We start from the raw sequence: 60948 nt of genomic DNA, 5'->3' as shown, positions 1-60948 counted from the left end.
TTATTGAATTGGAATAAGTTCGGCAGCGAATCACGAAATCTTGGTGATCTTCTTTATCTAATGAATGAGAAGTCCTAATGAAATAACTGTATGAATAATGAAGAGATGAACGTCAAAATTTATTAAAAGAACTGATGTTGTGGAGCTATTTTCTTAATTCATAAGATTATAGCAAAATGGATAATCTGTTCAATAAAAAGGGGCTCAGGAGAATATTTTATTATCTTACTTTATACGGTTTGATAAAATGATCTAAAGAAAAAAGTATTTTTTTATTTTAACATTCAGATGACTTTTTTTGTTTAAAAGTATTTTTCAAATATTATATTTAAACACAAAATAATTTTGACTTTTTAAAAAAAATACTTTTTAAAAAATCAGCCAATAAAAAATTCTTTTTTCAAAATTCGATCCCCTTAGTCTTTTTTAATACAAATGGTAAAATGGTCATCTTACACATCACGCAATCGACAACAAATACCATTTTATACAACGAGCGTTAATATAGATCTGCGAACAAATAAGATATCGTGTATAATTAAGACAATTAAATCGATGTATAATTATACGGAAAATATTTTTTAATGTTAGATGAGAATTCAATTCTCATGTTGTTGTGATCCTTCGCTATGCGTGCAAAATTTTTCTTCTCTTTTTTTTTTTTTTAATAAATATGAGATCCACTGTTAGTTGAGTCGAAAATCAAATTAGTCGGTTTTTTTCTTTTCCGGTTTACAATATTAATAGGGTTTGAACTTTGGAAGGCTTTAGGTAAGTATAATGTAAAGAAGCAATAGTGGAGATATTGAAGAAACACTGACACTGGTCGAAGTGAGAGAGTGGCAAAGACAATTGGATTTGCGGTGTGGTGTTCTGTTCGGGGTGCGTTCCTCTTGTTTCTTGTTCTACTTCTTAGCCATTGTTTTCACATTTTAATTTTTTTCCTTTTTGTTTGCATCGTTTTTCAGCCTCCGTCTCCCAATTCTCAACTCTTTCATAGTCTGCTAACTGTGCCGTTTCGTCCTAGGGTTCCGCTTTCTCTCAGGTTCTATCTATCACTTTTATCTTTCTTCTCTGTATTAAAATGAATTTTCCTTTCTTGCTTTAATTAATGCCATTAGCGTTAACCGAAATCTTCGATGAGTGTTGGATTATTTTTATTTAACACAGTATTTGTTTGATTCAATTTGAGAATTGAAAGGTATATCCTGATAGGAATCGTGTTTTGAAGTAGTGTAAATTGCTCGAGAATTCTGATCGTTGAACAGTAGTGCATATAATGTTTTCAATCCTTACGTATTTTTCATGGCTTCATATAAACGATAATTATAGTATGCTATGTGTGTCACATGCTCAGCTGGTAGCTTATTTTTGTAAACATAGGTAGAAATAGTATCTTTCCTGATATCTTTCCATACTTTTGGTGCGACTGAACAAGACAAATTCCTTAGGCAGACAGGGATCAGCCATTCTAATTCAAACTCCTATATTTTCTACTTTTGGGATTTAACTACCTAACGTATCATGAGTTTATCCCAAGCTAAGGCACATGAACGCTGCCCTGCAGAAAACACATTGCAGCACCAAGAACCTTAAGATTTGGAATATTAATTCTGGTGTCTGAACAGTTAGGCCTAACTATTATATCAAATTAGCCGTTGCTGAATTATGAATATGCTGGTTGTGATCGAGAGAGTAATTTTATCAATTGACTTTAATTTTTATGAATTTAGTCTCGCATTGGAAGATTTGTACAGGGATTTCATACATCTGGGTTTTCTCAATTATCTCTGTTCATCACTTGATTCACTTCTCAGATTGCTGATATTTGGTGAGATTTGACCATATTCTTTACTTGTGGAAACATGGCAAATCTAGCTTTGCCTGGCATTCTAGAGAAGGTATGATTATTTTTTTATGCATGCTGTATGCATCTCCTTATAGGTGTATTCATACATCTATTCACCCATTATGCATGTTTGTGTAGATATATATGTGCGTTAGTTGACATGTGGCATAATGCTTTCCAATTTTTTCTCAATTTTCTCACAGATGACTGGGAAGGATAAAGACTACAGATACATGGCCACATCTGATTTGCTTAATGAGTTGAATAAGGAGACATTTAAGGCTGATGCTGAGCTAGAGATAAAATTGACAACTATCATCATACAACAGCTTGATGATGCAGCTGGCGATGTCTCTGGGCTGGCTGTGAAATGGTACCATATTTCTCTCTGGGGACTTTTATGTGGATTATTCTATTTGTATGCATATGATCTTTAAAGTAGTTCAATCTTGTCTTCTGTGGTTATCTATAATATTGATATTGTGGGATATTTATGCATAATTAAAAAATGTATTGTTTAGGGTTGTCACACCTTTTAGTCATGCAATATAGTCTTGTGGAATCTTTTGCTTCTTATTGCAGTTGTATCTGTCTTTGTGTCTTTTGTTCTTCTTTGAGCTAAATTTGTTTCTGTAGTTGAAATAATTCCATGTAATGCCATATCAGTTTGTTAGTTATTGCTGAAAATGATTTGTCCATCAACTTTCCTCTGATGTTATAGTGCATTCATGTTGCAGTGAGAAAAACACGAAATAACAAAGTGATAAAGTAGCCATGTTTTTTAAATTTGCAGTCTTGCTCCATTGGTGAAGAAGGTCAGTGAGGCAAGGGTTGTGGAAATGACCAGTAAATTATGTGACAAATTGCTGAATGGGAAGGAACAACATCGTGACATTGCTAGCATAGCTTTGAAGACAATTGTTGCTGAAGTTTTTACTCAGTATCTTGCTCAATCTATTCTGCAGTCTCTCTCACCACAATTGATAAAAGGAATTACTGGCCCAGTAAGTTTTGAATTTTGCTTTGGAACTGTCGGCATATAAGTTAAAACTTAACAATGCAAAAATGGGATCATTTCCTTTGATTTTTCACTCTATCTCTTTATTGTATATTGATATTTTATATATGTTGATCACTTTACTCGTATTTAGTGGCTCCTTACCCGTTATTCTCCTGTGGAAGAAATAAATAAGAACTTCAATATCCTTCATTTGCATTTACCCTTTTAGATTTATGAAATAATTTTACAATAGCCTTTTCATTTATTAATTTATGGACACAAAGTATCTGTCACATTTCATGTTTTTTTGTGCATCCTTGCTTTCTCCATTATGAACATTTGTAGGTAAAACCTGGGCAGGGTTTTCAGCTTATATCATCTTTATGGTTCAAATATGATCTATGCTTGATGTGGGAATTCTATTATTCTGTTGCTGTGCATCACTTACTCATCAGAGAAATTCAGAGATTGCTTCTCTAATATAAGACATGAAAGCAAAATAAATGGGTTTTTGTCATTGATTCTTGGGGTCTATTTAGGTAGATGGGCTTCTAGAATTCTGCCTGACATGGAAATAATCTGAATGGCATGAAGACTATGGCTGCTATTGTATACTGGCATTTATGAGCATGTTAGTTTTGTCCCCTTTCTGTGCTTAAGTGTAAATCATGAACTCTTCTGCCATTTAATATAATGCCATCCTGCATTCACCATAATTCTATGGTGGATTTTCGGTTTTCTGTCATGGGCATCTGCCATTGACAACACTGATTTCTTTTCTCTGCAACATTCTTACATGGATCTTCATTTTTCATCACCAGGTAATGATCACAGAAATAAAATGTGAGTGTCTGGATATTTTATGTGATGTCCTTCACAAATTTGGGAATCTAATGGTGGCTGACCATGAGCTGTTACTAAGTGCCTTGATGTCTCAGTTGAGTTCCAATCAAGCTAGTGTGCGCAAGAAGACTGTGGCATGCATTGGTAATATTAATTTAAATGTGTTGATTTTCCCCCCATAAAAATTGTTTATTGGTGAAGGGTTGATGTCGTTTCATGTATTTACTGAGTGTTGTCAATTTTGTTTTCCTCCACTTTGGTTGAAAATGATGTTGTAGAAAATGAGCTAAGTCTTCTATACAATTTTTATCATCCAGGATTTTTCTCTGATCTAATTTGAACCTGTTGACATTTGAAAAGAAAAGTAGTTTGAGTTTTCACGGTAACTGGAATTTGGGGGTAACTTTAGACCATGAACATTGATTCGGTAAGAAACAACTGACAGAGAGACTGGTTGTTATGTCCTCAGATCTTCTATATTCTCTATATTGAAAATATATTAAGAGTGTGCATTTTCTCACTTGCAACTTACCTTGTATAGAAAGTTTGTCATATACTTAATCTTTTCTGTTTTTGAAATTGCTGAGCCAGTGTTTTTCTATGAGAAAACATGTAGAAAATTAGAATTCAAACATGTTTCCGTTTTTATTTCTTATTAATTAGGATTGATTATGATTGATTAGGATTGATTATGATTGATTAGGATTAATTGTGATTGATTAGAATTGATTGTGATTAGGATTGTGATAGGATTGATTAGTCATCGCTTAGTCATTCTTAGCGATTCTTTCTTGTATAAATACTCACTCATGTAATTTATTCAATATCAATATACAAAAACTTCTTTTCAATATGGTATCAGAGCGGGTTCGTTCCTACCCTAATTCAAATCTGAAATAACCATCCAAACACTTCCATCACCGTCAAACACCTCCTAAACACCGCCTTGAATCTGTCCAACACAGAAACCTAGTTTACTGACCTCCGATCAAAAAAGTGAGGTGACCATTCGACTCAGAAGGATCCGACGAGTCGACCGCCGCTGGACCCATCGCCGTCAGCCGCTGCACGCGCCACCACGCGCCGCCTTCCAGACGTTTTTTTTTCCGTCGCGACTTGCACAGACCTTCTCGCCGGCTTCTCCCCTTCCTGTTCCAGAGGTCAGATCAAAAGTTTACAAAACTTGATTTTTCATCAACGGTCAACCCTTCTCTTTTTATTCATGGCTTCCTCAAAACACTCTTTTTATTACCACGAGCAACCTCCTAAGGCCACTAGTCATGTGGTCCAGCAAGGTACAACTTTCCATGTTGATAGTCAAAATCATTGGATCCTTGATTCTGGAGCCTCTGATCATATGACAGGTAATCTTGGCTTGTTTTGTTCATACACCATATTCTGAACCTTCTCGGGTCAAGATCGCCGATGGCAGTTTTTCCCAGATTGCGGGACACGGAACCATTAAACTTTCTGAGCTGATTACTTTGACATCAGTTCTTTATGTTCCTTCTCTGACTTGTAATCTCATTTCCATTAGCAAGCTCACCTCTGAGTTCCATTGCTTTGCTAAATTCTTTCCACATGGTTGTGTTTTTCAGGAACAGGACTCGGAGAGGATGATTGGCAGTGCTAGAGAGGATGGTGGACTTTACTACTTTGAGGAGGATGTGACTCATGAAGCTGTTTTCGTAGAAAAAAACTCTATGTTTCCTTTTGATTCATGTAATGATGTTATGCTGTGGCATCGTAGGCTAGGCCATCCAAATTTTATTTATCTTCAGAAGTTGTTGCCAAACTTATTTATTAATAAAAGTCCAAGTTTGTTTTCTTGTGATATTTGTCAACTTGCCAAGCATACTCGTGCTCATTATCCTTCTAAAGTTCACCATGACTCTTCCCCATTTTCCTTAATTCATAGCGACATATGGGGTCCAGCCCGTGTTAAAAATATTTCAGGTACTCGATGGTTCATTACCTTCATTGATGACCATTCTCGAGTTTGTTGGGTGTATCTTCTAAAGGATAAGTCCGATGCTGCATCCGTGTTTAAAAAATTTCATGCCATGGTTCAAACCCAATTCCAAGTTGCTATACAAATTCTTCGTACAGATAATGGCAAAGAGTATTTTAACTCTATTCTTGGAGAATATCTTTCCCAACATGGCATCCTTCACCAAAGCTCGTGTCCTGACACACCCCAACAAAACGGAGTTGCGGAAAGAAAAAACCGACATCTCCTTGAAGTTGCTCGGGCTCTTATGTTTACCACGAGTGTTCCTAAATATCTTTGGGGAGAGGCAGTTCTCACTGCCTCGTATCTGATAAATCGAATGCCATCTCGCATTCTGAAATTTCAGTCTCCTCTTTCTAGTCTTGTTCGTATCTTCCCTTCCTTCCGAGGTGTCTCCTCCTTACCTCTCAAGTTATTTGGTTGTGTTGTATTTGTCCATATTCCCTCCCATCAACGGTCTAAGCTTGATCCTAAGTCTCTCCAGTGTGTCTTTATTGGTTATTCTCCTACTCAACGTGGCTATAAGTGTTATTCACCCTCTCTTCGTAAGGTCTTTGTCTCTATGGATGTCACTTTTTCTGAGAATGACCCTTTCTTCCCCTCGACTTCTCTTCAGGGGGAGTCTATAGGAATAGATGAAGATCAGTCATGGGAACCTATTAATGCCACAGTATTACCTCTACTTTTGGAAACAGGGGGAGCTACAGAATCCTCACCATCAGGAGCCTCCTCAAAATGGGGACAAGTTTATAGCAGGCGAAAGCCTCCTCAAAGTGTGAATAACCCAGAGCCTCTACACTGCCAGGATTCTGAACCATGTTCTAGTTCCAGCACCCCAATACTTGAGTGTCATGGTGAAAATGATCTACACTTGCCCATTGCTCTCAGAAAAGGTACTCGATCTTGTACTACTCATCCTATTTCTAATCATATTTCATATGGAAAGTTGTCCCCAGGGTTTCGTGCTTTCAATACTATGTTGGATAGTACAAAGATACCGAGAAATATACATGAGGCTCTCAATGATAAAAAATGGAGGGATGCTGTCTTTGAAGAAATGAATGCTTTAGAAAGAAATGGAACTTGGGAGATAGTGACCCTACCCAAAGGAAAAAAGGCAGTAGGATGCAAATGGGTGTTTACAATAAAATTCAATGCAGATAATAGCATCAACAGATACAAGGCAAGATTGGTTGCAAAGGGTTTCACTCAGACTCATGGGATAGATTATCATGAGACTTTTGCTCCGGTTGCTAAAGTCAATACCATCCGAGTTCTCTTATCTCTTGCTGCCAATCTAGATTGGCCTCTGCAACAGTTAGATGTGAAGAATGCATTCCTAAATGGTGACTTACATGAAGAAGTCTATATGGATCCTCCACCTGGTTTTGAAAAGGGAAATGGATCAGTGTGTAAACTAAAAAAGTCTCTATATGGATTGAAACAGTCTCCCAGAGAATGGTTCGACAAATTCACACAAGCAGTCAAAAGAAGAGGCTTCATTCAAGCACAGACTGATCATACTCTCTTCCACAAACACTCTAAGGATGGTAAAATTGCTATTCTTATTGTATATGTAGATGATATAATTCTTACAGGTGATGATATTGAGGAATTGAACACCTTGAAGAAATTTCTAGCAGCTCAATTTGAACTCAAAGACCTTGGCACTCTCAAATATTTCCTTGGTATGGAAGTTGCTAGGAGCAAAACAGGCATCACTCTAACACAAAAGAAATATGTTCTAGATCTTTTGTTGGAAACAGGAATGTTAGGGTGTAAACCTGCTGAGACACCTGTGGAACCTAATACCAAGTTAGGTATTGAAGATGGGAATGAGGTGGATAAAGAACAATATCAGCGATTGGTTGGTAAACTAATCTACTTATCTCATATGCGTCCTGACATTGCCTTTGCGGTGAGTATGATTAGTCAATTCATGCACTCACCCAAGGAGAAGCATCTTAGTGCAGTCTATAGGGTGCTTAGATACCTCAAGAATACTCCAGGAAGAGGATTATTCTTTAAAAAGGGGTATAAAAGGACAATTGAAATCTACACTGATGCAGATTGGGCAGGCTCATCAGTAGACAGAAGATCTACCTCAGGCTATTGCACCTATGTGTGGGGAAATCTTGTTACTTGGAGAAGCAAAAAGCAAACAGTGGTTGCAAGAAGTAGTGCTGAAGCAGAATTTCGAGCTTTAGCTCATGGAGTTTGTGAAGGAATCTGGTTGAGAAGACTTCTTCAAGAGTTGAAGATTTCATATTCCCTACCAATAAAACTATATTGTGACAACAAGGCAGCTGTTAACATTGCTCAAAATCCTGTGCATCATGATCGAACAAAGCACGTGGAAGTTGATCGTCACTTCATCAAAGAAAAATTAGATGATGGAAGTGTGCATTTGATATATGTTCCAACCAAAGAGCAAACGGCAGATGTCCTTACCAAGGGCCTACACCGTCCAGCATTCGAAGACTTGATTGGCAAGTTGGGAATGATCAATATTTACCTCCCAACTTGAGGGGGAGTGTAGAAAATTAGAATTCAAACATGTTTCCGTTTTTATTTCTTATTAATTAGGATTGATTATGATTGATTAGGATTGATTATGATTGATTAGGATTAATTGTGATTGATTAGAATTGATTGTGATTAGGATTGTGATAGGATTGATTAGTCATCGCTTAGTCATTCTTAGCGATTCTTTCTTGTATAAATACTCACTCATGTAATTTATTCAATATCAATATACAAAAACTTCTTTTCAATAAAACAATTACAAACATTCTTAAGATAAGTAAAATAGAATAATTAGAAACACAGCAAAAGAAGAAGAAAAATGATTTCCTCTGGTTAGGGAATGGATTTTTCAATTCTATGTTTATATTCATTTGGAATGTAATGGAACTCATTGATTGGATATAGTACATTTAATTCCTAATTTTAAATTGATATATTTTGAAGGAAGCTGTTGCCAACCCTGAAATGGTCACCTCCTTAATTTGGTTGAAAATATTTGACAAGGAAGTATAAGTATATTCTCCTTAACAAATTCTTTTTCACCTTTTTAGCATGTCTTTCTTCAAGCTTGTCAGATGATTTATTGGCAAGGGCGACAGTTGAAGTTGTCAAAAACTTAAAAAACAGAGTTGCGAAGTCAGAAATGATTCGTACAAACATTCAGATGATTGGTGCTTTAAGGTTAGAAATGTCTCTTCATCACTTTGTCCCCTTTTGATAAGTTATTTATTTATTTATTTATTTTCAATTAATGAAAAAGAAATTATTTTCTTGTTACTAACAAGTCATAAATAATTGGGATCTCAGTCGTGCTGTGGGTTACCGATTTGGACCGCATCTTGGAGATACAGTTCCAGTGCTTATTAATTACTGTACTAGTGCCTCAGAAAATGATGAAGAGCTTCGTGAGTACAGCTTGCAGGTGCTATATTTGTTTATTTACAATATCCTTGTGTATATACTATACTGTCATGCATCTGCTCAATATTGTTGATTTTTTACTGCAGGCACTAGAAAGCTTTCTCCTAAGGTGTCCAAGGGATATTTCTTTTTACTGTGTGGAAATTCTTCATCTGACTCTAGAATATCTAAGTTATGATCCAAACTTCACCGACAACATGGAGGAGGATACTGATGATGAAGGTCATGAAGAGGAGGAGGATGAGTATGTGTTTTTGGTTTACTTGGCTGCCAGTATCTTGTTCATTTTTGCTTGATATTCTTGTTAATTGTGCCCATTCTTTTGCAGTGAGAGTGCCAATGAATATACCGATGATGAAGATGTCAGCTGGAAAGTTCGAAGAGCAGCAGCAAAGTGCTTAGCAGCATTGATTGTTTCTCGCCCTGAGATGCTTTCAAAGCTGTATGAGGAGGTAACTGTAACTTTGCTGTCAATTTTAAACTTGTTTCTTGGAAATAACCTAGTCATATTTTTAATCTCTAAGTTATTGCTGTTCTTGTATTGTTAGTCATGGCAGTTCTTACGTATCGAACTTGAACCATAACTTAGTAGTTGGTAATGGGTAAACCGTAAACATTTGGTTGACTGGGTCTGCAGTTTGAGGAGCATAACTTGTTCTTTGTTATCCTTCTTTACTTAATAAAATCTCTCCTTTTATACAAGTTTTTTTAAAAGAGAAACGTATACACACGTGATGTCTGTGTAGCTGCTCGCTTCCTGTTTCTGATCTTGTGTGTGTGACTTCCTAATGCTGAAGTTTTCTGTAGGCTTGTCCAAAATTGATTGATAGATTTAAAGAGAGAGAAGAAAACGTCAAGGTAAACCAAAATGAGTATCTTGTTTTTAGTATTTTACAACACAAGAAGGTTACTTAGCTGACATGGATATGTTGCAGATGGATGTATTTAATTCTTTCATTGAGCTGTTGCGTCAAACTGGAAATGTCACAAAAGGGCAGATTGATATAAATGAAATGAGGCAAGTTAACTTTATGAATTCAATTGTCAAATCCCTTTGTATTTACCTTCTTTTTTTATTTCATTTGCTATTGGAAATTTAATTCAGTGAATGCATACAGCCCCCTCCTACTGAGTATGAATATGATCTACTTTCATACATATTTGAATTTGAATGGGAAATTTCTATTTAAATTTTAAGATGTGCAGTTGAACTATATTCTGTTGCATATTTGTAAAATTGAAAATGAGTCTAGAAAACACAGTATCGTATCCCAAGACTTTGTACCACCGTACATCGCACATGATTTTAGAATGTTTTTTTCAAGCCTGGCAAAAATAACTTTATATTGATGTTTCTTTAATGGAGATGACAATTATAGACTATGCATCTAAACATGTTTCTTTAGTGTATAAAGAGATACTTAATCTTGTGTATGTGATCCTCTTAGGTTGTGTTTGGTTGAGGATATCTCATAAGATAGATGGGTAAAAGTCAATTGAGAATGTAGCTTGACCATGTTTGGTTGTCCCACTTTCATCATTTGCCTACCTAAACTATTACCCCATCAAATTGATTTGCATGTCAAACTCCCCAATAATGAAGGCAAGATTTTCCCAATTGTGATGTTGTATTTTGAGTTCCTTAGGTAAATAGCACCAAAAGTAAGAATGGAAATTACTATCATACCAAACTATTTAAATGTAAAAGGGTATTATATGTGATTCAAAATATTTAAAAATAAGGGGTATTTTGGTAATTGCAACTCATTTTCCCATCAATATTTTAACTCAAACCAAACATAGATTTTATAATATTTGCCAAATTTTCCCGGTAAATTTTTTTCCAACCAAACAAATTTTTTTTACATTTTCTTACCAAACTCACTTTTCAACCATTTCCCTAATAATTACATTTCCCTAGTATTCAAAAAATTTCTCCTTAACCAAACGCCCCCTTAATTTAGTTAATGACAACTACTTTTGGATGTGTATATGCATCTATATTTAAAAACAGTTATTATTTTCTCAATTTTTTATTGGGCTTATTAAGCTTTATCAAGAGCAATACCATCATCCACTTTGACTCATAAATATTTTTCGCTCATTAAGCTAGTTGCTAGATTACCTCATAAGGTGTGGCATTTATTGACTATTTTAGTACTGTGGCATGTAATGCAGTCCTCGATGGTTGTTAAAGCAAGAAGTGCAGAAGATTGTCAAATCTATAAATAGGCAGTTGCGTGAGAAATCTATCAAGACAAAGGTAGAATCACCCTAAGTCAAAAATTGGTTCAAGTCACACCAAATTTTAAGCAAAGTTGTTTATGCAGGTTGGTGCCTTTTCTGTTTTGAAAGAACTAGTAGTTGTCTTGCCAGACTGTCTTGCAGATCACATTGGGTCACTCATTCCAGGAATTGAAAAAGCATTAAATGTAAGCAATATTGTCTCAAGTTGTAAATGTTTAATCTCATGTAGTTCTTCCTATTGCTAATTTAGTTGGTCTTTGATTGCTTTTCAGGACAAATCTTCTACCTCAAATTTGAAGATTGAAGCCCTAATATTTACGAGATTAGTGTTATCTTCACATTCACCTGTTGTTTTCCACCCTTATATTAAGGTGACAGTAATTGCTTATTAAGGGCTTCTCCTTTTGTGAGTATGTTATTGATTAATTCTTTGAGTTGGTGTTTGGATTTCTAAAATATGATTTACTTTTTTTTGTAGAAAAACAGAAACACTGATGCGATAATGGAGGAAACATTTTATGTTTGTTAATGATGCTTTACATCTTGTATTGTAGAAAAACAGAAACACTGATGCGATAATGGAGGAAACATTTTATGTTTGTTGATTGAATTCTTACTAAATTTGCTGTTGTGTGGTGAAAACAGCTTCCCCCCTTTCTGCCAAAATAAGAAAAGAAGCATCATTTCAGTAGGTTACATTTTTGTGGATTGGATAGTTTGTCACTCTGGGTCTCATAATGTGGATTGGAAAATACTAAAATTGATATCTAGCAGAAAGAAGTGTGTGTTTTCCCCACTCCCCGATGCTTCTAGCCTACATGATTGTGTTGTGATCAGAAAACTCCTAACTATTGTTGGGCTTATTTGAAATTAATATTACTTATTCCTTTTATATATTCTGTTGTTGTTTCTCACATTTTTATGAAAAATTTTATTTTGTCTCATGTTATTAGCGTATTGTTTATAGTCCTCTTTTCTTTTCTTTTTTAAATTCTTAGTGGGTCATTGATTGGAAACTGGATATTTCATTTCAGAAAATTGGGACAAACCCTAAGTACAGATATCAGAATCACAGGTTCATCCCTCACTCTCATAAACAGAAAACAAGAGATAAAACACTGCAGAACTTCGAGGGGCTGCAAACTTCCCTGCCCAAAGTCCCCAAATACTTGCTTGGATGTCTTCTCTCCTACATTTGCCTCCCTTTTTTCTTTGCTTCTAAACCTTTCCCCTTCCTTCCCACTATTAGGACATATTGTTACAACACAAATCCCTCTTCTGCCCCATGCTCATAATTCCCATGTGGTCTAGCATAGGAGTACCTAACATTCATGAAGCGTATTGAACATCTTGCTGGAGTTAGAAAAGCCAGTTTTGGATGCTTAACATTTCAAGCTTTTTCTTTAGCTGTTTCTTTGACATGGGGTCTTAGCGTGGTTAACCATGCTGCATAGAGTTCAATCTATGGCACACTCACCTTATGTTTACTGTCAGTACACTAGAATATAGGCAGTTGTCAGTTCTTTCTCCACATTTGATGCTGGGTGGTGGGATTTCGTGTGAGGGGTCAAGTTCTTAAGAGTTATATAAACCTTTATCTGGTCTTATCAGCTTGAGACTTTATGTATAATGGTTCTTTAACACATCCAATTTTGGCTTTAATTTTTTGTAAAGCTTTGATGCAAGGGGAGTGACACATATGTGCTATGTCTGTGTGCATGACAATGAATGAGATATGATGGCAGCATTTATCCATGATTGTATTTGTGTTTCTGTTTGCAGGCTCTTTCTGTCCCTGTTCTATCAGCTGTTGGTGAGCGTTATTACAAGGTCACTGCAGAGGCCTTGAGAGTATGTGGGGAACTTGTCCGTGTTGTGCGGCCCAACATTGAGGTGTGTATATATATACTCTTGGTCTTGGAAATGATGTTAGATGTATTACTAGTAACCAGAATGGTGTTGTGGTGTAGAAGTCTGGTTTTGATTTCAGACCATATGTTCATCCCTTATATCATGGCATTATGTCTCGCTTGATAAACCAAGATCAGGACCAGGTTAGTAAAAAAATTCATTGAAGGGTTCTTTTTTACAATTTTATCATGCATAACTTTCTCCCGCTGTAGGAGGTCAAGGAGTGTGCTATCTCCTGCATTGGCCTTGTTCTATCAACATTTGGTGACCATCTCAATGCTGAATTACCTGCATGCCTTCCTGTGCTTGTTGACCGGATGGGAAATGAGATAACCCGACTTACAGCTGTTAAGGTTGGTCAGTTTGTTGAATACTTTAGTTTTGTGCTTGAAAATTCTAGAAATCGTTGACTTGTGATTTAGAAAAATTTGTCAAGAGTATAGTGATAAGGTAAGTTCAAAGAGTAAAGATAGAGGTTTCTTCTATTTCACCCACCATAAAAGGTAGATTTCTTATGGTATTTCATAATTTTGGAGTAATAAGTGAAAAATTGTGTTCTCTCTACCCAAACTGATTCCTGCATATTATATCATATCATTTATGCAACTATGTTATTTTTAAAATAAGTAGATGATACCTGCACCATTAATTCTATTACTGGTATCCTACCATTCTTTTCTCGCTCTGCACGAATCATTTGCAAATCTACTTTGCAGCTGTGTTGAACATCCTGGTTTCTTATGCAGGCATTTTCGGTCATTGCTGCTTCTCCACTTCAGGTGGATTTATCATGTGTTCTGGATCATGTAGTGGTGGAGTTGACTGCATTCCTACGGAAAGTATGGAATTCTTCTCTAAAGTAGTCTGTTTATCTTGTGATGTATTATGATGAAATTTCGTACACTATTTTGGAAGACAAATTGTCATATGACTTTCTCAGAATTTCCCATAAAAAAGGGGTGAAAGATTCTAAGCTTCGCCTTATTTGCAAACAGGCTAATCGTGCACTAAGGCAGGCAACCTTGGGAACCTTAAATTCACTTACAGTTGCTTATGGTGACGAGATTGGTTCATCTGCTTATGAAGTTATTATCATAGAACTGTCAGGATTAATTAGGTTTGTCTTACTAATCTATTATTTGGACTTTTTTGTTTGACATTGACATAGGCGATATGGATTAATTGACCTAGCTTTTCTTTCTTATTTTCATCACCTGTTTTTCAGTGATTCTGACTTGCATATGACAGCCCTTGCCTTGGAGCTATGTTGCACACTAATGGGTGATAGGAGGTCAAGTCCAAGTGTTGGTTTGGCTGTTAGAAACAAAGTTCTTCCTCAAGCGCTAACATTAATTAAAAGCTCATTGCTCCAGGGTCAAGCTTTATTGGTACTTTTTATGCATGAGACTGAATGCATCCCATTTTTGTGTGATATGAAATATGTGCATGCTTAGCATTGTCTGTACTTAAATGCTGCAGGCTTTACGGAACTTTTTTGCTGCTTTAGTCTATTCTGCAAACACTAGTTTTGATTCTCTGCTGGAGTCTCTACTTGCCAGTGCCAAGCCTTCTCCGCAGTCAGGTGGCATTGCAAAACAAGCCTTGCATTCAATAGCTCAATGTGTGGCTGTTCTATGCCTTGCCGCGGGTGATCAGAAGTGTTCATCTACAGTGAACATGCTTACGAACATTCTCAAGGATGATAGCAGTTCTAATTCAGTAAGTCTTCTGTCTAGTACTTATGCGGTATAGCAAATATTTTGCTGATGATTTATCTCTTTGATGTCTTATACCAGTGCAGCCTGCTCTTAGTTAATCTTAGTTGTTAGTATCGCTTGATCCATTAAGTATTAATTAACTATATTTTATTTCAATATGTTAAGAGATATAATATATGAAAGTATAAAAGCCATTAATGTGATCTTCACTTAACAACTTAAGCTTTTGAGTTGAATTGACACTTTACATGATCCCCACCATCATTGTTTTCTAATAAAAATACAAAGAAAGTTATAATCAACACAAGATAAACAAAAAAATGGGGTTGTGCATTATTCACGCTTCAAGCCTAAATGACTCTTGCGTGAGGGTGTGTTAGAGATATAACACATAAAATAATTAATGTGACCTTCACATATCAGTTTAATTTGTTGGATTGAATTGACACTTTACAAAATAATAAATAATTATCATATGTAAGATAAAAGTGTATCATCATATAATTTGAATCAAGAGCATTGCAACTGTCAAGGAAGGAGGAAACGTGAGACATTTGGTGAAATTTATGTGTCTGCACTATACATGAAACCTTGTGTGTCATGTGTTCCTTCTCTTCATCAGTCTGTGGTGACAACTTCGCTTATAAGTGAAAATTTGTAGCAAGTGGTGTACTAACTGGCATGAAACTTTCCATCCCAAACTTCTCAAGCACTTTCTCAATATAATTTTTCTGAGATAAACAAAGTTTTCCTGCTTCACAGTCTCAATGAATCTCTATGCCCAAAATTTTCCGAGCTGCACCTAACTCTTTCATCTCAGATTCTGAGTTGAGTTGAGATTTCAACTTAAAAATTTCTGACATGTTATTAACAGCTATCAACTTATCATTAACATATAATAACAGATACAAAAATGAACCATTAGAGAGCTTCTTGAAATACACAAAACTGTCATAGTTTCTTCTAGTATAACCATGATCGATCATAAAAGAATCAAACCGCTTATTCCACTGTCTTGGTGATTGTTTTAAGATATAGAGTTTTATTCAACAAGCAAACATGCTTTCCCTGATCAATAAAACCGTCATGTTGATGCATGTAACTGATGTAAGTTTGTTTTTCAAGCTCACCATGAAGAAAAGCAGTTTTATCATCAAGTTGTTGAAGCTCCAAATTATACAAGGCAACTAATGCAAGTAAAACACGAATTGAAGTATGCTTTACCACCGGTGAGAAGACTTTTTTGAAATCTACTCATTCTCTTTGATTATAGCCTTTTGCTACCAAATGTGCCTTGTACCTAACATCTTCAACTCTAGGAATTCCTTCTTCTTTTTGAAGATCCATTTGTAGCCAATAATCTTTTGGCCCTTTGGCGGTTTAATAGCTCCTATGTCTGATTCTTATGAAGAGACTTGATCTCTTCAATCATAACAACAATCCATTTAGCAGATTCTTTGCTTGTAATGGTCGCATGGTAAGTGGAAGGCTCTTCCTCTCCTCCTCTTTGAAAGATTCTGTCATAGTCAAAGCATAAGTAACTGAATCTACGTAAGCTTACCTCTAGGGTGGCTTGATCTGCATGCATTGTCTCCGAGCAGCAATAGTGTCCTGTTGCGGTGGTGGTGCTTCCTTATGTTGCACCTCATCCTCTATGGGCTGATCTGTAGTTGCTTCAAGTGTCGTCTCTGAAGCATCAAATACTTCACCTGATGTTTGTCATTTTCACTAAAACCTGCATTTGTATCTTTTGAATCTTTTTTCTGGTTAAGTATAAAAGATTCATTTAGAGTGAAATCCCTGTTGATTAGAAACTTGGGTGACTTAAGATTAGGATACCATAACTTGTATCCTTTCATCCCCTGTTTATATCCAAGAAAAATGCATTTCTTTGCTCTAGGCTTCAATTTCTCTACACTGACATGAGCATAGGTTGGATAACTGAAAATTCTTAAACAAGAATAATCAGAAGGTTTACCTGACCATAGTTCCTCAGGTGTCTCACACTCAATAGCAGTCAATGGAGACCTGTTCACCACATAACTAGTTGTGTTGACTGCTTCAGCGCAAAACTTCTTTGGCAGACCTGTAGTAAAGAGCATGCAATGTGCTCTCTCCAAAAGTGTTTTGTTCATGCGTTGTGGATCTCCATTTTGTTGTGGAGTACCCTTGACTGTACGGTGTCTTACAATGCCTTCTTTCCTGCAAAACTCATTAAATTCTCCTAAACAGAATTCTTAACCATTATCAGTCCGTAAACATTTCACCTTTTTACTGGTCTAATTTTCTATCATGGCTTTCCTCTCCTTAAATTTTTGGAACACATTATTTTTATTCTTTACGGGAATAATCATCAATAAAAGTCAGTAAATACCTAGAACCACTGAGAGAGGGGACTTGTGAAGGAACCCCAAAGATCAGAATGAATATAATCCACAATTCCTTTGGTTCTATGCACACCAATACTGAATTTAACTCTTTTATGCTTGCCAAAAACAGTTTTCACAAAAGTCAATTTTACTTGTTTTCTGGCCACAAAGCAAACCACATTTGCTCAATTCGGTCATGCCTCTCTCGCTCATATGCCCCAAGCGCAAATGCCACAAACGAGTAGCGTCTGAATCTGAATCAACTGTTGAGGAAATCGAAGCAGAGCCATAAATTGTATCACCCTGCAAAAAATAAAGACAACATCTTTTTCCTTTCATCACAATTAGAGCACCTTTGGTAACTCACAACGTTCTACCTTCAGCAGAAAACTTACAACCAATATGGCTAAGGGTACCTAAAGAATTTGATTTCTTTAACTCTAGAACATACCAAACATCTGTCAGAGTTCTCACAACACCATCAAACATCTTAATTTGAATAGTACCTATCCCAATCGTTTTGCAAGTCATATTATTACCTTTTAAGACGGTTCCACCATTTATTGGTCTATAAGTGACAAACCAATCTTTATATGGACACGTGATAGGAACAACTCGAATCAAGAACCCACTCATTTTCTGAGCTAGAATTAGCAACAATGATTGAAAGAACATTATCATCTGAAGAGTTTTCCTCTACAACTCCAACAACAACAGAAGAACTTTCATTCTTATTGTACTTTTTGTCGAATTCATTCTTCTTCTTTAATTTAGGACAATTCCACTTAGTGTGCCCTTCCCTGATCTAGATTTTGACTGGTCTCTATTTATTCGTCCTTTATTTTGATTCCTCCCCCTCACAATAAGACCGTCACCAATTTCATCGGTGATATTGCCATCAATTCTTGAGAAATTAAGGATGCCTTAATATCTTCCATACTAATGTAGTCTTTACCATAAAGCAAAGTGGTAACAAATTGCTCATATGAAAGGGGTAAAAAATAAGAAAATAAGAGCTTGATCCTCATCATCAATCTTATCCTCAACATTTCTAAGATCCATAATTACCCGATTAATTTCATCAATGTGTTCCTTAATAGGCGTACCTTCTTTCATTTGAAGCGTGTAAAGACTTTGTTTGAGGTACAGCCTGTTGGTGAGAGATTTTGTTGCGTACAGGCTTTCAAGCTTCTACCGCACGCCTAGTGCAGTGTCTTCCTCCACAACTTCAAATAACACCTTGTCTAAGAATGAGAGTAATTGTACTGCAAGCTTCTCGTCAACTTTTGCCAACTCCGTTGCGGACATTGTTTTTGTTGGAATGGTTGTGTTTGCAGTCTGAGCTTTATCTGGGCAATTTTTCTCTTGGCCAAAGTGCCTTTTGTAGTCCTCGTTAGACCAAAATAGCATGCATTTTAACTCGCCATAGGCTAAAACTAATTTTGCCATCAAACTTCTCAATCTCATATTTATCCGACATCTTTGAGAGATATTAAAGAGCTTAAGAAAGCTGTAATACCAGTTTGTTATGAAATGTATCAATTTAAAGGTAAATATGAGATAGAGAAATTAAAATAGAAAGTAAATGGCACACACACAAGACATAGGTATTTACGTGGTTCGGCAGTGTGCTTACTCCATAGGCGAAGGCAGATCTAAAGTTTCCATTAAAATGAAGTAGAGTATAAAAGTGGAAGCTTAACACTCAAATCCCAAATCCCAATACACCTAATAATCCTCACAAGGATAATACACAAAATTGGGTACAAAATATAAACTATAGGAAAAGGTATTTTTCTCTCACACTTTGATTGCTCTAAAAATGAGTTTCCAACCTATATATAGTTGTTGAAGAGGTTGCTAGTCTTGCTGGAGATAAGAATGAGGCTAGCACAAGACATCTTCAAATTGAAGATGATTTCGGCTACCTAACAACTTTACAGCTCAACTTGTATATTCATTGTCAAAGAATGCTGCCCCTACCAAAAGAATTATCAATTGCCGACTAATATTGCTGCCGACACAACACATAGTTATCCTTATTATCGTAATTACATGATTCTAGCTTGTCTATACAATGAATCTAGACACTGTTTACATGGTTTCCAACTCTCTCAAATAGGAGCATATAGGTCATATGCACCAAGCTTGTTACATATATAACTTATCCAAGGTCCCCTCACAGACTTAGTGAAGACATCCACTAGCTAATCATTTGAATTGACAGAGTGAATGATGATATTTCCTGATAAGATCTTTCCTCTAATGAAATGACAATTTGTCTTATCGTATTTTGTCATCTCATGAAATATTGTATTAGAGGCGATATGCAATGTAACTTGATTATAAAAAAATGAGAGTTACGTGCGTAGTTTCACCAAATCTGAGTTGTTTAAATAACTATTTGGGCCAATGAGTTCATTGGTAGCTCATGCTATGGCCCTTTAGGTATTTTATTATGACTTGTTGGCTTAAGTTTTTATCTGCTTGTGAGGAGCCAATGATGTCTAACACCAATGGTTTATAATTTTTTTTTAATCTGCCAGAAGCTTGCATGAATGAACTGGTGATTTAGTAATATTTTATATTTTTCTTGTCTTAAATGCTTGCTTGATAATAGTATATCTATTCCCATTTGTATAATTTTTATCAGTCAAAGTATCTAAGATTCTCAATGTGATACTATACATGAAAATTAGCATACACCTAAGATGCATGATACTAACAACTACGATAAGATCTTATGTTATGTATGTTGGACTTTGCTATCAATTTTGTTCTTATCATTTGCAGATTCTAATTGTTTAAATGGCTCAGTTTTAACTGATATAAAATCAATACACTGCTGTATGCTTCCAGTTCAGATTGTTCCTTCTCATCTCCTTGTACTAATTATTATTTTTTTTCCTCGTCAAAGGCTAAGCAGCACCTTGCACTTCTTTGTTTGGGGGAGATTGGTAGAAGGAAGGATCTTAGTGCACATGCCCATATAGAAAATATTGTTATTGAGTCCTTCCAATCTCCCTTTGAAGAGATTAAGTCTGCTGCCTCTTATGCTCTTGGTAACATTGCTGTTGGTAATCTTCCCAAGTACTTGCCATTTATCTTGAACCAGATTGATAATCAGCAGAAGAAACAATACCTCTTGCTTCATTCTTTGAAGGAGGTGTGTTGCCTTAACCAAACATTATCTCAGATTGGTTGTGGTTTGTCTCTAATATCTAATATATATGCAATTCTCTGCCCCTACCTGGCAGGTAATTGTGAGGCAATCTGTGGATAAAGCAGAATTTCAAGAGTCTAGTGTTGAGAAAATACTTAATTTACTCTTCAACCACTGTGAAAGTGAGGAAGAGGGGGTGCGCAATGTGGTGGCTGAGTGTTTGGGAAAAATTGCGCTTATTGAACCTGTAAAACTTGTTCCTGCACTTAAGGTATCTGAATTTTCTATTGTTACTGTGTGCTCATGCTTGTGACTTCCATGTTTTATATTTGATGGTTGTTTTTGTATATTCTGAAATTTATAGGTTAGGACAACCAGTCCAGCTGCATTTACTCGAGCTACAGTTGTCATTGCTGTGAAGTACTCTATAGTTGAACGTCCTGAGAAGATAGATGAGATCATATACCCTGAAATATCATCATTTCTTATGCTTATCAAGGATAATGACAGGGTGAGTTTGTAATCACCTATCTAAATACTGATAAAAGAAATGTAACCCTGCTTTTTTATTTTTGAATTGTTGTATGTGTATTTGTGGCTTAGTGGAAGATGCTTATTTGGTTTGAATGATTGTTATCATGAGCATGCAGCATGTTAGAAGAGCTGCTGTCTTGGCTTTAAGCACATTTGCTCACAATAAGCCAAACCTCATCAAGGGGCTTCTTCCTGATCTGCTGCCTCTTCTTTATGATCAAACAATTGTTAAGGTAACTTGATTTCTGACATTCTGCTCCAATGAATTCTGTTGAGCGTATGGCGTTACAATATAAACCCTACTTTTCCTTTGCCCATGAAATTTGCTAAGTAATTTTAATATGTTTTGTAAAGGCTTTTGAGTCTACTGGCACTCCCTTTTGAGAAAAATGTAAGATTTCATGTTACTGGTGGTGGTCTAATTTGATTTTTTTTTAATTTAAATCTGACAGCAAGAGCTGATAAGGACAGTTGATCTTGGTCCTTTCAAGCATATTGTGGATGATGGGCTTGAACTGAGGAAGGCTGCTTTCGAGTGCGTAGATACATCACTTGATAGTTGTCTTGATCAAGTGAACCCTTCATCATTCATTGTTCCATATCTTAAATCTGGTTTAGATGGTAAGCAGTTATTTTTTCTTGCTGTCATGCTAAATTTACCTTTGTTGGTTCTGATTTGCTGATCTAACGTGGTTTAAACATGTCTTTTTTTATTTTTTATTTTTTTTCTTGTTAACACTTTTAATAGCGTAAACTTTAGCATAAACTCTATCATTATGTGGAAAGTTAGTTTCATTGAACATGTCACAGCATTGTTATCCATTTTTCCAAGCCTTTTTGCGCTGTGTGTCCAAACTTGTACTAGATTGTGATTAATGTGCCAGTATATTAAAGACTATTTGTATATGTTTGTAACATGCTTTTGGAACTTGTTTGTGTTTCATCTATGGTTAATTTGTCCTGTTATAATTACTGAATCGGATAAACATTTTATTTTGTTGGTAATACTTCTATTGGGGTTGAGGATCCACGTCTTTTTTGTCCTTTTTCCTTGTGTTTTGCTACTAATACTACCTAATATTGTGGATATAATTTTGAGTTTTCAGATCATTACGATGTCAAAATGCCTTGCCATCTCATTCTCTCAAAACTTGCTGATAAGTGTCCTTCTGCAGTGTTGGCAGGTCTGTGATGTCTCTGTTAAATACTTGAAATAGCAAGATTTGGCTATTTTGCATTTCTCTTTCCTAACTTTTATGCATCTTTCAGTGTTGGATTCATTGGTGGATCCTCTCCAGAAGACTATTAATTTTAAGCCTAAGCAAGATGCTGTCAAGCAAGAAGTAGATCGTAATGAAGACATGATTCGAAGTGCACTCCGAGCTCTGGCATCCTTGAATCGCATTAGGTTTGTATTTTGTGCTGTTTGTTAATCAAGCTATTTATATTTTAGACGACTTATTCTCACCTGGGGGCTAGGCATAATAAAATCGAAAGGAAAGTTATATTAATATCAAAAATTTTGAAATGCCTTTCGAACTAGTAAGTATACACAGATCAGCTTGCCATCTTTTCTTCTGGTTTAAGTAACTGGGAAATTTTGTTGGGATCCTCCCTCAAGTTACGTATGGAAAATTCTGAATAGAAGTACTAGAATATTAATCAAATTATTGCGTAAGAGAAATATGGTAAAGTTTTAGGAGTTTATATGTCATGCTTTGTAGAAAACTAGAAATACTATTGCTTTGCTAATGGCTGTATAGATCTATCTGGCTTTTTTTATAAAATTTTTTTTCCCATACATTTGATAATGAATAATTTGATTATCGTAGTTTTGGGAGCAGGATTTTATCACACTACACATATAATCAAGCAATTCATGGCAATCTCTTCCCTACAACACTAAGGTTACCTTGGTATAATTTTTGCAAGCAGATATAGGCTTAGTGTTTTCATTGTATATCATTCGGTAATAGCACTATTGAAATAATTTTACTGAATAGTATGTTACAATTTTATGTGGATAAAATTATCAGTTTGATATATTATAAAAGGATTTTTGAAAATATGACTACTAAGTAGGATGCTCCTCAATTGTAGCATGGTTTGCCTGGATGTTCTCTTACATGGTTAGGAACTCTCGCACATTTCCCAACCAATTTAATCGTATTTACTTACACAAGAACATTTTACCCCCCCTCCCTCTCTCTCTTAAAACATAGAGTGTGCATGACAACCATTCTATTCCCTAGCACTGTTTCTGAAAAGAAACAATTCTTTTCTATTTCTGTGCCTTGGAATAGTTTCTGAAAAAAAAAATGTGTTTGATAACATGTTCTATTTTTATGCCGAGAATGAGAATTGTGTTTGATAACACAACAAATAATATAATAAAAAATAATTCCTATTAAATATAAAAAAATTTCAAATCATCACTTTCCTTTCCATATGGTGTGGTTGTGGTGGTGGTGGCGGCGGCGTTACGGTGGTGGCAGTGACGTGGCGAAGATAGTGGTGGTGGTTGTGACAGCAGTGGCTACGACGATGGCGGTGGTAATGGTGGCTGCGGGGGTGGTAACGATGGCGGTGGTGGAGGTGACGGTAGTGGTTGCGGCAATGGTGGTGGGTATGGTAGTTGGTGGCGGCAACAATGGTAGCAGTGGCGTGGTGGTGGTTGTGAAGGCATCATGGTGGTGGTGGTGGCGGTGGTGGTAGGTGACAGTGGTGGTGGTGGTGGTGGTGGTGGTGGTGGTGGTGGTGGTAGTGGTAGTGGTGGCGATGGTGTGGTGATGGTAGTGGCGGGGGTGGTGTAATGGTGGTGGTGGTGACGGTAATGGCTATGACGATGGTGGTGGTGGTTGGTAGTGACGGTGGTGGTGGTTGGTGATAGTGGTAGTTGTGGCGATTGGGGGGGGGGGGGTGACAGTGGCGTGTGATGGCGATGGTGGCGGTGATGACAGTGGTTGCGATGATGATGGTGGTGGTTGATGGCAGTAGTGGTGGTGGTGACGGTGATAGTGGTGGTGGTGACGGCGGCGGCGGTGGTAGTTGTGGTGGTGGCGGCGGTGGCATGGTGGTAATGATGGGTGGAGGTAGTGGTAATGGTGGCAGTGGCATCGTGGTGGTGAGGGGTGGTGACGATGGCACTAGTGATACAATGGCGGCAGCGACGATGGTGGCGGCAGTCGTGTCGGGATGATGGTGGTGGTGGTGATGATGGTAGAGGTGGAAAGTGATTGAGAGAGATAAGTGTTTCTCATTTTGTGCCCGGAGACAAAAAAGCAGAAATTTTCTGATTCTTTTTTCTGTTCCCCATCACAAAAATTAAACCGGTTTATCCCAGGAACAAAAAAATAAACCGGTTTTACCAAACGAGTTTCCTATTTATTTCTGTTCTCGAGAACAAAATTTAAAAAAGAATTGATTTCAGAAAAGTTGTCATGCACACCATAGTATTAATTTTACAACAAATATGCTTCATCACATTTTTAACAACTTCACTGTTTCTAATTAAACCTTTTCTTCGTTCTACTGCCCTCCCTTTTGGTGTTTTATTTTTTAAGTATTTTTATTGACGTGTTTGTCCCTGAGCTTTATGTCTCTATTTTTGCAGTGGAGGAGATTGCAGTGTCAAGTTCAAGAACCTTATGAATGAAATATCAAAATCACAAACTCTATGGGAGAAATATTATTCAATCCGAAACGAATGATGGATAAATAGATCTGCACCGTGAGTTTTTTCGTACTTAAGAAAGTAGTGTTAGAGATCAACTGCCAGGGCATCTCCGCTGGTCGTTAACCTTATCTTTGGTGGGAAAATGTGATTTGTTGGTTGAAAACCATTGATGCATATTCAAAGGGGTCTGGAGAGTCAAACTAGTTACTTGTCCCACAGGAGAGTTCAATTGATGTGATCTACCAAGGGAATACTAGTGATTTCTTGTATAGGATGAAAAGTTTTGCCCTTTTGCTGTATGCATACATCATTTAGCCACAGTTTTTGATCATGAATTCACCACCCCTATTCTCTAGGGAAAAACAAAAGGCAAGAAAAGATAAGAAGAGATACGTTATTGGAATATACTTGAAATATTTGTCATTCAACCTTGTTTCCAACATAAATTATGTTAACGTTGGGCAGAGAAAGAATCACGCGTCTGAACAGTTGGCGTTGCATTAATGTCTCCCACAATTTAGGGAGCCAAATAAACTTTTATCTTATTGGTCAACATTTGAACTCTAAATTTCTCTAAGTTTCTTTTGGGGAAAGAGAACACATCTTAATTTAACTGTATTATTATTAAGGTTACATGGCAAATTATGAACAATGTTCACTGCATAGAAGGTATAGATACTGAAAACGAGAATATAGGACTTAATAATAATGGCAGCGGGACAATGTTAAGATATCTACGAAGTTAAAAGTAAGTGTTCAAAAGCCAGCAACACCCTAGATCTGCCATGTAAGCTAGCTTCATTTTCACGTGGAGATTAAGAATTTCGGTAGGGAAATTGCTGAATTATTTTTTACAAAAACGTGTATATTGCCAATCTTATTGCTGAATTGTTTTTCATTAAATACGTGATTGATCATAACCATTTTGTATTTGTCAAAAAAAAAAACTATTCTTTCAAAAGTTGTGTAACATGATTATTAATCTCATCTATGCTTTGCTTCGTCTCGGTCTTGCATTTCCAACAATAACGAAAGATCAAATTAAGACCAGCACAATTCAAATGTTGCTCAAATCTGGATTCAACGTGGAAATGGACACCACATGGCTCATATCATGGCCATGTCTAAAATGCTCCATGTGATATATGGAGCACTAATGTTCCATTCCTTCATCAACGTTGATTTTGTGATAAATAAGTCAACGGTTGGATTAAATTACCTGTAACTTTTGTAACAGGTCCTTTTTAAAAGTTATAACTATAAGCTAAGCTTGGTTCCTCAAAACACCCCCTGACCGTTAGCTTGCACCTTCCGGCCTTGCCACCGTCACCTCTCAATCTCCGGTGACCGGAAAACATTGCTCCTTGTCAATGAGAAAAAGTGAGGTAGTAAAAGATTGAAGATGGGGAGTTTGGTTGGAATTGGAGTCTCTTGTGACGTGACGGCCGGCCGATAAGAAGCTGGGAACGGCGTCGGGGTTCAACTTCTGGAAATGGATCATTGGATGGATGACCAATATTTTATTTTCATTAATGACAAAAAAAGAAAAAAGAAAAACTAGAACAAACTTGGTCTAAATTAACTTCTTATCTCCATTTTTATTTATCTGAATGACGCAGACATATATTTATCAGGATATGAATTTTTATTTTTTTATAAATCAAGATTCGACATCAGATCCTAATAAAAATATATTTGTGGCTGCCAATTGAAAAACAAGTGAATATTAAGTACCAATATCAAAATCACCATTAATTTGAGTAGTAAAGAATTTATTTTCCTTAATTTTTAATTTTGAGCCCTCTATAAAAAATAATTTTGGAAGACCTGCATTTCATATAAATTTAATAAAAATTTTTTTGGAGATATTCAAATTTAATAATACTTTAATTGGATTAATTTGGATTTCTTATAAACCGGTTGCTAGTTGTAAAGAACGAATTTGATACTCTAAGAACATTGTTACTCTTAAAGAAAGAAATATTGGTGCTTTACAGACTTAACTATAGCTACTAAAATTGGCAAAGCACCAAGATGGCTTAAACAACGAAATTGATAAAGAATTTGTAGAAGAGTGGCCATATATAAATATTATTAGAGAATATGATATGTTGAGATTTAAATTAAGAATTTTTCTTATAATTTGTTATTTTTGAAGGAATATCATTTGTACGTAATAATTATAAAAGAAGTATATTTAATTGACTCAAGTGAAACTATCATAATTCATCTTTGAACAATTATAATGACAGAATCATAACCAGCATCATCTTATTAATTTAATTAACCATACATGATACGCCCAACTTGCTATTTTTCTTATTATGGTCATTGCGGTCATTGTAATCATCATTATTGGTATTGTACCACATCAATGTTCTTATAGACTTAAATTATAGCTACCAAAATTAATATGGTTTGCTCCCATTTCACGATTGCTTGCAATAACTTGCATAAACATTTTCAAGCTATAACATAAGTGCTCTTTAAAGCATCCATTTTATCATAATTACATATCCGATTTCAGACCTAAAAAAAAAAGAAAAGAAAGATAAACAGCAAAGAGGAAGCCAGAAGAATAAAAAATTGCGGACTAATTGAGGTCGTAGTGGAGCTAAAGTCCAAAACCAAAGTGGGCTCAATGCCACAAAGCTTTTATTCATTTTTGTTGGGGGAAGTGGGGGTTATGTTTATCTTTTAGCCAACATTTTTATGTACCTATTGTCTTGGCAGGATGCTAAATTGAAATGGTTTTGCAGGGTCCCGAGGGGGGCCTGGCTTCAATAGTAAAACATGTTTGAGACATGTCTCATCACACAAGGGTGGCATATATATATGATTGTGAAAAAGAACTAGAAAGTTCTCAAAGGATTTTATTTTTTAGTTTACAGAAAATGATTTTCTGTTTTTCTATCTATGTAGAACCGAAAACTTGTATGTCAATATGAGCATAAAATTTTAATGTGACCAAATATAAATCTAGAGGTGAACTTAATTAATGACGCAGAAAGAAATTCTGTCTTACTGAGAAGAAAAAGAAAGGAATTGTATGCAGTATGCTTATCTATATATGTGTGCGCGCGCGCACATATGTTTCATATAATATCTTGTTGACTTTAAACACCGAGCTTTCATTATGTTTCATATGCACAGGCATCGCATCATAATAGTGGGATCTCCTCTGAAAGTCCCCTCCCCTCCTAAAAGTGAGAAAGCACTGTTATGTCACTTTAATTACACATGCATGTTCGCTCGCTTTGAATTTGATATAGAAAAAATGCATCAAAAGAAAAGTTATCACATAGTGAGGGAAGGAGAAATAGGTAGAGAATGCAATGAATGTTGCTACTAATTTTGTCCTTACTGATACTTAGGGCCAACTATTGGAAAGTCCTTGGATACCAATATAAGTGAATCTTTCTTTGATTCGGAGCTTTCTTGCGAGATGCTTAGTTGTAATGCTTACAACTACACATATGGGTCCTATATTTACATGTCTCACGTATAAGTGCCCCACACATAATTATAGATGCTTTTGTCATAAACACTGCATTCAAAAATATTTCTGCAATTACTACAAATAAATTATGGGAAAATTGTGTATAATTTTAAAGGATGTAAAGTTGTGTCATTTTAAGAGAGAGAAAGAGATAGATAAAGTAGGAGAGAGAGTTGACAAAAAAAATAAAGGTGTGGGTCCCGCCTCTTTGTGAGAGTGAAAGGATGTAAGTTGTGTAATTTTAAATGATAGACACTTTTCCCATAAATTATCTGTATTTATTCTCAAAATAATATCGTTTTAGAATTGAAATATTAAAAAATTATAAATATACGACTATTATAACTCTGAAATAGATTAAAATTACAAAAACACCATGATTTTCGTCCCAAAACAACGTCGTATTGGGCTTACTGCAGATAACTTATCTGCAGTAACTGCAGACAAAACGAACCCTTCGTGTAATTAAGAATTTACATTTTTTTTTTAATTGTGCCCATATTTAATTTTATTTTATATGCAAATGAAATGCAAGCTTCCTGCCACTGCGTTTCAAGAATAATATAAATAAAGACTAGTACGCGCGCAGTCTAAACTCAAAAACAATAGGACTTAATTAAGACAGGATTGAAGTGCACATTAATACATGTAGTTTTTTTTATTATTATTATTATAGCTTTATACTTATAATACAAGAGCAAGGCTAATTAATGTATAGAGTACAAACAACTTGCTATGGAATATTGTTGTCTGCATAGTGTTTAAAGGTGTGGGTGCATTGATTGTTTTCCATGGCATTAGTATGATGAGGTTGGGATATGGTTGAGAGGGATGGATGGTAAGAATACCAACTGGACCAAAAGAGATAGTTGAGGAAGTTGAGGAAGCTAAGGGCAGCTAGTAACCAATAGAAAAGGTCAAGCTTGTCTTTGTTGAGATTGTTGTAATGGAGCCAACCACCAGTTGAAGAAGTACAAGTGATCTTATTGACCAAAGAAACCAATACAGAGCTGAAATAAAATCCAAATGAGTATGAGCAATACGTGATGGCTGTTAAGAATGTCTGCATCCCTTTCAAAGACTGCTTGTAGAAGAACTCGATGAGGCCAACAGCTGTAAACATCTCTGACAAACCAAAAATTAAGAATTGTGGGGTAATCCAAAAAATGGATAAAGTTTTGTTGAGGTTCAAAGCTTCATCCCTTCTCTTTTTCTCCACAAGGGCAGCTGAAACCATAGAAAATGTAGCTAGAAAGAGGCCAAAGCCTATTCGCTGCAAAGGTGAGATTCCAGACTCATGACCTGTGATTTTTCTGGCAAAGGGGACAAAGAATCTATCATAAAGAGGGACCACAACAATGAGCAAAATATATGGAACAGATTGAAGCGATGCAGGAGGGATTTGAAAGGATTTTGTGAGATGGGTGTCCATGGCACTCCCTTGTTGGACTGAGAATGTTTGTAGTTGTGCTAAGATTGTGTTGAAAACTATAGTGCAACCAAAAATTGGAATAACTGATAGTAATATCTTCGCTTGCTCAACTTGCTCAACAGAACACAATCTCCACGGGCTTTCCTTTGTGTTAGTCCCCTCTTCCACTCTGATACAAGCCTTGTCCAAGAACCTGAAAGTATATAGTGTAATATTTTTATTTTTATTTTTTATTTTAGGGATAAATGAGCATATTGGCAGAAAATACTATATATGCATTCATTCTTCTAATAAGAGCATGACGATAATTAAGCAGTTTTTTTCTCAGTGATCAAGGTGTTTAAAAAATAATTAAGGAGACATTAAGGAAGGAAAGAAAGAAAAGAAAAGAAAACCAATAAAAACAAAATAGGAAATTAAGTACCTAAACTTATTGGTGTGTTGCCGACCAACATTGTTTTGACTTCCATGAAGCATTTGTGGGTTAGATGGACATATTTGCTTTCTTTTCAATATTGCAGCCACGAAAACCTGATAAGGTAAATGGTAAACTTTTTTTTTTAAGTAAAGAGCCTTATGAGCCAATATATTATCATATCAATCACAATATTATAAAGCCAACACTATCCTAGTACGTGACTCAGCAGACATCACTTGTAGTATTATTTGACACCCCATGTGCTAGTTTTCTATTTCTGAATTGACACTCCAAGGATTAGCTACTGTATATGTACTAGCCTCAGATAGAATCAGGTAATATAAAGGTTATAAGAAATTCAATTACTATAGTCCCTTTTATCAGGCACACCAAAATATTTATAGATAATTAGTAATAAATGAATCCCTAGCTGCATGTATCCGCGTTTCTATCGAACTTAAGAATGTAGTGAATTAGAAAAACTACATTAGCAACCATGATAAAAAAAAATATGGATGAGATCCTTTCATGTTATTCATTAACATGAGAACATCGTACAATAAGAGGGAGGGACAAAAAGGCAAAACTAATGAACTTTATATAAATAAGGTTGAGTATATATATAACAATTTTTTTTCATAACACTCTCATTTTAGCGAGTAGTTAATATGAGAGGATTTAGAAATGTAAAATTATATACTATTCGTATCCTTCATGCCCTTACAACTTTATCGTTTATTTATTTATTTTTGTGTAACTCTTATCTCATATATATATATATATATATATATATATATATATATATATATGAGTTTAGTGAGTGTACAGTAACTGGATGTAAAAATCGGTCCAGTGCACTATGTTCTCCCGCGAGAACACAGTTATAGTAAAATTATAACTATGTTCTCGCGGGAGAATACCATTGTAATATTTTTGCACTATGTTCTCGCGGGAGAACATAGTGCACTGGACCGTCCAATCACTTTATTTTCATTTATATATATATATATATATATATATATATATATATATATATATATATATATATATATATATATATATATATTGGGAGTATATAGTCTACCTCCTTTGATATATATTATATGGAAATCATACTTTTACATTAGATTGATTTCTGATGTTGATTGATTTTTTATGTTGCACTCACATCGAAAAATGTCCCTATTTTTTAAAAATAAAAATTAGTAGATCCCATTTTATTTTTCTCTTGATGTATTCTGCTAGAGAGAAATAATTCCATATTATATATATTATAAAACACACAAGGATATTATTTTTAAGAGGGAAAGAAGTAGAAGATAGGTAAGAAACATACTTGAGCAATGGGGGTAAAAATGCTTCCTTGTGGGGGCTTGTTCCTGTAATATAGAGTGCCACATATCAAACTTATCAATCCCATTGCCATGGCAGCTGCTGATACCCCAAAGCCCGCATCCATTCCCGAATGAGTTTGAACCCAAACAAGAATTGTTAGAGCAACAAGCTCTCCCACTGAGAATGCAAAATATGCGGCATTGAAGTAAGTGGAGAGCTTCTTTAATTGCTTGGGGTTCTCTTGATTGAATTGGTCACCTCCATGAGCAATCATGTTAGGCTTGACACAGCCACTCCCTAATGCCACCAAGTATATTGATAAAAAGAATATCAAGGCCTTGAATCCCTTTGCTTCTGTGCAATGTTCTCCATCACTGAACATATTGCATGGTGCTGGCTTCAATTGAGGAACATGAGCTTGGACTGAGAGCAATATGAAACCCTATAAGAACCAACAACATGCACAAGAACCAATTATTATCATTTTTTTTTTTAAAAAAAAAAATGTTCTTTAGCTCTCTCTCGCACTCTCACGCTAAGAAAGGCACACAAACCTTATTATATAACTTTAATTATAGGTTGGCCAATTAGTCCAAAACTAAATTTAAATTTTTTTAACAAATATAAAGAACAAGAAAATGACTGAACATTCCTTCTTAACAATTAATGTTGGGTGAAGTCTGAAAATATAATTTTGAAAGCAATAAAAGTCATCCACTTAATTGTAGTGGCTGCCTGGGTAGATGCTATAGAGAGACAAAACGTAGATGGAAAAGAATATACTATACTATACACGCACGTACGCACGTGCGGTGTCTCACTCACACAGAGAGAGAAAGAGAAAGAGAAAGAGAAAGAGAAAGAGGGAGGGGTAGCTTACAGAAAGTTCCACAAAGCCAAAGATGAGGATGGTCCAGAAGCTCCCAAGATAAGAGTCTGAAAGAAATCCACCAAGGAGAGCCAGCAGAAAGATAGTTCCAACAAAGTTAGTCACTATGTTTGCTGACTCAGACAAAGAGAAGTGCATCTCATTGATCACATAAGTTATGAGGTTGTTTCCCACTGCAGCTATTCCCATTATTTCAAATGCTTGAAGCCCTGAAATTATTCATATGCACATCAGAGAGCACAGTACGTTGTTAATATCTAACTACATATATACAATCCAGAAAACCAAATCAGCACTAGATCGATCTCTCATATATAACAAGAACTAATTAAAGCACCAGCAGTTTCGGTTAAAAAGTTGGCATAATAACTTGAGAAGAGAAAGAGGTGTATATATATATATATATATATATATAGATAGATAGATAGATACCATACCAAGAACAAAAGCAGCAGCTCTCATTCCACCGTGCTTGATAGGATTGGAGGGTCTGCCTCTCCAGTCTACAGTAGTTTCTCCCATGCTCTCTTCATCATAATCCTTCCTTATTCCAATATGATCCATTCTCTCTCTCTCTCTCTCTTTTGATGGCGGTTTCTTGTCTTGTTCTGATGCTGAATCTGAGGGAAGTTGGTCCATTATTTATAATGCCGAGCACTAGTAGTAGATTCTGACCCAAACTCAGACTTAACCTAGGCCCCCCCACTTATTTATTCACACGTGTACAACACTCCCACCAGAGAAAATGTTTTCCAAGGGGACAGTGATTCTTTTTATATATTTAATTCAATCTACTTATATAATTTAAGGGCCGAATTAACAAATTGTTAATATAGTACTGAGCATAACATCTGTTAATCAAAATTAATGATCTGTTCATACTTTAATTGCTTATTACACGTCTAAATTAAATACAACTTAAACAAGAATTGGTGAGCCTAAGTAGTAGCTATAGCTGCTGCTTTCATGTACGTACATGCATAATTATCATATGAAAGGAGCATTTGCGCCAAGTTTCGGTGTGGGAATATAGATCAAGTTTGGTATATGGAACTTGCCTTTGTTTCTGAATTTGATAATTACTGAACAAGAGACTCCACTTATAAAAAAGTCAAACCAAATGCCCATTACTATTATTTAAATGCATAATTCCCGAAATATATATATATATATATATATATATATTAAAAAATATAATATAAATGCATCACTCACCCTTGAAACCTATAAGAGAAAATATAATATAAGATTATTAATTGATCTTCACTAGATTAAGTTTTAGGGTTGAATTGATTCTTTATATAATATTAGAGTATGATATATTATTCATCCTTTAAGGTTAATGGGTTCTTGCGTGAGAAAACATGTTAGAAAAAATATAAAATCATTAATTAACCTTCAACTAATACCTTAAATTTTAGAATTGAATCCTGTTTTTCAAAACCCCCCAACATGATGTTCATCCAAGTTACTATAGAAGTTTCTATTTCGATACCGCTTTATTACGTACAGCAACTTTTAGCTTAGAAGAATTTCTAATTAATTTTCTTGACTAGTCTAGTCATACATACTCTACGATAGGTGCCGTTCCTTATAGTCAAATGTTTTCTCTCTCGTTATGATAGCTTTTAGTACTAAATGTATTTAGTTTATAAGTCCACAACTTCACATATATACATGCATGCGAAGCAGAGAAACCCTTTGCTTTAAAAAGATAAAATGAAATTGTTTTTTTTTTTTTTTTACTTTTTATCCGTTTTCTTTTATATCATTCTCACAATAATAAGGTAGATTCCTTGCAATTGTTACAACTACGAGGAAAATTACTTTAAATGCCAATCTCCAATGTTGAACCCTAACCTTACCATACCATATATATGTTGATATCCATTTCTATTTTCTTGTTGGAAATAATCAAGTGTGAGTGAGTAGTGGTGAAGTAAGTTCCACATAGGCTAGACATAGACCAAGTGATGACCATATAAGTGTAAAAAGATCCATAAACCTATAGCCTTAAGGTTTTGGGTTGAGATGTGGTGTCGGCTCACTTATTATGGTTTGTCATTTGACTCATTGGTGGATGTACCATTTGCAAAGGGTTTTGAGCTCCCTTGTTTCATTCCCAACATTTTGCACGTTCAATTAGTGGAAAATGGAAAATTTATACTTTTCTTATGAAACACTCATCACAAAAAGTAATTTTGCAAGTATATATCTTATATATATATATGAAGGTTAAAAACCATTTTAATTAAGTAGTAAATAAAATAAAACTATTTCAATTAGTCTATCTCTTAAATTAAGGATATGGCATTGGCGACCACTGAATTAAAATATATTGAGAAAAAGAGGAGGACAATTAAAGAAGAAGATGTTGGGTGGACATGCACTCGTTGCTAGCTAGAAGAAATGATAATGAGTTTTGTAACAATGCCACATGCCTTCAAGTGCTTTACTGCAATGTAGTTTGGTGTGTTCTAACAAAGGGGACCAAGTAGAAAGGTTGTCGGTGCTTAATTTAACAACAAAATGATGCTGATCATTGCTCTCATTTCCGATTTCATTGGTCAATCTATTTGTGTGTAAATGTTAGGTACCCTTTTAACCCCCCCCCCCCCCCCCCCCCCCCCCCCCCGGTTCATATTTGATACCCAAAAAAATTCAATTTTATATAACCCAAAACACTAATATGTGCTTTAAAGAAAGAGAAGCAAACAAAGAAAGCTTCCTCTATTCGACATTGTGGATTTTATTTAAAAGTGAAAATTTTAATGTTTTTAGCTAAGCTAAGCATATCAACGAGTTTTTAGCTTTTTATATGGCTGTCGAGTTTCTAAAAGTGAAAATTTTAATGTTGTGTAAGCAAGAACTCTCCTGAAGTCTAAGTTACATGCGCATATTAAGCTTTTTTTATTTTGTGTTGAAAGTGAATTTTATTTAGAAAAATAAAGGCAATTAGGATAAGCTTATTTTATTTTGTGTTGAAAGTGAACTTTTGTTTAAAAGAAATAGAGGTATAAGGATTGAGCTCGTGGCCATGATATTAAAAATCAACTTTTTAAAAAATTTAGAGTTATAAATGATTGTATTCTAATGAATGGCTTTATATTTAAGAAGTAGGCATATCTATTGTTCATAGTTTTTCGATATATATATATATTCTACGGCACTTCTTGCTTTCATCCTATTCCTACACGTACGTTCACGTTCTAAGCCCGTTCAACATATTGTCATATGAATTATTGGAAGAAAAAAGGAAGAAGAAAAAGGAAGAAACATACTTTTACTCATTTCCTTTCATGACATGAAAATTATTTCCAAATTGCCAATAATAACGGATTAAAAACTAAGAATACACAATTATATCTCATGCTCCCCACCCATGCAATGGTATAGAAGCAATATGTAGGTTATAACCTTTTCGCTCAGAAAAATTCAGAAAGAAAGAAAAGAAATATTCTTCTGCAAAATCATAGTGTTTATCTGCTATTTCTCCTATATATAAGTGATTTATATATCTGTTTGGGTCAAGAATGAGATATATATTGCTACTCAAGTCTAGATTTACTTTATGTGTATTTACACGTGGCATTAGTTTAATGGTTTGCCGGCATAAAAGTCAATGTCCAAATACAGTTCATTATGAATAGAAGGGCACATGATCTTTGTTGTGCTTAGATTTTCAAGTACATGGAAAAGATGTCTTGAGAACAAAGCGGGAGACAAGTGGAGACAGAACACATGAATCCTAAGCGGATCCCATAAACCTACCTATTCCAATAAAAAAGAATAGTTAAAGAGTCTTGGAGTTCACTCAACTTACTTACATATCACCTATAGCAGAGGCCACAAGATAGAGGGTAAGTAGCAGTAGCCTCTTTGAAACCATAGTTGATAGTTACTTTCCCATCAAAACACACAATCAATGGTTAGAATGTTTTGCGAAACATAGAATAGACAGAAGAAATTATTGTTATTTAAAAATGCAAAGACATCATGCAGAATTTGCTTAAATTATTTTAATATAAACAGATAATAATGACTAAAATCGCTCTTCATGGACTCAATAATTGGTTCTAAGAAGTTCGTGATAAATTTGCTTATTTTAATACCGTTAACTTTTTTGTACATGCTTTATACACATGCAGCATTTTCTTTTTGGAATTTTCCTCCTAGCTATTTCGCTTTTGGCGGACAATTTTTTTTTTTCATCTTTTAAAATTTAATTTCGCGCTATAAGACGTTTTAGACCATGAAATAGTAAAGATGGATAAGTCGAAGTTAAATATTTTCCAAAAGAAAAAAAGTGTTATAACCTTGTAACCCTTAATGACTTAAAAGAATTTGATGGAAAACTTTGAGCCAAATTTATTATTCGATTAGTAGATCGTGTCCATGCCCTTATCTCTTGATATGAAACTTTTCTATTATATATTGCCTACAACTTGTGTTTCTTCTTTCATTCTGTGAATTTGTAGCAATATTTAGTATATATCCATAAATGATAATGTGAATTTCCTATTGAACAAAACAAATGCGTATTTAAATCTGATTTTAAGAAACGCTTGATCAGTTGAATGAAGAAACCGACTTTTAGTTCCTATACGTCAAGTACATCCAACAGGTTCTTTTTGTGCACAGAAAGGACAATGAAATGAAGGGACTATTTTCTTTCCCTAAACTTATTGCAAGCACTCAAGGTACAATGCAAAATTATTAAATAATTAAGGACATTAGGCATATCCCTCCAACCTTGGGGAAATAATTAAAGAATTTTATAAGAGTTATGTTGTAGAAAAAGTGATTGTGTAATGTTATAGAGATTCATTTTGCGTGCCATAATTTTCTTTTTTTCTTTTTTCTTCAAAAAATATGAGCCCCACAAAATATAATGTGTGTAAGAAAATTTGTTGTGACATGTTAAATGAACAACTCCGTGATTAAAATGCCAGAACTGACCACATTCATAGAATCTTATCCTTGCTTTTACGAGTGTTATTAGAAGGTAAAAGAGAGTGAAGAGAAAATATTGATTTCATTGATTGTGGTAATTGATTTGTACAACGAGTGAGCTCTTATATAGAAGAGCATAACAGAAAAGAGAGATCTAGAATATCATTAAAATACCAAACTACCCTTATACCTAATATCTAATACTCCCCCTCAAGATGGAGAGTGAACAAAGAGAACTTCCATCTTGAACAAGAAAAATCAAGAAAACATAGTAACCAAATAACATGAGCATCAGCCAGTAAAGAAACAGTGCTGGAATGGACATCAGCTAAAATGTGCTGGGATGGACATCAGCAAAGGAAGGAAGGGCTGGGATGGACATCAGCAACCTTGATATGAACTGCCGGGATGGACATCGGCAAAATCAACTGTTCTGAAATGAACTGCAGCAACATGATCAATGCTCCCCCTGAATAGGAAGCCAAAATAAAGCCAAAACAATGGCAGAAATAAACCAAATACAAGCCAAATCAGACTTGAATAACACCACAAATATATGTGGGAATAAAATCTAAGTGGCCAAATACAAGCCAGAAATATAAAAGTAAAACCAAATAAACCAAGTAAAACCAAATAAAAAACAAACAAACCATAATCGAGAAACAGTAGTTGAATGACCAAAATAAAAAAATAAAATAAAATGACGAAGGTATGCCCAAACAGTCGTTGAATGACGAGAAGCCCAAGACACACCAGACATGAACTCTTAAAAAAAATGGAGAGGAAGGAGAGCGTAGATCGGGTTGAGATTGATAACACTCAGATCTGGAAGAAAAACATGTCCAAATCAAAAAAGACACAGATCTGGATGAAAACTCGACATACCTGAAAAATACTATGACAGATCTGAAAAGGTCACCGGAGAAGATGATCGAAACAGTGACATAAAGAAACTTAGTTAAGAAAAACAGTGAAAGAAAAACGAAAAACACACAATGACAGCAGCGGAACAGAAAATCTGATGATAGACATAAACTCCTAAAAAAAAGAGTCAAGGAGTCAAGGAGAGGAAGGAGAACACAAATAGCGATTCAATCTGGAAAAAGAAAAACTGGTGATACTTCAGAATGCAGATCTGGAACTAAAACATGCTTGAAAACGGAGAGGAAGATCGATGAAGAAAAAAAAATAAAATGGACATAGAAAAATAAAGGAGAAAGAGTAGCTCTGATGATAAAAATAAAATTCCCAGATAGGGATCAGATCCGGAAGAAAGAAAACAAAGAGAAAAAAATAGTAATTGCAGCGGAATCTCCATTCATGGAGGATAAAAATGCTCTGATACCATATTAGAAGGTAAAAGAGAGTGAAGAGAAAATATTGATTTCATTGATCGTGGTAATTGATTTGTACAACGAGTGAGCTCTTATATAGAATAGCATAACAGAAAAGAGAGATCTAGAATATCATTAAAATACCAAACTACCCTTATACCTAATATCTAATAAGTGTTGTAATGAAGCGCTTTAGGTGACAGATATAACGGAAGTGGGCATGTGCTGATACAGTGATACGTACCACATGAGTAAAAGGGATACCAAAGTATTAAGGAATTTGAAATTTGACATTTCAGGAAATAATCAACTACTTCCTTAACTCAACGTTGATTTAGACTTGGGTCATAATAGTCAGCATACAAAGAGGGTAGTCCTCTCTATATATCTCTTCTCCGACCCTAGACAGTTAAGGAATTTGAACCCCCAACTCTATTCTTTTGCCTAATTTGTTGAAAGGTCTGAAAAAGGCCTTTTGCCTCGTAATGTGCTACAAATGTTCAATTATCTCCTAAGATAGATGACATTTAGTACAATAAATAACTAGATATCAGAACTAACTCGCAATCTCTAAGGCTGTGTATGATAACTTTTTTAGAATCAATTTTTTTTTTTAATTTTTGTTGTCGAGAATAAAAATAGATAGAAAACTCGTTTGGTAAAATCGGTTTATTTTTTTGTTTCCGGGATGAACCGATTTATTTTTTGTGCTGAGAAATAGAAAAAAGAATCAGAAAATTTCTGTTTTTTTGTTCCCGGGTATAAAATGAGAAACACTTATCTGTTTCAATCGCTCTCCATTTCTACCATCATCACCACCACCATCATCCCGACACGACCACCGCTACCATCGTTGTCGCCGCTGCCGTACCACTAGTGTCGTCGTCACCACCTCTACCACCACGATGCCACCGCCAGTGGCGGATCCAGGAAATTAATGAAGGGTGGGCACTGTTCAAGTACATATAAATCTGGGTCTGGTCTGGAACGCGACTTGCTAGCAGGTGCCGGCTGGCTGAGTCTGGTTTAGATCTAGATTTGGACAGATTGCGACTCAACTTGACCGATGATGGAGAAAGAAACAAATGTTCCAACTTCTAATAACGGAGATTGAGGTTTGAAAGGAGATGAATCAGTATGTAGATGCAAACGAGCTCTCTGCTGTTATATTTGGATACTGAAGGTGGAGGGAAAAAAAACTTACGAGAAAATAAAATAGAAGGAGGAAAATTAAAGGGGTATGATATCGTAACAATCAACTAGGGTTACCACCAATATTACTACCAATCAATTTCACCGTTAGATTGATTATGTTGATCTACGATTATATTTATTTTCATCTTGTATGGTTATGATCCCCATATTTAATGTGAAATTATTAAATATGAGAAATCATAGTCATACAGAGGTGAAAATAAATATAAAGTATTAAATATGGGGAATCATAACCATGCAAAGATAAAAATAAATATAACCGTTGGATCAACATAATCGATCTAATGGTGAAATTAATTGGTAGTAACATTAGTGGTAACACTATTTGATTGTTACAATATCCTACCCCAAAATTAAATTAGGAAAATTTGAATTTTAAGAGAAAAATAATTTTATATTTTTGCATCAAATTTTAAGGGTCGGCACTTGCCCCCCCTTCTCTAACACTTGGATCCGCCTTTGGCCACCGCCACCATCACCACCACCACTATCACCACTACCGCTATCAACCACCACCACCATCATCGTAACCACTGCCACCATCGCCAACATCATGCCACTGCCACCATCACCATCACCACGCCACTGCCACCACTGCCACCGCCACGACACCACCATTACCATCATCACCACTGTCACCAACTACCACTACTATTGCCGCAGCGACTACCGTCACCACAACCGCTGTCGCTGCCGCCGTCGCCACCAACCACTACCACCATCGTCACAGCCACTACCGTCACTACCACCACCATCGCCACCATTACACCACCCTTGTCACTACCATCACCATGTTATCGCCACCACTACCGCCACTGCCACCGTTCAGCCACTGCCACCACCACCACCATGATGTCATCACAACCACTACCAGCATGCCACCGCTACCATTGTCGCCATCACCAACGCACCAACCACCATCCTCCACCATTGTTGCAGCCACTGTCGTCACCTCCACCACCATCATCCCCTCCACTACCACGTCGCTGCCACCATTACCACCGCCATCGCCGCAGGCACTGCCATCACAATCACCACCACTACTATCATCACCACTTCACTTCCACCACTATTATCGTACTGCCGCCGCCACCACCACCATGCCACCCACCGCCGCCACCACCACCACAACCACACCATATGAAAAGAAAAGTGGTGATCCGAAATTTTTTATATTTAATAAGAATTATTTTTTATTATTTTATTTGTTATGTTGTCAAACACAATTCTCATTCTCGGAATAAAAATAGAACGTGTTATCAAACACATTATTTTTTTCAGAAACTATTCAAAGACACAGAAATAGAAAAGAATTATTTTTTTTTCAGAAACAGTACTAGAAAATAGAATGATTATCATACGCACCTGAATTATGCGGGGGGATACTTGGACAGTTACGCAACTTCAATATTGAGGTGATGAGCTTATAAGAATGACGCATTATTTTTCACTTTGGGTAAAGGACAAGCAAAAACCTGGTTGAATAATGATGTACCTAGCTTTACCGGATAAATCTAAATATCATGCATTAGCATATATGTCGGCGCTAAGAACGCCATTGGTTGTGCATTACTTATTATTTCCAATTGCAAGGTCTCACCCATCCACTAAATTGAACATAATAGCACACTAGCCCTAACTTTTCTAAGTCATTTGCTATTTGTCATTAGTTGTGGCCTTGTGATTGTGGGTTAGACTCCGTGGCCAATACGCCTTATTTTAATTGTGTGAAAGAGGGCAAAAGTCATTGTTTGATGTGTTCCTTAGTGACACATATATGTTAAGTCAACTCAAACAACACAAGTTTTGTCAAACGGACCACAATTGATGTATAAAGTCAAAAAGGGCCATATATTTTAATTGATGGTTGGCCCGTACCACAACAGTTCTTTCTTCCACACCACCCTTTTCGGGTATTCACTTCCACATTTTGCCCCAATCTCGGTTCTCCTTTCATTCAACATTTTATGACTTAATATGAAATGAATCCACTAACCAACTGCAACTAAATAACTTGTTTTGGAGAATTAAATTTCCCCATTCTTATGGTAGACTTTTATATGAAGATGGAAAAGACATATATAAGAAGGGGTTGTGTTCTGTCTGAGAGACATAGATGTCCAGTCGGCGGCTGGTATATTTTATATAGGATATATGTGCCCTCTCTCAGGTATGTATGAATGAGATACTTTTGTTGATAGGCAGATCACTGTGCACAATAATAATCGACAGAGTCAAGACGTGAGGTATGTGCACAGTGACAAGCTAAGAGAGATGGTTAAGAGAGTGTACCTTATTGATTTAACCCATTATTTATAGATGAATTACCCGATAGGAGTACTTCTGGGCCTCTCGGGAATATTGGGGGACCAAGTTCAACTGCTTAGTTGTCTGGACAAGATTTGTCATTAATAGAAAATTTTCTTCCTTTTGTGTTGTCCTTTATTGGTCCTTCTAGAATATAAACCTTTGTCAGGTACATAACAGGTTGAATTAGGTTTTGGCTATGTTTTAATATTTTCAACATCAAATCTTTCCAATGGAAGATTTACAGCAACTATAGTTAGCAGAAACAAAAATATTTCATTTGCCTGAACAAAATTAGCTGAACATGTCACCTTTGACAATGTTTTAGCGATTATCATTAAAAAAGGGATTTATTATTGTTTTTAGTAAAATCTTAAATGGTTCATAAACTTTCACATTTGAAGTTGGGATGTAATAAAATATCAATTGTGGTATCACCAATGCTGAATTTGAGCCATAGTGGGATACGGATTTTATAGAAAAAGGCACGCGGTGGTCAACGATGGTGAAAGTTAAAGAAAGAGATAAGACTATTGGTGAATTTTTTAAAAAAGTTTCAATCACTTGATTAGGACTTGCCATTAGTTTTAGCAAATGATGATTTCCTTTATTTTATTTCATTTTTAAAAATTAACCACCACTTAAACATCTCCTCGGCCACATAGAGTAGCTTGTTTTGGTAAGTAGGTCCGTTTGGCTGATAACATAAAAAACAAGTAGGTCCGTTTGGCTGATAACATAAATTAAAATAATGTATTATAACTTCATTAATTATTTAGTACAAGCATTTGGGCAAGATCAAATTTGATTAAGTTTTGATGTAAACTTTTCTTTATTACTGTTCTGAACACCACAATACCTCCAACATCTTTGTATTTTCCTCATCATGACTCATGAGAGTTATTGTGTCTGACCCTACAACTTTCATCATGTTATTTCTTTCTTTTTTTAAACATATAATACATATTATTATGAAATTTGATATATTTAAATAATAATTAGTTATTAAGGAAGCTATCATTGTAGAAATAAATAAATTTAAATAATTTTTATTTCAAAAATTAAATGTCTTATCATTTTATTTTCAAGGTAGAGAATTCGGAATCAATCAAACAATTGCGGCCCATCAACCTTTGTAATGTGATTTACAAAGTGGTAACAAAAATGCTGGCTAATAGACTAAAGACCCATCTGCCCCACCGGGTGCTTCCCAACCAGTATAGCTTTATCAAAGGCAAACAAGGAGCAGATAATATCAGCATAGCTCGTGAGATCATGCACTTTATGTGGTTGAAGAAGTGTCAAAAAGGGTGGATGGCAATGAAAGTGGACCCATATGATCAAATTAGTTGGGACTTCATAAGGGATACGCTAATAGACATAAATATCCCCATTGCTGTAGTAGAATTAATTATGAGTTGTGTCTCAACTTGCACCGTGAATGTTTTATGGAATGGAGTTACAACAAAATATTTTGTGCCATCTCAAGGAATAAGACAAGGTCAGTAACACCCCGTGTATACCCAATTTGTTAACATGTCATCGTATTAAGCCACGCTTAATTAAAATGCGGAATAACTTTTTCTTTCCAATTATGACGTCATTAATATTATCAAGTTGATTACTTAATCCATTTCATAAAACATCGTCTGTATGTAAATTGCAATAAAGCTAAATACACTAAATAACCTCAATATATAAATAAAGGTGAGTATCTAAGTCACGGTACCACAACACGTAGTCCGGACCATAATCCTGATACAATTATATAACTCAATACTGAAGTCAAACATAGTCAATCAATGTGGCATGGACAACCCCCATGCTCACCAAAAAGGCAACAAAGCTCAACAGAGTCTCAAGTCAAATAACAAGATAATAAGAATAAAGCAGCATCCAATCAAAGCAGTATAATCATCATGCATCAGTCAGCTAAGCTCCGGCCTCCTGCCACCCGAGGTCTCAACCCCTGAGTTACCTGAACCTGAAATATGTGCTCCAAACGTGGGGTGAGATCTCTAAAAAGAAATCTCAATAAGGCAAGGGGTCCTCAAGGATTTCTCCACCCCAAGCTCACTTACATGTGCAATATAAGTTCTAAAAGCAATATACAATATCAGTTCCAAAATCAGTGCAATGCAACAGATAATCATGTCATGTGTGTCAAGATATTCTCCTGGCCAGAGAAATGCAAGATTTACATACGTCTATTACCTACATCAGTGCAAGATGCCACTTGCACCCACCCACAGAATCATCGTATTGTATGATGCCACATACTCAGGCTTACCGTCTACATGGAACAATGCATGCATATTATAAGGCCCTTGCACTTAACAGCTCAAAAGCATTTCAATCATCAAAACATGAAAACACATCATGCATAAAACCATTCCCCCATGGGGTGTGGTGGAACCAACAATGGCTAAACCGAGGACACGAAAGCTTACCTCTAAGTAATCAATCCAATCCAAGGTCCACACTCGCTCAAAGTCCACACACAGCACAATCACAATTGTTTGGACCAATAATCATATCAATATTCATACTCTACAAGCATATGACATAAAGACAACGCCTTCATTTTACGTTTCATGTCTTTAGGCTTCTCACAAAGCCATAAGCCCTTAATCACTTTGATTCTTACTTAGTTAATTATTACAGAGGTTCAATATAACCAAGCTTGAGTCCACAAACCCAAAATACAGTTCTGTATTGACAGAATCGTCACTGACTCGAAATTCTCAGAATATCCGGATATTTGTCGGAGACATATCTGGATATCACAAGTCCCATATCCAGATATCAATATCCGGATATCAATATCCGGATATCATATCCGGATATTTCGCGACAGAATGCAGTTTCTGCATTTCACGAGATATCACACCCAAGGTTCCATTTTTAACACATAAAGACGTCCAAGTATGCATTTTTATACCCTTTTAGGTTCATGATCATGTTAGTTACTTAAATAACTCATTAACAAGCCAAGACTCAATCTTTAAGAAATGAAAACTCATGATCAAGGTAGGTGAAGCTTACCCAAGGTTTAAAACAGAAAAGAGAGATGCTCTTGGAGCTCTCAATACAACTTCAAGCTTCTGACTACCAAGGTATACGAAAATGGCTAACAAAATTTGATCTTTGCTTCACAAAGTAGCTTCTTGTACCATCAAAAGCCAAGAGAATGGCTCACACAATGGAGCTCAAGAACTCAGCCTCTAACCAACACTCACAGAGGCCAAACTCAGAAAAGAAGTACTCCCACACCCTCACAAGACCCACTCACACAAGGCTTTGGTGTTTAGATGAAGAAAGAGTGGAGAAATGTGATCACTTGGCTTGTTCTTGAAGAAAATGGAGGTGGCAAGCTTGGAGAGCACAACCTCAGAAGTGGAGGCACAAGGGTCACGTATGAATGCAAAAATTCTGACCTAGGATCATGTGCCACCCCTTATATAGTCCACTTAAGTTTTAATCGCACTGTATTAGTGCTAATAGCTACGCTTGTCATTTTAATCTCAAACTTAGGATTCTGAACCTAACCATTTTTCTAGAATTTGTCATATTTTTATTTTATTTTTCGCAACACTTTTCTGGTACGCACTTTTACTTAGCCAGTATCAGTTCTGACACTAGTTCTCATTATTTTGACTCCAAACTTGTTATACTATTCCTATATATTATTCTAGTGACATATACATACTTTTCGTAATTTTCCGGGATACTTCATCGGTACGCATTTATATCGTGGAGCAGAACCGGTATCTGCACTTTTCGTCAGAAAAGCGACTTTCAATATTATTAATCACTTACCATAATTATATAAGTCTTCTCATAATTATTAGGGTCAATTGTGGAAGTATATCATTTATCTCATAATTAATTAATCAGTTTCCTAAATTAACGGTGCAGGTTCTTACAAGGTGATCCTCTATTCCCTTTTTTTGTGCTTTGCATAGAAAGACTTGGTCAGTTGATTATTTAGCTACCCAGAATCGTAGGTGGAAACTGGTGCTATTGAAAACGAAAGGACCTCCAATTTCTCACCTATTTTTTGCTGATGACCTAATATTTTTTGCTGAAGCTAACATGGACTAAGCAAGAGTTATTGGGAGAATTATGCATACCTTTTGTGAATCATCAGGTCTAAATATAAGCAAAGAAAAAACGCGAATACACTTCTCAAAGAATGTAAACCATATGCGAGCAAGGGGGATCAGTGACCATCTTGATAGGTTCACCATTACAGGAGATTTAGGGAAATACCTCGATATTCTATTGCATCACAAAAGAATGAGAAAGGCTACTTTCAACGACATTCTAGAAAAAAATCCACAACAAACTATACTTATGGACCCAGATATCTCTATCACTAGCAGGATGTATTACACTAGAAAAAACAGTAATAAGTGCAATACCGTGTACCCATGCAAACTGGTTTGCTTTTTATTGGCATTTGCAATGATGTCAAAAATGCTACTAGGAATTTTGTATAGGGTTCAGACATGCAAAGGTGAAAGGCTCACCTTATCGCTTTAGAAAATGTGTGCAACTCCAAATCAAAGGGGGGACTCGGGCTTCGCAAGATGCATGAAACAAACCAAGCGATGCTTATGAAAGTGGGACATGGACCCATGACCAACAAAGAATCTCTTTGGGCTAGGGTCCTCAAGAATAAATACAATGTTCTTGATACCCTAATCTCAGATCTTAAGTGCCCAAATACTGCATCAAATCTTTGGAGAGGTGTATCTAGAACTTGGAACAATGTAGCTGATCTATCAAGCGTGCTTATCGGAGATGGAAGGGAAACTCGATTTTGGCTTAGCCATTGGGTTCCACAATTCCCTAAAAGCTTGTGGATCATGCTTCGGTGGAGATCCCAATCGAACAACTAGATTGGTGTGTGAAGGAGTTTGTAACGAGGGAGGGGACTTGGAAATGATAGTTATTCCAGAAATTATCCCGGTGCAAGAAGCAAGCATAATCGCTGCCATCCTTCCTCCACATGAAGATAATGACCCTGATCGTGTGATTTGGACTGGAACTAGTGATGGGTGCTTCTCAATCATGTCTGCATATGAGGCAATCAACAAAATACGGGTTACGGAAGAAGTGTAAGTTGAGATCTAGTGTGAAAATGGAAAGGTCCTGAAAGGATAAAAACATTCATTTGGCTTTTAATGTTGGGATAAGTTTAAATTAAATAAAAAAAAAGAAAATGAAAGGTTTATGGTGAAGAGGTGTGTCCCTAGGTATCTGTTAGTGGACAATTAATATGTTTAGATTTCCTATGTTAGTCATTATCACCCTTAATCATTTGCTATTGCTTATAAATAGCGCATTGTAAGTCTTGTAAAATGGCTTTGGTAGAATCAGTAATAGAATAGAGGCATATTCAGAGAATTGCCTGTGTATTTGTGTGTGAGAGCACCAGTTATAAGACCTGTGAAATAACAAATTGGTATCAGAGCTTGAGCCAATGAAGAATATGAGTAATAGTATGCCAGTGCCCTGCCTGACAAAGGTGAACTATAAAAACTGGAGCATCCAAATGAAGGCTCTTCTAAGAGCCTATGACAGTTGGGGGTTGGTGCAAAATGGGTTCGTAGAACTTGAAACAACAGAAGTATATTCAGCAAATCAACTCAAGCAGTTGAGTGCGACAAGAACAAAGGATGCAGCGGCACTCTTTATGATATTTCAAGCTGTTGAAGAAAGTGATGGTCTTGAAAAGATTGGAGGCGTAACAACGACAAAGGAGGCATGGGATATATTGGAGACGGTCTACAAAGACGCAGACCGTGTGAAGCAGGTCAGACTTCAAACTCTTCGAGGAGAGTTGGAGGGGATGAAGATGAAGGAAACCGAAGGAGTGTCGGACTACATCACCAGGGTTCAGACCGTGGTGAACCAGTTGAAACGGAATGGAAAGGTGTTGACCGACTCCAGAGATGTTGAAAAGATTCTGAGGTCATTGACAGACGACTTCAAAAACTCGGTATGTGCAATTGAGGAGTCTAAGGACTTGGCTACGCTTTCTGTTGAAGAGCTAGCTGGTTCTCTTGAAGCCATGAGCAGCACAAGAAGAAAAAAAAAGGAGGAGTCTCTTGAGCAAGCACTCCAGACAAAAACAACAATTAAGGATGAAAAGGTGTTGTACTCTCAGAGTGTTCGAGGTAGAGGTCGTGGATGAGGTGGACGTGGAAATGGTCGAGGTGGTCGTGGCCGAGGTGGTCGTGGCTGAGGTCAGGAGGTGAAACTTGAAGAAAGAGCTGAGACGAGTCAACAAAACTGGAGAGGTAGAGGACGTGGCTGAGGTGGAAGAGGCCGGTGGTCGAATCAAAGTAATATAGAATGTTATAAGTGTGGCAAGTATGGTCACTACGCAAAAGATTGCAACTCAGACAGATGCTACAACTGTGGCCGAGTTGGGCATTTTGCTAAAGATTGTCGAGATAAAAGAAGAGTTGACGAGACTTCAAACTTCGCTGCAGAAGGAGAATAAGATATGATGAGTTCTGATGTTAGCACATAGTGAAACTAGCTCGAAGAGTGATACGAAGTGGTACTTAGATACTGGTGCCAGTAATCACATGTGTGGTTACAAACATTTGTTCAAAGAGTTGAGAACGGTGGAAGCCGGACATGTCTCTTTTGGAGACGCGTCCAAAATTGTTGTGAAAGGTCGTGGTACGGTCTGTTTTCTACAAAAGGATGGACGGTTGGAATAATCCAGGATGTGTACTATGTGCCTGAGCTCAAAAGTAACATTTTGAGCATTGGACAGTTGATGGAGAAAGGTTACTCGGTTCTAATGACAGATCAAGTTCTACTATTGAAAGATAAACAAGGGCGTCTGATAGCCCGAGTTCAGATGGAAAAGAACAGAATGTACAAGCTGAGTTTGAGGAGCATGGAGGTCGACTGACTGCAAGCCGAGGTGGAGGATAAGATGTCTCTATGGCATCGACGGTTTGGACACCTTCATTACGGTGGTCTAGCCGAGCTGATGAAGAAGAACATGGTAGTGGGACTGCCAAAGATAAAAAATTTATGTGAAGACTGTGTGCTGGGTAAGCATGCAAGAAGCCCGTTCCAAAGGATGGAAAGATACCGGGCTAAGCAGCCTCTAGAGTTAATACATACCGACATGTGTGGACCCATAACTCCGGGGTCCTTCAGTGGAAAGAGATACTTTGTTTCGTTTATTGACAATTTCAGCCGTAAAACTTGGGTATATTTTCTAAAGGAAAAATCCGAGGTGCTAGAGGCCTTTAAGAGGTTTAAAGTGATGATAGAAAATGCAACCGGGAGATACATTAAGTCGGTCCGTTCTGACCGAGGTGGCGAGAACATTTCAACTGCCTTTAAAAGGTATTGTGAAGAACACGGGATAAGACGGTTCCTGACCGCGCCGTACACACCACAGCAAAACAGAGTTGCTGAAAGAAAGAACCGGACTATCTTGGATATGGTGTGTTCTATGTTAAAGACTAAGAATATGCCTAAGGAGTTTTGGGGAGAAGCCGTACAATGTGTTGTGTACGTGTAGAATAGATGTCTGCATTCAAGTGTGAATGATAAAACCCCACAGGAAGCATGGGGGGGTCTAAAGCCATCAGTGGCTCATTTCAAGATTTTTGGTAGTGTTATGTGTGCACACATATTGGACCAGCTCAGAACGAAGCTTGAAGATAAGAGTAAGAAATTTGTGTTTATTGGATATGATGAGAAGACGAAGGGATACAAGTTGTTGGATCCCATCAATAAAAGGGTGTTGGTAAGTCAAGATGTGAAAGTGAATGAAGAAAATGAATGAGACTGGAATAGTACATCCGGGGTCAATGTGGAACCCAAAAATATATCAATTGAGGTCAGACAACCTTCGACCCATATCTCGGCAAATCCTGAAGTCTCTGATGATGAAGAAGAGTAGAGACAACCGAGAATGAGAAGCTTGCAAGACTTGTATGACTCAACTAACGAAGCACATCTCGTTTGCTTGTTAGCTGATTCTGAGGATTTGAGCTTTGAGGAAGCTGTTCGAAATGAAAAATGGCAATCTGCCATGGAAGAAAAGATAAAAAGCTATTGAGCGGAATAAGACATGGGAGTTAGCCGAGCTACCAAAAGGAAGTCGACCCATCGGTGTGAAGTGGGTATATAAGAAGAAGATGAATGCTAAAGAGGAGATTGAGCGATTCAAATCCCGGCTAGTAGCAAAGGGGTACAAGCAGAAAGCTGGAATAGACTATGACGAGGTGTTTGCACCCGTAGTGAGGATGAAGTCAATCAGGTTGTTGATCTCACATGCAGCCCAGCTTGGATGGCTGATCTATCAGATGGATGTGAAATTGGCGTTCTTAAACGGTGTACTTGAGGAGGAGGTATATCTCGAACAACCTCCAGGTTTCATGAAAGTCGGACAAGAAAGAAAAGTGTTAAGGCTGAAGAAAGCTTTGTATGGGCTGAAGCAGTCACCGCGGGCTTGGAATACCCGTATTGACTCTTATTTCAAGAAGGACGGATTTGAGCAATGTCCATATGAACATGCCCTGTATGTGAAGAAGAAAGAAGGTAATATTTTACTAGTTGCTTTATATGTTGATGATCTAATCCTCTTGGGAAATGATGAAGGGATGATACAAGACTTCAAGAAGAAAATGACAAAAGAGTTCTAGATGACGGATATCGGTCTGATGAGATACTTCCTTGGTCTGGAAGTCACCAGACAAATCTGGGATCTTCGTATCTCAAGAAGCTTATGCAAAAGATATCTTAAAGAGGTTCAAAATGATAGATTGCAATCCAGTTTCAACTCCTATTGAACCTGGCTTAAAACTTTCGAAGTATGATGGAGGAGAAAGAGTTGATCCGAGTAATTACCGGAGTCTAGTAGGATGTTTGAGGTATTTAACTTGTACGAGGCCAGACTTGTGTCTAAGTGTTGGGATTATAAGCCGGTTCATGGAAGATCCGAGCTACACACATTGGAAGGCAGCAAAGAGGATATTGAGATATGTTCAAGGAACAATCTCACAAGGACTTCATTATTCGAAGTCAGACAAGTACAAGCTGGTGGGATATTCAGATAGCGACTGGTGTGGAGATGTTGATGACAGGAAGAGCATGGCTGGCTGTGTGTTTTTCATGGGAAACACAACATTCACGTGGGTGTCAAAGAAGGAACCCATTGTGACTCTATCTACATGCAAAGTCGAGTACGTTGTTGCATCCTGGTGCGTTTGTCATGCAATGTGGCTGAGGAATCTATTGAGCAAATTGGAGCAAGAACAAGTCGGCCCAACCGAGATCCGGGTTGACAACAAGTCTGCAATCGAGTTAGCAAAGAACCTGGTCAACCATGACAGGAGTAAGCATATTGATGTCAGGTTTCATTTCATCCGAGATCAAGTCAAGGAAGGAAAGGTGGAGCTCACTCATGTTGCAAGCCGAGATCAAGTGGGTGACATATTTACGAAGCCGTTGCCAACATTGCTGTTAGAAAATTTCAAGAAGAAGATTGGGATGAAGGATGGTCGAAGAATTTAAAGCTTATGGGGGAGTTTTGTTGGGATAAGTTTAAATTAAATAAAAGAAAAATAGAAAATGAAAGGTTTATGGTGAAGAGGTGTGTCCCTAGGTATCTGTTAGTGGACAATTAATATGTTTAGATTTCCTATGTTAGTCATTATCACTCTTAATCATTTATTATTGCTTATAAATAGCACATTGTAAGTCTAGTAAAATGGCTTTGGAAGAATCAGTAATAGAATAGAGGCATATTCAGAGAATTGCCTGTGTATTTGTGTGTATGAGCACCAGTTATAGGACTTGTGAAATAACATTTAATGGGTGACAAACTATTAACAACTCAAATCGCATACAGGGGCACGTGACACATAATGGACATTGCACAAGATGCAAAAACAGGATTGAAGATACCATACATGTTATTCGGGACTGTCAATGGTCGGTGGATGTTTGGAAGTAACTAGTGAGACCTGAGAGGTGAAACACCTTCTTTACCACACCACCAACAGTGTGGTTGAAGGAAAATTTGATGAGCAACTTGGGAAGTAATATGGAACTACCTTGGCTGCTCTCTTTGGAGTAACCTGCTATTTTATTTTGAAGGGCCGAAATGCTCTTATTTTTTAAAATACCTTAGTAGTCAAAGATGCATTGGTTCGCAGTAGCATATTTACAGGTATGGAGGTCCAATCCAATATTTTAATAGAAGCTAATAGATTAGGGAAGCGTGGGAGAACGGAGGCCTTGATACGTGGGATTTCTCCTGCCAAGGGATGGTTAAACTGAATATGGATGCCTCTAGATTAAGGGATGCCTCGGGAAGGTGGCTGAAGGGATTCTCTAGAAACTTAGGGTGCAGGATAACTCTGAGAGCATAGCTTTGGGAAATTTTGCTAGGCCTTCAGCTCACATAGGAAGCAGGCTTTAGACGAGTTTGGATATAAACAGATTCCATGACAGCTTGCTCTCTTATCCAATCAGGGTGTTATAACCACCATCTTTTTTCACCAATCGTTACTATTATCAAGAACTTGCTCAACAAGCCTTGGATCACACAACTGACACATGCATTTAGAGAAGCCAATCATGTTGTAGAATAGATGGCACAACACGCTGCTGCGCATAGCTATGATATGACTATTTATGATTTTCCTCCCCTTGAATACAATGGCCTTATTACCGGGGACTCTGTGGGTGTGACTGAACCCGGAATGATTTGTCTATAATTGTTTTTTTGTTTTCCTTCACAATAGAAAAAAAAATACAAGACTGTTTTTTTTTTTTGTAAACAAAGAAGGGCAAAAACCCTTACAAGACTATTTTCATATTATAGAATCTTACCAATTGAATTAGTCTCAAATTTTTAAATAATAATTTTTAAAAATTAATCAACTATATATGTAAATAATACAAAACACGACAATAAAATTAATTTTTAATTTTAATTATAAAATAAAAAATTAGTGCATATAACTATTACAAAATATTACATATATAAGTTTTAGATCATCGTGGGAGTTTAGAACTCTTGCACGACCCTCCTAATTTTATTACTAACTATTAGATCATTTGGATTCTTATTAAAATTTTGCTAGTTTTTTGTGTTTAGACCTGATTTTTTTTATTGAATATAAATAGTACTAATCATGAGTTTTTTCATGGACCTTGGGAACTTATTTTTTCGAAAAATAATATAACATAACAGCTTTAGAATAATATATATAGTATATTCTTAAGTAAAAAATACTTTTTTGTTGTTCAATAATTTTTTTCCCGTAAAAGGTACTAGTTTGTATCATATTGCGATGGTTGCATCACCAAACATAGGATAATATTACCTTCTACAACACAATATCTTATAAAATGTAACATCTAACACTTCGCGGTATTAAAATTTTACCATGTTATTTACTGTTAAGGCTTACCACTTAAATCCAATCCAAGGAAATAAAAATGTTGGGAATAACATTTTCCTTTTTATTTAATTTTTTTTTCAAGCACATTAATGTAAAAATGAGTGAGTCTTAATAATTATTTTACTCTCTCTCTCTTTTCCTCACAATAAGATCCAAATATAGCAGAAAATACAATTTCCCGATATTTAATTAATATAGCATTTCCACCTCTACTCGCTTTCTCATGTCCCTTATCACCGATAGTTGATAATGTATGCAAGGAATAAGAATAGTTAAAATCCACTTGCTAGAGTTGATTGTTAGCAGGCTTAAACCGATTATGGTAAAAGTGGTCTCTCCAGCTCAGTCTAGCTTTGTGCCAAATCGTCACATTCAAGATAATATTATTGTTGTTCAAGAGCTTGTTCATTCAATGAGGAGGATGAGAGGAAAGAAGTATTTTATAGCTGTTAAAGTTGATTTGGATAAAGCCTACGATCGTTTAAATTGGAATTTTATTCGTAAGGTGTAGTAGAAATCAAAGTGCCTGATAGGTTAACAGAGTTGATAATGACTTCAGTGACCTCTCCAAAGACCATTTTGGCTTGGAATGGCAGCCTGTCAAAGGAGTTTCAACCTAGTAGAGGTGTTAGGCAAGGTGATCCTCTCTCTCCTTACCTATTTGTTTTAGCTATGGAGAAGCTCTCTCACATAATTGAGACTGTTGTGAATGGTGGTTTGTGGAAGCTGTTGTGACTCGGCAAGTGTACTGGTCGTAAAGTAATAAAAGTGTACTGAGTACGAGATCGTTCCCACGAGGATCGGAATTTCAAGCACTAGTTCGCTAATCGTGTTTTAGTTGGACAATCGAGAATTTAGATGAAGAGAATCGTAATTGAAGAACTTTAAAAATTAAAGACAAGTAATGAGATGTAATTAAAGAAATTTCAGAATTAAAAAGACAATTGAAAAGATGATGATTGATTAAGAATTTAAAACAAGCGTAGTTAAGGTTTCGACTTCCCCCAATATCCTCGTTACGTTATGAATTAAAGAGTCAAGAACCTTTTCTTAATATAATGCCAATCAATTCCATCTAAGTTAATTAGGGCTCAATTCCTTATTACCCTAAATCTATGTGATCTTGAAAGAACTCTAGTTCCTCGATTATTCCCCAAGAAAACATGCATTAAGATCAAGAATTACAAGATTGCACAATTACCCTATGTTTATCCCTAGATCACAAGGATTATGATAAATTTATCCAATCAGGGTTCATGCACCAACATCCCTATTGTCATACAATTCCCCAAAATCATTCTATAAAGAGAAAACTCATAGAAAGCATTAAAGACAGATAAATTTATTCAATTATAAAAAGAAAAGAATTCAAGAACAATTTAATCCATAAACATAAATGATTCAATTGGGTTCCATCTACCCCTAACTACATAAAGATTTAGCCTAACATACTGAATTCAAAAATAATAGTAAAGAAAAGAGAACCCCAAGCCTCCATTGGTGTGATGTTGACTTGGTTCCTCAGTGTTCCAGCGCTCTGCAACAAGATTCCTCCTTAAGGTCTCTATGTATTTCTCTGGACTTGTGAATTGGTGTGACCCTCAGCTCCCTATTTATAATCTTCAAAGCCACATCCTTCATTGCATCTCCCACCGTATCCTTATCAGATTTGTAATTGATATTATATTTGTTTCATTTTGTGTTTAAGATCTTGTAGATTGGTGACAGATTTCAGACTTTGAATCTTGTTATAATCTTGCTTCAATCCTCCATGAATCTCTTAGAATCAGGTTTGATATGCTTCCGCTTTAATTCCGGATATCAAAATCTTGTCTTCATTGGAAAATCTCAACAAATCTTAGTAAATCTTTGTTGTCTGGAACGTGCTTGGGCGCTCAAGCGCGCTGTTGTGCGCTCAAGCGCGCTGTTGGCCGCTTGAGCGTGCTTAAGTGCCTGCAATTTGTTGTTATGCCTGCCCTCACGCGCTCGAGCATGCTACTGGGCCCTCGAGCGTGCTCCTCGTGAATAAATTCTTGTCTTCTGGGGCGCTTGAGTGTGAATCTGTGCGCTTGAGCGTCCTGGATTGCTCATTTTGGCTGTTTTTCCTGCTTGCATGCGCTCAAGCGTCCTCTAGTGCGCTTGAGCGTGCTCTTCTGGCCCTTGAATTGTAAGATTTTTTGCTTCCCTTGGTCCATATTGAGCCTCTACTTCTACGTCATGATTTCTTTAGCACTTTTTAGCACCAATAGGTGTGGTTTTACCTTCAAAATGCAAATAACGTCAAAACGTCAACTCAGTTTCTTATCGTTTGACTTATATGTTGTAAAACCTTGAATTCCATGCATTCTACTACATAACTCTTGTATAATTTAGCCTAAAAACATGGTAAACCAAAGGTTTATCAAACATTCCCAGATTTTAATATTGTTGTCCTCGGCAATCAATCAGAATAAGACTAAGGGAATAGGGAGTAGGAATCTCAATAGCATGGAATTTGACAGGAAGAATTCATCAAAGACATGATTACAGAGCATTCAGACTCTAAAAATTAATGCATCAATCAACAAGATTCATAATTCTTCAGTTAAAAACTGCAACAAAATTTCTTAAGATCAAGAATAAAGAGAATCTACTGAAACACTCCCTCACTAGGAATTCATTTCATTCACACTCAACTGTTTAGAGGGTTGGTTTTTCACTCGTTTCCTACTGAATCAACACTACCATAGGCTTGATTATATTCTCGCTCTCCATAGTATTGTGACATATCTCATAGATCAAGAGGTCTTTCTTAGGGTTATAACTTGGCCTGGCTAAAGGAAGAAAAAATTTAGACAATGAGCTGCAAGATTAAAATTCAGATTCAAAGAGGAATAAATGTAATCGTTTACATTTTGTAAACAACTTTCTTTCTTCTTTTCAGTCCATTCTTCTTCTTTTTTCTTTTTAAACTCTTTTCTTGCTTGTCGTTTTCTTTTCTCAGAACAATTTTTCTTTCTTTCTGTTTACTTCTTTTCTTTTTCGCTTCCTGAGTATTTTTTCTTTTCTTTGTTTCTTTCTAACCAACCTTACTTCCTTGGCTTTTGCCTTTTTCCTTGTACTTTCATACATCACAATTTATATCATCAACAATTAACATCTTTTCCTCAATTCAAATCTGAAAATTAATCTCAATTAAGGTGAGGATTTATATGGAAAATGGCTTATTCATCTTTATAGGTTTTCAAAGAATAAACAGGCCTAGGCTCAAAGGGGTTTAACTAAGGAATATCAACAATGGTTGGCTATTTGGCCATCTAGTTCAAAGAAAGAACATGCCTCAATCATATCCATAAAATATATCACATACCAATTCAAGCAAGAAACAAAGCAAGTTCTAGAGTCTTTCATACAGTGGGATGCACACTCAATAAAAAATTTCTGTATAGGCTCAAAACCTCACGGCTATGAATGCACAGTAATTCCCCTATTCTTTATCTTAAAAAAATTTATCACTAAAGAGAGAATATTCAATGAATCATGAAAATCATTACATTGATGCTCATTATGAAAATATTCAAGTAAGTGCATCATCATGCTCTGAATCAATTACTGATCAAAAATTTCCGCCATTTTTTCATTTAAAAGCACTGAGTAAAACTTTCAAACTTTTCACAAAAACAATGGCTTTGGGGTTTTCAAAATAAACTAAAAATTAAAAATTCAATTCAAAAAGAATTAAGCTAAAGCAAAGGAGAAAGGATTTGAGATAGTTCCCTGTTTTAGCCGGATATTTTGTGTATGCTCATGAAGTTCCTCCGACTTATTCAATTGTGCTCAGATGAACCACGTGTTCCTCATTCCCAGATTTAAACGTTGATGTCCTAAGCAACAGATTTAAATCTACAAAGAAAACGCATCGAGAAATAAAAACAACTAGTTGCTTCCTCTTGTTGTTTGTTCCCTTTTTTTCACCTGTAAAATTCACTCAGTGACAGTCATTAATCTCAACACCTTCTCCTATATTTTTGTATTTTTCTTTATTTAATTCAAAGTAAAAACAATTAAAACAGTGAAATTAAAATAAAACAGTAAAGTGTGGGTTTGTCTACCCATTAGCGCTTGTTTAATGTCACGAGCCTAACGTACCTGATTTACTTTCATGGTGGGTCAAAGCATAAGCTTGGTGATGTCCAAGCTCCATCATTCAGAAATTGTGTCCTACCATAGTGCTCTTGTGCATATAAGTGAGATACAGTAGCCTCAAGAACTTTGAATTTGGTATTTATATGTTTTCCCTTGCTCCTGGGCTTCTCCATCTCAACTTTTAGCTTACTTTCTTGAGAAGACTCATCATTGTGTTCTTCTTCACCTTTCTTTTCACTAATATAGTAGACTTGATCTTCCGGTTGAGCTACGGATGAGGGGACTTCTTTGTCAAAGAATTTGAAAATTGCTTGCTCTCCGTTTACCCGTAAGATCAACTCACCTTTAAGTACATCAATCAGTGCTCCTGAAGTTTCGAAGAAGGGCCTTCCAAAAATCATAGGAATTGTGGCATCTTCTTTAATGTCAAGGATGACAAAATCAACAGGAATGATGAATTTGTCTACCTTGGCCAATATATCTTCAATGATGCCATAAGCTTACTTTAAAGAGCGGTCAACCAGTTGCACTATTGTTCTTGTGGGCTTTACTTCAGTAATCCCCCAACTTCTTCATCGTGGAGAGTGGCATGACATTGATGCTAGCTCCAAGATCACATAAAACATTGTCCACTTCCACTTTGCCTGTAGCGCATGGAATGCTGAAGCTCCCTGGATCCTTGACTTTGGTAGGTAACTTCTTTTGGATGATAGCATTACATTCCTCCGTCAGATTCACCGTCTCACATTCCTGCAATTTACACTTCCTTGATAATAGATCCTTCATGAACCTTGAATAGTTGGGCATGTTCTCTAAAGCTTCAGCAAAAGGAATGTTGATCTGCAACCTCCTGAATATGTCTAGAAACTTTGAATACTGCTGCTTCTGAATATCTTTCTTTAATCTCTGAGGATATGGGATTCGAGCATATGGGGAGAGATCTAAGGGCTTGTCTTGTCTTTCTAAAGCTTTCTTCTTCTCCCACTTAAATAATTTCCTTTCAACTTGTTCAGGATTGCTTTTGTCAACTTCAATTGTATCTTTTTCCTTTTCTTCCTTTTCTTCTTCAACTGATGCTTCTCCATCCTTCTTCTTTTCTTCGGGCTGCTCCTCTATAGGCTGAATCACTGTCTCACTTCTAGTGGTGATAGCATTGCAATGCTCCCTTGGATTGACAACTGTGTTGCTTGGAAAAGTACCCTGAGCTCTCTCGAAAAATTGCTTTGACAACTGGCCAATCTGAATTTCCAGATTTCTTATGGAAGCTTCTTGATTCCGGTGTGCTGATCTAGTCTCTTGCATGAAAGCAGATGTGTCATCTCTGAAAGCATTTGCACCTTAAATATAATCAGAAGTGGTCTTGCACAGCTGTGCAAAAGCTTTCTCCCACTCAGAAGTGTTACTTTGTTGTGGGGTATGTGGTTGCACTGGAAGGGGAGGATTGAGCTGATGGTTGGATTTGTAACTCAACCCTGGATGTTGATTCTGATTCTTCTGATCGTACCAGATTCCATTGGCCTCTACTGATGGCTTTTCAGTTGTTCTCATGTAGTCACAATCTTCCGTCGCATGAGCCTCTGCACAAATACCACATTTAATTTAAGAATTACTAACAGAAGAAACTTGAGAATGATTAAATTGTTTAGCAAGAGCATCTAATTGTTCTTGTTGTTTCTTGTGCATTTGCAGCATTTGTTCATTTTGGGCTAAGATTGCATCATAGTCGTCAAGCTTCATAATTCCTGCTCTCCTTTGTGCAACTGGGGCATTGTCAAATTCTTGAGAAGCTAAGGATTCTAACAATTCTAGTGCTTCCTCTGGAGTTTTTGTTTTCAAGGAGCCCTCTGCAGCAGCATTTACCAGTGTTCTTGTGTTGGGTGTCATTCATTGGAAAAAGATTCTTGTTTTCTCCCATGCTTCAATTCCATGTTGATGACACTTCCTAAGTAATCCTTTGAATCGTTCCCAAGCCTCGTACATAGATTCTCTTTCTTTTTGTTCAAAAGAGGTGATTTCCGCTTTGAGTCTTGCCATCTTTGAAGCTGAGAAAAATCTGGCCAGGAATTTCCTTGCTAGGTCATCCCAACTGGTTATGCTTCCTTCAGGTTGAGACTGCAGCCAAGCTCTTGCATCATCCTTCAGCGAACATGGAAATAGTCTGAGCAAGATAGCGTCACGAGAAACTCCATTCACTTTTAATGTATCACAGTAAAGTAGGAAATCATCAAGATGACTATAGGGGTTCTCTGTGCTTTCTCCAGCGAACTGATCTTTTTGAATCAGTTGTAGCAGCGCCGGCTTCAACTCGAAGTTGTTAGCTTTTATGGTCGGTCTAACAATGCTCGTCATCGGTGGAACTCAGGCTGGAGTCATATAATCTCCCAAGGTCCTTGGAGCGAGTTGATTGTTTTCTGCCATTGGTTCTATTGAACTTGAGGTTCCTTTTGCTTCCTTCGCCTTTTTTGCTTTTGCGTCCTTTCAAGTTTTCTTTCTGTCTTTTCTATCTCAGGATCAAACTGCAAGATTCGCGGTTTAAGAGTACCTCGCATAAACTAAGATTGAAAAGATGTGCAGAAAAATAGGAATAAAAAAAATTGAAAACAGAAAATTGAAAATTGAAAAAGAATGCAGAAAATTGATGCAGAAAATATTTTTGAAGAATGTTTAAAGTGCAGAAAATTAAAACGTCCAATCTAAAAGGTAATTAGTTACTTCTAATGTTGAAGAATTTCATCCCCGGCAACGGCGCCAAAAACTTGTTGCGACTGGGCAAGTGCACCGGTCGTAAAGTAATAAAAGTATACTGAGTACGAGATCGTTCTCACGAGGATCGGAATTTCAAGCACTAATTCACTAATCGTGTTTTAGTTGGACAATCGAGAATTTAGATGAAGATAATTGTAATTGAAGAACTTTAAAAATTAAAGACAAGTAATGAGATGTAATTAAAGAAATTTCAGAATTAAAAAGACAATTGAAAAGATGATGATTGATTAAGAATTTAAAACAAGCGTAGTTAAGGTTTCGACTTCCCCCAATATCCTCGTTACGTTATGAATTAAAGAGTCAAGAACTTTTTCTAAATATAATGTCAATCAATTCTATCTAAGTTAATTAAGGCTCAATTCCTTGTTACCCTAAATCTATGTGATCTTGAAAGAACTCTAGTTCCCCGATTATTCCCCAAGAAAACATGCATTAAGATCAAGAATTA

General features: G+C 36.3%; 3 protein-coding genes and 1 non-coding gene across 6 annotated transcripts; 3 read left to right on the top strand and 1 right to left on the bottom strand.

The window, feature by feature from the left end:
- Positions 1-645: 645 nt before the first annotated feature.
- On the top strand, positions 646-25229 carry LOC133318043 (cullin-associated NEDD8-dissociated protein 1-like). 3 transcript variants are annotated; one of them, XM_061519974.1, is made up of 30 exons: positions 646-882; positions 969-1045; positions 1818-1901; positions 2053-2222; positions 2643-2853; positions 3671-3836; positions 8781-8910; positions 9037-9151; positions 9237-9394; positions 9479-9602; positions 9958-10008; positions 10086-10168; positions 11329-11413; positions 11481-11582; positions 11670-11768; positions 13180-13290; positions 13371-13451; positions 13521-13661; positions 14055-14147; positions 14304-14425; positions 14534-14696; positions 14788-15027; positions 20313-20561; positions 20653-20829; positions 20923-21069; positions 21209-21325; positions 21545-21713; positions 22199-22276; positions 22362-22500; positions 24706-25229. In XM_061519974.1, the coding sequence occupies exons 3-30, from the start codon at positions 1866-1868 to the stop codon at positions 24800-24802; spliced, it is 3654 nt and encodes a 1217-aa protein (XP_061375958.1). In that variant the 5' UTR covers positions 646-882; positions 969-1045; positions 1818-1865; the 3' UTR covers positions 24803-25229. The 3 variants fall into 3 exon arrangements, with proteins under 3 accessions (XP_061375958.1, XP_061375956.1, XP_061375957.1); XM_061519972.1 differs by having other exon boundaries at positions 13368-13451; XM_061519973.1 differs by having other exon boundaries at positions 1734-1901; positions 13368-13451.
- Positions 25230-29000: 3771 nt separating this feature from the next.
- LOC133318064 (protein NRT1/ PTR FAMILY 4.3-like) lies at positions 29001-32980 on the bottom strand. The gene is made up of 5 exons (XM_061520005.1): positions 32779-32980; positions 32333-32550; positions 31454-31894; positions 30124-30230; positions 29001-29892 (listed from the first exon to the last, which is right to left on the bottom strand). The coding sequence occupies exons 1-5, from the start codon at positions 32978-32980 to the stop codon at positions 29001-29003; spliced, it is 1860 nt and encodes a 619-aa protein (XP_061375989.1).
- A 17972-nt stretch (positions 32981-50952) lies between these two features.
- Positions 50953-51711, top strand: LOC133318063 (secreted RxLR effector protein 161-like). The gene has a single exon (XM_061520004.1). It carries the CDS (start codon positions 50953-50955, stop codon positions 51709-51711), a length of 759 nt encoding a protein of 252 aa, XP_061375988.1.
- Positions 51712-59655: 7944 nt separating this feature from the next.
- Positions 59656-59762, top strand: LOC133318098 (small nucleolar RNA R71). Its single transcript, XR_009752425.1, has one exon. It is a non-coding gene; the product is annotated as a small nucleolar RNA R71 (small nucleolar RNA).
- The last annotated feature ends 1186 nt before the right edge of the window (positions 59763-60948 follow it).

The sequence above is a fragment of the Gastrolobium bilobum genome, unplaced genomic scaffold (genome assembly GCF_033153095.1).
Source record: "Gastrolobium bilobum isolate Gb01-03AN ecotype WA unplaced genomic scaffold, APGP_CSIRO_Gbil_v1 utg5420, whole genome shotgun sequence".
Classification (NCBI taxonomy): domain Eukaryota; kingdom Viridiplantae; phylum Streptophyta; class Magnoliopsida; order Fabales; family Fabaceae; genus Gastrolobium; species Gastrolobium bilobum.
The sequence above is the reverse complement of the archived record's forward strand: the minus strand, read 5'-3'. Positions and strand labels throughout refer to the sequence as shown.

Coding starts and splice junctions, on each gene's coding strand:
- LOC133318043 (XM_061519972.1), top strand. CDS start 1,866: ATGGCAAATCTAGCTTTGCCTGGCATTCTAGAGAAG. Junction 9,152..9,236: donor TTCGTGAGTACAGCTTGCAG/GTGCTATATTTG, acceptor TTTTTACTGCAG/GCACTAGAAAGCTTTCTCCT. Junction 22,501..24,705: donor GCATCCTTGAATCGCATTAG/GTTTGTATTTTG, acceptor CTATTTTTGCAG/TGGAGGAGATTGCAGTGTCA.
- LOC133318064 (XM_061520005.1), bottom strand. CDS start 32,980: ATGGACCAACTTCCCTCAGATTCAGCATCAGAACAAGACAAGAAACCG. Junction 32,551..32,778: donor AGCTGCTGCTTTTGTTCTTG/GTATGGTATCTA, acceptor GAATAATTTCAG/GGCTTCAAGCATTTGAAATA. Junction 31,895..32,332: donor TTGGCTTTGTGGAACTTTCT/GTAAGCTACCCC, acceptor TGGTTCTTATAG/GGTTTCATATTGCTCTCAGT.
- LOC133318063 (XM_061520004.1), top strand. CDS start 50,953: ATGATAGATTGCAATCCAGTTTCAACTCCTATTGAACCTGGCTTAAAA.